Here is a 63,113-nt window from a genome sequence, read left to right on the forward strand (position 1 = left end):
TAGGGGGAAAAGTGGGCATGTTTTTGTAGCGCTGGATAACCCCTTTAACAAGTGATTTTGGTATCCTCTCAGTATCTCTTCTATTTTATTGCCTCTATATCATACGCGGTTACAGATTAGTTCTTGTTAGTTGGATATAGCTAGTAAACCTGCCATGCCTATCTTAAAGGGAATCTGTCAGCACCTGTTCTGGTTCTGAGGTGCTGACAGTGTGATGAAGGTGTGTGTCTCCTAGTGCGGTGTGTTACCTTTCTTTTTCAGATGGGTCCTGTACTTTGTCCCCAATCTGTGCCGTAACTGTCATTCATGGCGCCCCTCCCTCGGGTGACGTCATCTTTAGCTGCCTGGTTCTGTGTACTGCGCACGCTCCCGCGGCCTGATTCGCGCATGCCGTTGGAGCGGCACTGAGAGGCTTTGGCCCTCAGTGCCCCTGCGCCGCTCTGACACACTATGCCCATGCGCGAATTAGGCCGTGGGAGCGTGCGCAGTACACAGAACCAGGCAGCTAAGGGCCCTATTCCACGGGCCGAGCAACGATGTAAACGAGTGCCGATCTGCTAGATCGGCGCTCGTTTACTGGGCCTATTCCACTGCCCCGATGATCGTTTAGCAAGGGCTGCAGGGACATCGTTACCGATGTCCTTGAAGCCCTTGCAGCATACATTACCTAGCAAGGCTTCTCTTGCACTCCGTCTTCCTCCCCGGGTCCCGCGGCGCAGCATCAACTCCGGAGCGGCCTGAGTGAGCTGTCAGACCACTCAGCCAATCACTGGCCCCAGCGGTCCCGGACAGTGATTGGCTGAGCGCTCTGACAGCTCAGTCAGGCCGCTCCGGAGCTGATGCTGCATGCGGGACCCAGGGAGGGCTGGCTACTATTTAAGAGACTATGGGGGAGGGCTGGCTACTATATAAGAGACTATGTGGGAGGGCTGGCTACTATATAAGAGACTACAGGGGAGGGCTGGCTACTATATGAGATTGTTGGGGAGAGCTGGCTACTATATAAGAGACTATGGGGGTGGGCTGGCTACTATATAAGAGACTATGGGGAGAGCTGGCTACTATATAAGAGACTACAGGGGAGGGCTGGCTACTATATAAGAGACTATGGGGGAGGGCTGGCTACTATATAAGAGACTGTAGGGGGGCTGGCTACTATATAAGAGACTACAGGGGAGGGCTGGCTACTATATGAGATTGTTGGGGAGGGCTGGCTACTATATAAGAGACTATGGGGGAGGGCTGGCTACTATACAAGAGACTACAGGGGAGGGCTGGCTACTATATAAGAGACTATGGGGGAGGGCTGGCTACTATATAAGAGACTACAGGGGAGGGCTGGCTACTATTTAAGAGACTATGGGGGAGGGCTGGCTACTATATAAGAGACTATGGGGGAGGGCTGGCTACTATTTAAGAGACTATGGGGGAGGGCTGGCTACTATATAAGAGACTATGGGGGAGGGCTGGCTACTATACAAGAGACTACAGGGGAGGGCTGGCTACTATTTAAGAGACTATGGGGGAGGGCTGGCTACTATATAAGAGACTATGGGGGAGGGCTGGCTACTATATGAGATTGTTGGGGAGGGCTGGCTACTATATAAGAGACTATGGGGGAGGGCTGTCTACTATATAAGAGACTACAGGGGAGGGCTGGCTACTATATAAGAGACTATGGGGGAGGGCTGGCTACTATATAAGAGACTATAGGGGGGCTGGCTACTATATAAGAGACTATAGGGGGGCTGGCTACTATATAAGAGACTATGGGGGAGGGCTGGCTACTATATGAGATTGTTGGGGAGGGCTGGCTACTATATAAGAGACTATGGGGGAGGGCTGGCTACTATATAAGAGACTATGGGGGAGGGCTGGCTGCTATTTAAGACACTATTGGGGAGGGCTAGCTACTATATAAGAGACTATGGGGGAGGGCTGGCTACTATATAAGAGAGTATTGGGGAGGGCTGGCTACTATATAAGACACTATTGGGGAGGGCTGGCTACTATATGGGACACTTGGGGGGCTGGCTAATATGAGAGGCAATTTTAAGGGGATTGGCTATTATATTGGTTGGGGTTTAATCATGTCATAGCAATTAACATGTCAATTATCATGTGCACGGGGCTGGGAGACGCACAACACTGACAGTGCCAGGAACGCCACATTCGCACTTCAATAGTTATCAAGGTTGTCCCGCGACTTTGTCCAATTTTTTATTTTTGTCCCACTGTGTATTTGAGTTTGACACCACTGATCTAGTAGGAGACCTGCACCTATGTGATTCAGATAACTCTTCCTGTCATGTAATTTTTGTTCCTCACGGTAACTACTTATGCATTTTGCTTGTCTTCAGCTTTTCATGGAACTTCTCCTACTTTCTGATGGTTTTTATAATATTTATTTCAAAGCTAATAAATCCGGGGAAAGATCTGAACTATACTAATGCTACAGACATAAGAGAAAAAGAAGAAAAAGAGATGACAGATGACAGCAGTGATGAGCAGTATAAGAAAGACATCACTACAGGGAAAGATATGAACCTTATCAATGGTATAGACATAAAAGAAGAAGAAACAGATGACAGCAGTGATGAGCAGTATAAGGAGGACAACACTACAGGGAAAGATATGAACCTTATCAATGGTACAGGCATAAAAGAAGAAGAGACAGATGACAGCAGTGATGAGCAGTATAAGGAGGACATCACTACAGGAAAAGATATGAACCTTATCAATGGTACAGACATAAAAGAAGAAGAGACAGATGACAGCAGTGATGAGCAGTATAAGGAGGACATCACTACAGGTAACCGCCCAGGTGAGTAGTGACCACTAAATGCAGAGAACAGTCACACATTCTCCTCAGTCACCGGCTGTAACTATTTTGTGCTTCCCTATCACCTGTGCTATCCAGCATGTGACTACTTTCCTGCCATCTTCTAACCCAGCCTGTGTGTACCTGAACTGTGATTGGTTGCTGTGGGAAAACCCACACAGTGTGAGCGTTAGCCAGCCCGGTAAATCTGGGCCAGTGATGATACAATTTTTAGAAAGCTTTGAGACAAACCAATCCCCTTCACAGAAAATAGACTAGGCTTATGGTCCTATTAGACAAAACAATGAACCATGTGCAATTACGCTGAACGATTAGTAAACAAATGCGGAACTACATCGAACGATTAACTCTTTTTTGCGTTTTCGATTTTTCCTCCTTGTGCTTAAAAGGCCATAGCAGTTGCATTTTTTCACATGTTAGGGCTATCCCCCCCCCCTGGGGTTAGCAGTAGTTGTCTACGGTTTAGCAATGATTTTAGGGTCAGATCTAAATCAACGACTCGCGAATGATTTTTCAATTGTTGCAATTACACAGGACGATTATCGTTTAAATTGAACGATATAACGATTTTCACACGATAATAGCCCCATATAATAGGGCCCTTACTCCTGATAGTAAATTGCACTTTTAATACACAAGCCTATTACCGCTAGAGTAGAAATACACCACACACTGAAAAATCACCTGTTGATATAGTTAAAAAAAATATATATTTTTTACTGTTTTATTCTTGACAGCTGAGTGTCCCCGGAGATCAGAGGGACATCAGATATCTCCAGATATTACAGCAGATGGTCAGATCACACAAGATACATATGAAGAACCTTCTATTACCCCAGATATACCCCCAGCCCCTCACAGAAAAGATCTGCCATCTCATCCTTCTATACAAGTCGTGGCTACTGATCCATCACAGACTGTTGAGAAAAATAAAAGTTGCAGAAAGGATGGGGAACATTCGAAAGCAGATACAGAAAAGCCTTCATTTGCGTGTTCACAATGTGGAAAACATTTTACCTATAAAAGGTGTCTCGTGAAACACCAGAAAATTCACACACGGAAGAAGCTATTTTCATGTTCAGAGTGTGGGAAATGTTTTGATTTCAAATCAAAGCTTGCTACACATTTCAAAGCTCACACAGGGGAGAAGCATGTTGCACATCAGAGAACTTGCCCAGGGGAGAAGCCATTTTCATGTTCAGAATGTGGGAAAGGTTATACTTTCAAATCAGAGCTTGTTGAACATCAGAGAACTCACACAGGGGATAGGCCATTTTCATGTACAGAATGTGAGAAGTGTTTTACTTTTAAATCACAGATTGTTAGACATCTGAGAATTCACACAGGGGAGAAGCCATTTTCATGTTCAGAATGTGGAAAATGTTTTAACCGGAACTCAGCTCTCATTGTCCATCTGAGAAATCACACAGGGGAGAAGCCCTTTTCATGTTCAGAATGTGGAAAACGTTTTAACCGGAACTCAGCTCTCGTTGTCCATCTGAGAAATCACACAGGGGAGAAGCCCTTTTCATGTTCAGAATGTGGGAAAAAATATGGAGCAAAAACATATCTTGACGATCATCAAAAAAATCACTCGGGGGAGAAGCCATTTTCATGCTCTGAATGTGGAAAATGTTTCATTAAGAAATCAAAGCTTGATAGACATTTGAGAACTCACACAGGGGAGAAGCCATTTTCATGCTTCGAATGTGGGAAATGTTTTACTCAGGAATCAGCTCTTAATAGACATAAAAAAACTCACACTGGGGAGAAACCATTTTTATGCTCAACATGTGGAAAATGTTTTACTGATAAATACACTCTTGATAAACATCAAAAAACCCACACTGGAAAAGTACTTACATGAGAGAGGGCAAAGTGACCCCACCATGGACTCTTCCTATCAGTCAGAACTACAACCTTTAGTTCCATATTCAGATTAGAATCTTCTGTAAGTTGGTCAGAGATACAGGTGTTCTCCTTTTTCACTGCTCATGTATTTGCCATTTTAAGGGAACGTGTCAGAAAAGATGTTTGAATAAAGTTTTCATGTTAATGTAAGTTATTTAAATTTTTTTTGTTTTTATGAGTTTTTAATTTTCCTATCTATATTATAAAATCCTGAAATCTTGCAGTTGTCATTTTGGCCGCTAGCGTTTAACCCCTCCAGGACCGACAGACCCACATGATCCCTTAATTTTTTGCGCCACTAACTGTATTTTCCAATGGCAGACTTAATTTTCCCATTAAATATGCAGCAAAATTAGAAAAAAAATAATTTGCGCAATGAAATTAAAATGATCTTGTATAACTTCAATTTTATTTGACGGCTTTTAAAAGATTAAAACCTTTAAAAAAAAAATTCTTAAAATCGCTCTATTCCCAGGCTTATAACGCCTTTATCCTTTAATCTATGGGGCTGTGTGAGGTGTCATTTTTTTGCGCCATGATCTGTACTTTCTATCGATGCCAAAACAGACAGCTGCAGAGGGGGCCATCCCTGCATGTTGCTGGGCCAGGCCTGTGTGCTGTAATGGCTCTGATCCCGGCTCGGTGATCCATTGCTCTGGCCTCCAGCATACCAGAGCAATGGCTAACTGATCGCATTGATCTATGTAGTAGATATGTACTGCATAGATCTCAATGAGAGATAGGGGGAAGTCTAGTTAGTGTATAAAAGTTATATAAAATAAAGTTTTTTCAGTAATAAAAAAAACCCCTTCCCTTTCCCTTTTTATACATAAAAATAAATAAATAAACATATTTATTTATTTTAATCACATCAAATCCAGAAAAATTGTAATGAAAAGTGATAAAAAAAAAGTCGCATATATGTAAACAACGTACCGATAAAAAGAACAGATCATGGCGCAAAAAATTACACCTCACACAGCCACATGGATCGGATCCAAGGATAAAAGCGCTATAAGCCTGGGAATAGAGCGAGTTTAGGAACATTTAGTTTTTTTTAAATTGGATGAGCACTGCTATGCTCAGCCAGTCGTGGCTGAGCAGCTGATGACTCGCTGGAGGGGGGCCGGCATGAGGGTGGCCTGGAGCAGTCAGGCCCGCCTCCTGAAGATGGCGTGATCGTCCCAAGATGGCGGAGGGGGTCAACAGTGATTACTTAAGTATAGTGTATTACACTTCTGGGTCCACGGTCGGGGGGGGGGACATGGGGATGGGGGCCATTCACTTAAATAACATGCATTACACTGTTGTATAACTTTGTAATGTGTGTTATTTAAAAAAAAAATCCTTTAAACCGCACTACCCCTTTAATAACTGAGCCAAGTGTCACTTTTGCGTTTTTGTTTTTTCCATACCTCAGACCCATAACTCTTTTATTTTACCACCTACAGGGCCATGTGAGGGCTTGTTTTTTTCAGGAGCAGGTGTACTTTGTATTGGCATCTTTCAATCTACCTTGGGTCCAAACTTGGATCTTGGGAACTTGGGTCCAAAAATGTGTTTCCGTTTACGTCATGCACTATTCCACAGTAACGATAATCGGCCAGATCGGCCCCGTTTGGCCCGATTCGGCCCATTATCGTTCGGTGAAATAGAGAGGGCCAGACCTAAAATCATCGTTCCCCCACCGCGCATCGCTACGGTTGAATAGCGGTGCGCGGCGGGCGACCAACGACTTGACAAGCAGCAGCAGCATCAGCATACATTACCTGTCCAGGCTTCTTCTCCGCGCTGCCTTCATCCCCGGGTCCCGCGCGCTCTATCTTCAGAATGGCCGGTCAGCTGACGAAGCGCTCAGCCAATCACAGGCCGGGACCGCCACGGCCTGTGATTGGCTGTGTGTGGCCTGTCAGCTGACCGGCCATTCTGAAGATAGAGCGCGGGGGACCCGGGGATGAAGACAGCGCGGAGAAGAAGCCTGGACAGGTAATGTATGTTGCTGCAAGGACATCGGCAACAATGTCCTTGCAGCCCTCGCTCAACGATCATCGGGCCGTGGAATAGGCCCAGTAAACGAGCGGCGATCTAGCAGATTGCGGCTCGTTTACATCGTTGATCCTCGGCCCGTGGAATAGGACCCTTTATGGTAAAACTGGCATTTTTCCTTTATTCTATGGGTCAGTCTGAACACGGTGATATGGAGGTTTACTAGGTTTTCTAATGTTTTACTATTTTTTTTTAGCAGTAAAACTTTTTTTTTTTTGCAATGAGACATATTTAATATGGCCCTATTTTACCTCCTATAGCGCATTTATTTTTTCACCAAGGGGTCATATGGGGTGTCATTTTTTACGCCATGATCTCTAGTTTTTGTTAGTAACATTTTTTTTCTAGATCAGACGTATTGATCACTTTTTGTTGATTGTTTTTTTTATACATAAAATGTCAGTTAAAAAAACTGCTTTTTGTTCACGTCTTTCACCGTGCAGGAAAAGTTTTGATTTATTTTAATAGATCGGACTATTACGCACGCTACAGTATATTATATGTTAATTACCTTTATTAATTTTATGTGTTTTATGTATAAAATGGGAAGCTTGTGATTTTCACTTTTATTGGGGGAGGGGCTTCATGGTATTTTTTAAAACTTTTATGATTCTCATTCTTTTTTTTACACTTTTATAGTCCCCTTAGGGGACTTTTACATTAAAGGGGTTGTCCGGCGATAAAAAATTATTCACAGAATAACACACATTACAAAGTTATACAACTTTGTAATGTATGTTATGTCTGTGAATGGCCCCCTTCCCCGTGTTTCCCCCCACCCACGCTAGACCCGGAAGTGTGGTGCATTATACTCACCGCATCTCGTGTCGTCCACAGTCTCCGATCGTCAGCAGTGACGTCTTCTTCGGGCGGCCAGCGGATCTTCCCGAGTGCCGGCCGCCCTCTGCAGCGTCATCCGACGCTCCGCCGCGATTGGCTGAGCATAACTGTGCTCAGCCAATCGCGGCTGAGCGGCTGATGACGCGGCCACGTTATCAGCTGCTCAGCCGCGATTGGCTGAGCACAGTTATGCTCAGCCAATCGCGGCTGAGCTTCGGATGACGCTGCAGAGGGCGGCCGGCACTCGGGAAGATCCACTGGCCTCCCGAAGAAGACGTCACTGCTGAGGATCGGAGACCGTGGTCGGCACGTGACAGGTAATGTATAGCGCACCACACTTCCGGGTACACGGGTGGGGGTGGTGGGACACGGGGAAGGGGGCCATTCACAGACATAACATACATTACAAAGTTGTATAACTTTGTAATGTGTGTTATTCTGTGAATAATTTTTTATCGCCGGACAACCCCTTTAATACATTAGATTACATACACTGATCACTGCTATGCCATAACATAGCAGGAATCAGTGTTATTGGCAATCTGATAGGTCACACAGGTCACAGGCAGGTTCTATCAGCAGACTAGAGACCTGACTGCACAGAGGAAGGTAAGAGACCTCCGTCAGTCAGGCCATGTGATCGGGACCCCCACAGACACGCTGCGGGGGTCTCAATCGCTACGTGACCAGAGATGCTCCAGTCACTTATAGTCAAACACATTTAAGGGGTTAATGGGGGCGGGCGTGCGATTACGGCAGCCCGCTATAGAGGGTGAGGGCCTGGCTGCAGCCGGTCCTCACCGGCTATGGAGCAAGTTTAGCTCGTGAGCCCGCTCCATAGCCCGGGACCCCGGTAGGGCGTACATTTAAGCCCTCTTGCATTAAGGCCCAGGCAGTGGGGGAGTAAATGTACGCCCATGTTCGTTAAGGGGTTAAAGGGGTATTCCAGGCCAGCTTACTTCCTGAGTTGCGCTGCCACCAGAAGCATGATGGCAGGGCGGCGCTCCAGCTCTGCCATTCTGTGCTGTGACATTAGTTCCAGATGGCATCTCTTGCTTCATGCTGTGCTGCCCTCCTCTTCAGAGACAGTGCCGTGCTATACCCTTGTGTTATCAGGCTGTATCCACCTTCACATGGAGCGCGCAGACATCTGGATTCAAAAGCCGATCGTTCTGCTTCTCACAAATTTTAACAAAGCCAACTTCACTCATCTCTATTTACCACTGTACTGTTACTTAGTAAGCCAAGTATACATTATACATCATTTCACCAGTCTCCCATAGACTAGGGTGGGACTTTATCATTCAGACTAATAACTGTTAATTATTGTTTTTGTGCCTTCCTTTATTACAGTAGTTTTTGTGTGAAATGTATTGATTATATGCAAAAACCTTAGGCATGTAATAAAAAAATTGCACTAGTTTTGCATGTGAAATTTACTTCATAAATACAGCGAAACAGGAAAAACAAGTGCAAACACAGACTAAAAATGTGCAAAAACAATGATAAATTTCCTTCTTGATCTACTACTCCACCAACCAACTAATGATGTTTCCCGACTCTCTTTAGCTCTCGCTCTCTTCCCGCTCTGCTCCCGTCATTGACGCTGACATGACACTCTCCTTCTTATCATGCATAGGTTCTCCGGCCACAAATTACTCTATATGTACATCTGTAGAACAAGCGGTGGGCACTTCCAGCATCAGGAGAGGGTGCAGGGGATTATTGGGGTCAGACTGTTCAGGTGTGCAAACAGTCTACGCACATTCAAAAAAAAAAAAGAAAAGAAAATTGTAGTCTCTGGATACAATCCATAAAAACACTTGGTGGCTTTGACACCGACACCTTCAGTGTACGTGAAAGCTGTTTCGTGCAATCAATGCACTTCCTCTGACGTCCTAGGACTTCTTTATTGATTTGATAATGTCTTCGACCTGTAGAAGTTTTCTATGAAGCCAACCTGATAGGGCTGCAATTGCCTTTTCAAATCCATCTTGAAGGAACTCCAAGATGTGAGGGATACCACAAGCTTCTGTAGACGCACCTCTGAAAGAACCCCAACGATTCTTGCATATGAAGGGTTGGTCGCCTAGCTCCTAGAGTGAGATAGTGTTGCCACACTTGATCCATAGATCTCTGTCTCTCAATATGGACCTGTTAAGCTTAAGGCTGTCAGGTTGAAGGACTGAACTTCCCAGCACAGGTGGCTGCTCTGCGCCACTAGGTCCGGCCTGGGTGGCAACCTCCAGTACCTCCCCTGACTCATCAACATGAGTTTGGGGAACCACAACATTTTTGGCCAAAAGAGTAAGATGGTAATTACCGATGCCTGGTCTTGGTTGATCTTAATTACCCTTGGTATCATGGAAGTTGGCGGGAATATATACACTAAGTGTATAGTTCCAGGGAATTGCCACGGCATTTACTACAACTGGCTTGTCCGTCCTGTATAAGGTGCAGAATGTCTTCAGTTTGGCCTCTTTCTCAATGCCATCTGTCAACCAACTGCTGGAAGATGTCCTGGTTCAGGGACCAGTCCCCCGGTACTGTCAAGCTGCGACTGAGACGATCCGTTGGGTATTCTGTACTCCCCTGACATGTGCTGCGGATAACCTGGTTTTCCTGAATTCTGCCAAGGCGAAGATCTTCTCTGCCTCCCTGATTGTTGATGTAATACACACAGCAATATTACCTGTTTTAATTTTTACCGCTTTGCCAGGAAGAAAAGGTGCAAAGTGGGTGAGAACTTGATGCACCGCTTCAGGTCCATCCCGTCCTTGACCTTTAGCTACTACCTGAGTGACCTGCAAATGTTTTTTTTTTTTTTAAAAATATTTATTTTACTTTAATTTACTTTATCCAAAATAACAATACAAAAAAGAAAACAGAGTATAAGGAGATAAAAGCCAACATCATCCTAATTTGTTCAGTCCCCATATCCCCCCATCCCCCAAAACCTTCCCCCCCCCCCCTCGATCCCCAAAAGAGAGAACAAGAGCAGGGGGGGAACACAACACAAACTTACCTAAATATAAATTATTTTTGCCGCCTCTTTCCCAGTCATACCACGTGGCTTTATACTTCTGCCTTCCCTTTACCCCTGCGCTATAGTGCAAGTATTCGTATTGCTTAACTTTATTAACCAAATTTATCCACTCTGCTTTAACCGGTGGTTGTGGCAGTACCCATCCCCTAAAAACAACCAGTCTTGCCAAAAACAGAACATGGCTTATTATCCTCATATATTTGGACAGAATACTGGATGTATCTCCCAGTATCATAACGCTTGGAGCATACAGTAAAGACACACCCAGTCTGGAACACACTTCAGACACAACTGATTTCCAGAATCCCTGTACCCCACTACAACCCCACAGCATATGTATATAGTTGGCGTTAGATATTGCACATTTCGGGCACTCAACCCTCTCGTGTTTCCTAAACCTAGCTATCAGCTCTGGATAATAATGTAATCGTTGTATTATTTTAAATTGAGTAAATTGATGGCTTGAACTAAGAGACACTTCTCTACAATTCCGTACATTACCCATTCCTCTTCCGCAATAGGACCTATTTCTTTCTCCCATTTCATTTTGGTTTCTTGTATACTTCCTAATTCCTCAGTTATCACCATATACATTTTTTTAATGTCCCCTTTACCCCCACCCGTGAGCTTATCCAACAGTAAAACCCCTTTTATCCCTATTTTCTGTGACAGATATGTGAGTTGTATGTAGTGTAACCAGTGTTCTTTTTTGAAATTATATTGTGTCTGCAAATCTTTAAAAGTTTTAAGCACACCATTCTCATACATATGGTTAATTCTATATATACCCAAATCCTTCCAAATACCTTTGATTGATTCCCCCATAGTGGTGCGTATACTAAACTGTGTGTAATTTTAAACCAAGTCTTCCATTTTTCCCACACCCTGCCACATCCCAAAAATAGAAAAATGTCTCAAGGCCATATTTTCCCCACTCCCACCTTCCAGGGCCTCAAACAATGTGCAGAAGTGTCCCCCCAAAGTCTCCAGGATATATTCTCCAAGCCAAGTCGTGTTGCTTTTCTTAATGTTAGAAAGAGTGATAGCATAGAAATAGACACGGTCCCCCACAGCTTCCATAAAATTCCCCCACGCTATGTCAGGAATGATCTGTATACGCAATGGCACCCGTCAGGGGTGCCCGCTCTCACCACTAATTTTCGTGATGTGCATTGAGCCCCTGGCGGCGGCCATTAGATGCCACCCAGATATCCATGGGATGCAAATCCGCGGAGTGGACTACAAACTGTCCCTCTTTGCAGACGACGTTCTACTAACCCTGACCCAACGCATATCTCCCTTCCCAACCTCCACACCCTCCTGGCCCGCTTCGGTTGTTTATCTGGTTATAAGGTGAACGCGTCCAAAACAGAAGCCTTACCCATCAATATCCTCAACCCTTTACTGGATAACCTGAAGAGAAATTTTCATTATCATTGGAGAGACACCTCCCTTAAATACCTGGGGGTGCAAATCACAAACACCTACTCCTCCCTCTATGCCTTTAATTTTCCGAAACTGTTTGCGGACATCCGGACCCTCTTGGACAAATGGAATTCATTGCCCATTTCTCTACTAGGGAGGATAGCGGCAGTTAAGATGACCGTATTGCCCAAAATTCTCTACTACTTTGAGACCCTCCCAATCCAAGTCCCTCTTTAAGCTATTCAAGCCTCCATCCTCCGCTTTGTGTGGGCTCATAAACGCCATAGAATTGCTAAAAATATCCTGCAGGCTCCCAAGTCTTTAGGAGGACTAGCCCTACCTGACTTGGTCTGTTACTATTGGGCGGCACACCTCCGCTATATCCCGGCTTGGTCGGCGCCTATGGCCTACACGAAGTGGATGCTGCTAGAGAAGTTGTGGTTAGCGCCTGTCCATCCCAACTCTCTCTTGTGGTCCACCCCTGACACGCCCCTCCAGGGACCGGTCTTAGGTCCTATAAACCATACAAGACGCGTCTGGCACACTTGCATCAAAAAATTCCCCTTAGTCTCCAAATGCTCCCTGATGACCTCCTTCCTTTTCCACCCGAGTCTCCCGGATAGCCTGACGAGTGGAATGTCTAGAGTCTGGCATACGAACAAGTTGTTCCGCTTTGCAGACATCGTTAACCCTAGGGACCGGACCCTCCTGCCCTACGCAACTTTAGCCACTGAACTTTTCCCCCTGACGAAGAAGTGAGGTATCCTTATATGTCGCGATGGGAGGCGCTGTTTGGCAGACAGCTGCCACAATCGGTATGGCGGGTGATATGGGACAGGGCTTCTAAGACGTCTATATGTACGACCTATAAAGAAAACCAATACAAATTAATGCTTTTGTGGTACCACACCCCTGAATTCCTACACACTATGAACCCCACGCTACCTAATGTATGTTGGAGATGTCAGGGGGGAGTGGGCTCCCTGCAGCACATTTACTGGTCTTGCCCCCTAATTATTCCATACTGGGTGATGGTGAAGGATCTGATCAGGGAAGTTGTGGGCATTGAGATTGCACTGGACCCTGTCTTTTACCTTTTCAATGTCTCATCCGTAAAATTGGGGCGCAAGACTATGAAACTGCTGCTTCATATTCTCACGGCAGCACGCTGTCTAGTAGCTAGATTTTGGAGGAGGACGGCCTCACCTACGCAAAATGACCTACATGCTCGCATTCTCGATGTTAGAAATATGGAACAACTGACTGCTATGCTTAATAATAGACTGGACCACCTCAAGCAGGTCTGGCACCTGTGGGATGTGTTTTGGGCGGAGAAGGAATCCTCTAATATTAGGGCTCCACGTACAGCTTGATCTTCAGTGCCTGGTAACCCTCTCTGTAGCCTTTCCTCGTGTAACCTCTGTCTTGTCCACCCTTCCCCTGCCCCCCGATCTGTTGGTCTGTTTTCTTTTTTTTTTTCTCTTTTTCTTTATGATGTGTCTTCTTTATCCATTTAGTTTGTGACATGAGTAGTATGGGCAATGTTTCCACTGCTCCTGCATTTGATTATATGAGCTGAATCCTCTCTAGTACTGAGTTGTTTGACCCCCGATGCTGTGTACTTGTTAATGTATACTTTGTTGCATTGTATTGTCTGATGTTTAAAAGGAAAAAATTCTTTAATAATAAAAATACAATAAAAAAAAAAAAAAAGAAATAGACACGGAAGTTTGGCAAACCCATACCGCCCAGGTGAAACGGTGCCGCAAATCTCCCGTATCTAGCCCTCACTCGACGTCTACCCCATAGCAACCTACCCAGAATTCCTTCCAGTTTTTTAAAATACTTCTCAGGAATCCAGATAGGAGATGCCCGCAAAAAATATAACACTTGTGGTTGTACCACCATTTTAATCAGAGCAGCCCTATCTGCCATAGAGATTGCCAGTCTAGACCATACATCCACCTGTTTTTCCAACTTCTTCAGGTAAGGTTTTATATTATGCAAACAAAATTCCTTTGGGTCCCGACCAATATGTACCCCCAAATACTCTATATTCCCTTGTAGTTCCCCATATATCCGGGAGCTTTGAGACGCGCTTCGGTCCTCCTCTTTATTAATACTCAGCAGGGTGGATTTGTTCCAATTAATATCTAGCCCAGCTTGGCTACCAAACTCGGTATGGTCCTATCTGGGTTTCTCACAAACAGTAATAAATCGTCTGCGTACATGGTAATTTTATCCACAACTCCCCTAACTCCAAATCCTTCTATCTTTGGGTCTCTTCTAATCGCAGCAGCTAGTGGCTTAATATAGAGAGCATACAATAGGGGTGATAGTGGGCACCCATGACCTGCAAATGTTAATAGATAAAATATGTCCAAATCGGAAAGGTTCTGGTTTCAGGATTGTACCACTTTCTTTTGTAGATTTCTCAGGTGCTAGAGCACCCACGGTACTGCATCCATTGTAGAATATAGGAGGCCTCATTCAGATGAAAACTGGACCTGCTACCTGTAGGAACCGGCAACTTTTCTGGATTTTCAAAATTCATTGAGGAGACAGAAATAATGTAATCCATGTAGAGTTTACTACAAACCCTAGAAAGCTTTTGAATGTGGTAAGAATCAAGTCAGACTTCTCCTCGTTCACCAACCAACCTAGGCGAAGGGGACATGGGCATTCAAGATGTCCACCAATGTGGCCATGATGAGCCAATTGTTCAGATATCGGATGACTCTAATGCCTTGCAACCTCAGGATAGCAACGACCACTTTGGTAAATACAAACGGAGCTGTTGAAATACCAAATGGGAGGACCCTGAAATATAGATTATGCATTTCCCCTCAAATCGGCAGGGTGATTCTTAAAAATTTACTGAAAGCTGGAGCTATAGGAATGTGAAAATATGTCTCTCAAATCCAGAGATGCCATCCGATCCCCTCCGAAAAGTGTTGACTTGACTGAAGGTATTTTGCTTCTCTGTGGAGACCTGTCTCTCTGGTAATGCCTCCGAAAACCCCTTGTAGGTTAGGGGAAGTGAGTTCTCCTTCAGCTGGGACAATGGTGCACATTGACTTTGAGAGGCTCCACAGGTTCACAGGAGCGGGTGTGATAGTGTGACTGTGACTACTAATAACATCAGGGCATTAAAGAACTTCATAGGGATAAGACAAAGGATACTGGAGAATGTTTCATTATAATTGGACCATATTTTCATGGATTCACATATCACTAGACATGAACGACCACAGGATAAGTCTATGGCCCTATTACACGGGACAATTATTGTGTGAATTATCACTATATTGTCCGAATTTAAATGATAGTCATTTTGTGTAAATGCAGGCAACAATCAAACGAGCAACGAGAAATTGTTCATTTGGAGCCGACACCGTTTGCTGTAATTCCAGATTCGTTCACTAATCGTTCAGCGTAATTCCACATTGTTCCTTCATTTGCAGGGATCAGATGGAGGAAACGATCGTAGTAACGTTCATATCTAACGACCATCGTTTTGTGTAATATAGCGGACAATTTCAGGTTACCGATAAACGATCTCATTTGTGATAGTTTATTGTCAAACATTGCTTCGTCTAATAGGACCCTAATGGTCCTTTTACATGGCGTGATTATCCTTCAATTTTTCACGATAATGATCGCATTTGATCGATAATCGGCTCGAGTAAACACAGCGAATGATCAAGCGATGAGCGATTAATCGTTCATCATGATCTTTTAACATGTTCTCAAATGGTCATTAGTCGGTCACTGAAAATTCGCAGATCGCTTCGTGTAAACAGTCTTTCACCGATTCACCCTATGTATGAGATGGGCTTAAAGGCTGGTGCGCATGTGCACCAGCAGCCTTTTCTCTCCCATTCACTCTCAATGAAGACGCCGAGGAGGAAGAAGACCCGGACCGCCCCCAGCTCTGACATCACCCGACACCAGAGAAGAGGACCGTGACGACCGTAATAGGTAATGTATATATTCTTTAACTTCCGGGGTGGGGGGTCGGAAAGTGGGGGAAGGGGGCCAGACCGGGTATTTAACCACATTACAAAGTTATATAACTTTGTAATGTGTGTTAAATAAGCCAAAAAATTTTTTCGCCGGAGTTGTCCTTTAAGCGATCTTAAAATGATCGCAATAACAATTTTTGAAACAATTTATCGTTCCATCTAAATGCTGCTCGTTACCATAAAACACAGTTACTTCAAAATTGTTAATAGTTCGATTGGGTGAATTATCGCTCCATGTAAAAGAACCATTAAGGCCCTGTTACACAGGACAATTGCAAAATAATGCAAATTATTGTTATATACTTCGGATTTAAACGATATCATATAAATGCAGGCGACCAAAATCATTGTTAATCGTTCACTGTAATTCCACATTCGTTCGGTGCAATTCTGCATTTGCGATCGTTTATAGTGAACACTCGCTTTATCTTATAGGACCCTTAGCCTAAAGACGTTATTACACATCGATTTATTGTGTAAAGATTCACTATAACGATCGATCGCTAGTGAAGCGAACAGCTATGCGGATGATCAGCGAACTACCAATTTCTCTGCGGCTATGTACAAATACAGCTCAGCTACATGTACATTACACACATACAGCTCAGCTACATGTACATTACACACATACAGCTCAGCTACATGTACATTACACACATACAGCTCAGCTACATGTACATTACACATATACAGCTCAGCTACATGTACATTACACATATACAGCTCAGCTACATGTACATTACACACATACAGCTCAGCTACATGTACATTACACATATACAGCTCAGCTACATGTACATTACACATATACAGCTCAGCTACATGTACATTACACATATACAGCTCAGCTACATGTACATTACACATATATACAGCTCAGCTACATGTACATTACACACATACAGCTCAGCTACATGTACATTACACATATATACAGCTCAGCTACATGTACATTACACACATACAGCTCAGCTACATGTACATTACACACATACAGCTCCGCTACATGTACATTACACACATACAGCTCAGCTACATGTACATTACACATACACAGCTCAGCTACATGTACATTACACACATACAGCTCAGCTACATGTACATTACACACATACAGCTCAGCTACATGTACATTACACATATACAGCTCAGCTACATGTACATTACACACATATACAGCTCAGCTACATGTACATTACACACATATACAGCTCAGCTACATGTACATTACACACATATACAGCTCAGCTACATGTACATTACACACATACAGCTCAGCTACATGTACATTACACATATATACAGCTCAGCTACATGTACATTACACACATACAGCTCAGCTACATGTACATTACATATATACAGCTCAGCTACATGTACATTACACACAGGGCTCTGCTGCAGGCATATATAACACACACACACAGCTCTGCTCCACACACATCACACACAGACAGCTCTGCTCCACACACATCACACACAGACAGCTCTGCTGCATACACATCACTTCAGCTCATCCAGCACAGCAGAGTCCTGCATACACTGAGCAGCAGCCCCTGATCATGTGACTCCTCCTCCTCCAAGTGACTGATCACATGACTGTGACATCATGGCAGGTCCTGGAAGCACAGGGGAAGCACACGGCTCCTGTACAGCTCTGCAGGCGGAGGGATGTGTGGAGGAGCTGGGGGACAGCAGGAGGATTAACCCCTTCAGGATTCCGTAGTTTTGGGTGTGAAGGATGAATCTTCGTTGTATTGTTCTCCGCCGTTGAGGTCGCTGTATGGGGTATTGTTGTATTTTGTATTTGTGTCATGTTTCAGCCTTTCGCATATTGTAGGATTCTCCTTTGTTGCCCATAGCAACCAATCACAGCTCACTGATCTGGTAAAATGAAAGCTTAGCGGTGATTGGTTGCTATGCGCAACAAAGGAGAATCCTACTATAAGACAGAGCCCTAAGTCTTCCCCCTTTGTTTCTGTGTTATACAGGAGGCAGGATGGAGCCCGGTCAGGAGGTAAGAGAGGTGCAGGTGTGTGACGTCTGTGCACGCTCCCCCACTGCTGCCGCTCTCCGCTAAAAAAAATGCCATGTCACTTCTTTGAGCAGAGGGAGGCAGCTGCGGAGGAGCGTGCACTGTCCCATAGACGGTGTATGACACACTGAGGCGGGATTCCACAGCGGAATTTCGCCTTTTTTACTCAGTGTGAACATACTCTAAATTTAAAGTGACTGTACCACCAGGCCGAGGCTGAAGCACTGAAGGCGGCCGACCCATCCTTAGTGGGAAGAAACCCCAGCCCCTCCATGACGTGACTCCATTAGAATCAATGGAACCCTATCATAGAGGGGCGGGGGTTTCCTCCCACTAAGGGTGGGTCGGCCGCCTTCAGTGCTTCAGCCTCGGCCTGGTGGTACAGTCACTTTAAAGGGGTTATCCAGCGCTACAAAAACATGGCCACTTTCCCCCTACTGTTGTCTCCAGTTTGGGTGGGGTTTTGAAACTCAGTTCCATTGAAGTAAATGGAGCCTAATTGCAAACTGCACCTGAACTGGAGACAACAGTAGAGGGGAAAGTGGCCATGTTTTTGTAGCGCTGGATAACCCCTTTAAAGTGACTGTACCACCAGGCCCAGGCTGAAGCACTGGGGTTGGGCCGACCCACCCTGTGTTCATACACAATTGTTTTCGCCCTTTTTTTTAGGCCTGATAACTGCCTTATGGTTTAAGAAATGAACAAAAAACAGGTTATTGTGTTTGTTAAAGGGTACCTATCATTTAAACAAACCAATACAATTTCATAGCGAAATGTCAGAGGTTTGTATCGGTCGGGGTCCAGGTGCTGAGACCCCGACGATCTTCATCTCCATCTCCATCTCATTGCTAAAGTAGCAGTCGACAGAGTTATAACAGAGCCCAATGGAACGTCTGGTAATCGCTGTACTAGAAGTTCCATAGGGCTCCATTATAATTCTTTTGACTGCTACTTTAGCAGTAAGATGGAGATGAAGAGACAAAGCGCGCCCCTTCATTGTAACGAGGGTTTCAGCACTCTAGGAAAATGTTATCCCTTCCTAGACATTATATGACATTATTCGACTTAAAAAGGAGTAACTTAACCCTTTTATGACCGAAGGTCATTGATTCACAGATGAACAGGTCACAATGAAGCAGCGCTCTCCTCCTCACCTTCTAAGAGCTATAAAACTCTAATTTTAACTCTAATCCGCCTACAGGGATGGTTACGGTGTAATTTTTTTTTGCGCCATGGTCTGGTATGAAAATGGTAAACGTTTTTTTTATATTTAATTTAAAAAAATCAGCACTTATCCTGTCACTGACTTCCTTACAAGCCGCAATCACTATAGATTAAGAGGTTAATGTCAGGCAGCTTCGTGACTGTGGCTGCCTGTCGTTACCTCCGGCATTGGGGACATTAATGTGTGAAGGGCAGATCACATTAAAACGGAACGTATATGGCCGTATTGTGGATGTGAAGGAGTTAAAAGGAGGGTTTACTCAATAGCAGCACATTGGAGCACTTGTCTGCCAAAGGCTGGAGTATCAGACATATCTAGGCTGTAGCGCTTTACAAAGGAGGATGGACTTGCCCACATAGCTGATCTCTTCTAATGGAACTGTGACTACAACCAGCAAGTTGCAGTGGAGTGAGTAGAGTGAACTCTCTAGACCGGTGGCACTCGATGCATACTATAGAAAAAGCTCTTCTGCTTTTCTCGATTACTTAACTCTGTCTAGGGAACATAGGACTGCTCTTCTAACATCCAGTTGTGAGAAGATAGAAAATCTCCTGGTATAAGTTAAATGCAGAAGAAACTTTAGGTACAAAACCTGGCATTCTGTGAAGAGAAAGACAGTCCCCCAAATTTCCAAAATATGGCTTGTGATTCGCTTATATACCCAGCAGAAGCGATAGCTACACAGAACAGGTCGTTCTAGAAAAGAAACTTGATTTTTACTTCAGAGGCACATAGGGTGGTAGAGCTGAATTGAGCACCACCTGAAGGTCCCAGGAAGGATTTGGTTGCTTTAATGATGAATTAAGATTTCTCACAGCTTTAAAGAATGTTCTCACAAGGGGATCTCGAAAATATTTTCCACTCAAAAAAGAATTGATGGCGGAAAACAGTTTGAGAGTATTTAGTCGTAAACCTTTTTAAGATCCTCTTGGAGGAAATGAAGAATCTGTGTGAGAGAAATCTCTGATGGTAGACTTGCTTTGAATATCTTCCAAATTCTAGCTTAAGTTTTATGAGTAGTTGGCTTTCTAGCATTGGAGAGGGTGGAAAATACTTCCTCAGTGAACCCCTGACTGTCACGTAATATACCAACCAAGACATAACATCTTTGTATCTAGATGGTGGATAAGTCTCTTTGTATGTAGATGGTGGAGCCGTCTCTGGGAACGCAGATTTTGTTGGAAGAGAATTTTCCAATATTTGCCTTTTGAGAGTCTTAATGCAAGAGAGAACCAAGCCTGACAGGTCAGAAACGTTTGAAAATGGCTCTTGCTCCATCCAATTTCACCTCTTCCAGACAGTTTGAGGACCAGCATCTCTGTACCCAGCTGTTTTCGACATGCGCTTCCCAGGCGGAAGCATCCGTGGTGAGAACCACTTTGTTCTGAGGAGTCAGACATTTTCCCTCTTTCAGTTGACCATTTAAGATCTTGGCGAATTGACCAAAAGATCCACAGCAGTTTGTCTAGAGAAAAATGACTTCTGTTCCAGGCTGAGAGGATGCTAACTTGAAGATCCCTTGTAGAAGTCTTTGCCGAAGAGACCACGTCCAAGGTTTAAGTGAGACAACCCAGAACTCTTATTGCTGTTCTCACCATGGTAATGGGTTCTGAACCAAAGACCAAACTTCTTATAGGATATTTGAAATTCTCTCAGTTGTGAAAAAGGAAGAGACATATGGCTGGAGTCTAGACGAAACTCAAGAAATTAAATTTTCCAAGAAGGAATGAGATTTCTCCCGAGTTGACTATGAACCCATGATCCTGAAGAAGCTGAAGCGTAGTCTGCAAATGGGAGGAACGGAGAGCTTCTGATTCTGCTTTCACCAGCCAATAGTCGAGGTAGGGGACGAAGAAAGTTCAAAAGAAAGGCATGTGAATTGTAGGTTGATTATATCCTCTTTGTTTTGGAGGGCAAGCCTGAGGAATTTTCCGGATAACAGGTAATATGGGTGTGTGGAGATAGGCTTCCGTTAAATCTTTTGAGGCTTCCGTTAAATCTTTTGTGCCCATGAAGTCGCTTGGTTGCAATATGGAGATGACGAAGTTTTCCATTTTGAAATGCTTCTCTTGAAGATGTTTGGTGAGGTAGGTGAGGTCTATGATAAGCTGATGATTGTTGTTTGGCTTTGGAACCGTGAAGCCGAGCCGAGTGTCTCTCATCATAGCGCGGTGCCTATCCATAGCTCCCCCGCTCCCAGCATCATATCAGAGATATCCGTGCGGAACATGGAACATGTAAATAAGGCCTAAGTACTATGTATAACTATTGAAAGTCTCTTCTGCCTCATTCCATGGGATATAAAATTAACCCACTGTTGTGCTGCCGTAGGACGTCCAGGAATGTGAATATTTTTCTATTTTTATCTCCAGTATGTGTTTTTTTTTATTATACGTTTTTATGTGGTTTTTACACTCCCCATCTCTATTCCCTTCAGGTTCCTACAGTAACATCAGCCGCTGATATCTTCTACATGAGACCATTTTCCAAATTGACTCATCAAGGATGAAGACAGACAGGAGCAAGATGGCGGAGAGGTTAATAACCCTCACCCTAGAGATACTCTTCCGGCTTACTGGAGAGGTGAGGGATTCTGGGAGTGATGTCATTATGACATCATTCTTATCTATAGAATAACAGATGGATAGGACTGGAGAGGTGAGGGATTCTGGGAGTTATGTCATCATGACATCATTCTTATCTATGGAATAACAGATGGATAGGACTGGAGAGGTGAGGGATTCTGGGAATGGATGGAGTGATAGTAATGTGTCTCTCCATACACAGGATTACACAGTAGTGAAGAAGTTCTCTAGGGGGCGCTGTGGGGCCCCTGGGTGTGAAGGATGGGGAAGAACCCTGAGCCCAATCCCGGGGCCCCTGATACATGAGGAAATGGAGGAAGAGAAGATCCTAGAAGTCACCAACAAGATGGTGGAGCTGCTGAGTGGAGAGGTGAGACTGTGGCTGCTGGGAATGCTGGGACATTATACAGTAACACCACTGGAGGGGTGGGGGGGATGACTGTGTGATCATTGTGTGTGTCAGGTTCCTATAAGGTGTCAGGACGTGGCGGTCTATTTCTCCATGGAGGAGTGGGAGTATGTAGAAGGACACAAGGATCAGTACAAGGATGTGATGCTGGAGGATCAGCAGCCCCTCCCATCAGCAGGTAATAGACAGGACTATATACACACCTCCTCTCTGTATTATCTGGATGGAAAGAATGAATTCAGTCTCTGTATGTGTTCCCTCCAGTCAGATCCAGTAAGAGAACAGCACCAGAGAGATGTCCCCGTCCTCTTCTCCCACAGGATCAGGATCAGGTAGATGGAGATGTTCCCTATGATCTGTACATCCCACCTGACTTCTCCTACTGTCTGATGACTTTTACAATATTTCTCTCACATCTTATGAATCAGGGGGAAGATGGGAACAATATTAATGCTCCAGAGACAGATATGAGCAGTGATGAGCAATATATAGAGGACAACACTACAGAAAAGGATCTGAATTATATTGATGCTATAGACATAATAATAAAGGAAGAGACAGATGTGAGCGATGATGAGCAGTATAAGGAGGATATCACTACAGGAAACTATCTAAAATATAGTAATTGTAGAGACGTAAGGGCAAGAGAAGATGCAGAAGAGACACACATGAGCAATGATGAGCAGTATATGGAGGACATGTCTACTGAGAAAGATATGAACCTTATTAACACTACAGATATATGGGAAGAAGAAGAGGAGATAGATGTAAGAAGTGATGAGCAGTATAAGGAGGACATCCCTACAGGTAACCGCCCAGGTGAGTAGTGACCACTAAATGCAGAGAACAGTCACACATTCTCCTCAGTCACCGGCTGTAACTATTCTGTGTGGAATATTATAAGCTCTGTGTCCTGTCAGTTTTCCAGCTATTTAATCATTCAGTCAGAATTCTGATACAATATAGATGAAATGTCACACTGCTACAGGCAATAATATGTCATGTGTGGTGATAATGTATAAAATACAGTGGTGCCTTAGATTACGAGCATAATTCGTTTAGGGACGGTGTTTGTAATTCAAATCACTCTTAGACCAAAGCAAATTTTCTCATAAGAAATCACTTATATGCAGACAATTGGCTCCACACCCCAAAATAATGATTTTTTTTATTCTGAATAACATGTAAAACAAATGAAACAAACAATGAGAAGCAGCTGAATATGTGATATTATAAGTTACTGTACAGTATAGCAGCATGTGGTGTATAATGTATAGTAACTGTATAACCCTGATAACACAGCAGCAGCTGGATATGTGATATATAAGTTACTGTACAGTATAGCAGCATGTGGTGTATAATGTATAGTAACTGTATAACCCTGATAACACAGCAGCAGCTGGATATGTGATATATAAATTACTGTACAGTATAGCAGCATGTGGTGTATAATGTATAGTAACTGTATAACCCTGATAACACAGCAGCTGGATATGTGATATATAAGTTACTGTACAGTATAGCAGCATGTGGTGTATAATGTATAGTAACTGCATAACCCTGATAACACAGCAGCAGTTTGTAGATACAGGATGGAACTGCAGATCCCCACAGTGCAGTAGTGTAGTACAACAGGCTGGAATAGAGAAGCAGGGCTGCTGTCAGAGGTCTGTGTGGTCATGTGACAGCAATGGGAAAGGGGTGTGTGCTTAGCACGCACCAATCAGGAAGGGAGAATCACAGAGCTGTGCAGGAGGACAGTGACAGAAACTTTTCTGTACTGCAGTGTTTATAGCTAAGTGTAAGTGCAGGCACATTATAGCAGCAGTGTGCAGGCAAATTATAGCAGCAGTGTGTATAGCTGAGTGTAAGTGAAGGCACATTATAGCAGCAGTGTGTATAGCTGGGTGTGAGTGCAGGCACATTACAGCAGCAGTGTGTATAGCTGAGTGTGAGTGCAGGCACATTATAGCAGCAGTGTGTATAGCTGAGTGTGAGTGCAGGCACATTATAGCAGGAATGGAGAGGATGGGAAACAGAAGGGTTGACAGAGACTGCACGGAGTATGAAGGAATGAGCAGGGGGAGAGAGGGGTTACAGCTATGAAGAGATTACCTCCACAGTCCTGTCCCCTGATGCAAACTCCAGCCTGAAGTGGATCTGCTATGTTTTGGAAGGTAAGGGGGACGGAGTACAGGGCTGTGCCCCTCCCCCACTCCCCCTCCCACCCAGTACAGGGAGCTCTTACACCAAGTTATAATTTTGAAAAACTGTGAGCTTTTTTTGCAAAGCGCTCTCAATCCAAGTTCATCTAGTTGTGGATTAATTCTGGTACTCCTAATGTGTACTCCAATAACACAAACGGTGGTGGGGGGGGGGATTTGTGTGTGTCACACTGTGAGATTACTAGTCCTGAAAAGGCCTTTTTGGTGTTTGTTAACTAGTTGTCTACCTAACTAATAAAACTAAGCCCTACACTACCTCAGTCCCTGCCCCAGCAGCTCTGCCAGTCAGCTATCAGGATGCAAGTGAATAGAGCATCAGAATACTACACCTAGGGAATAGTATCTGCGAACGAGTATATTCGCTTATCTCTAGTTATAACCTTTTGATCCTCTTGTTTAAGAGAGCTCCCATCATTTTTAGCGCTGGTGATGTCAAGCTAACTGGCCTGTAGCCTCCAGCTTAGTGTAACTTCGCTTATCTCTACATAAAAGGTTAACTCTTAATGTATGCAATATTCTTAAGGTTATATTACTGTTTTGGCAGATGAGTATACCAGGAGATCAGAAGGACATCCAATGTCTTCATCCTTTACAGCAGATGATGATATCACACAAGATACATATGAAGAACGTTCTATTACCCCAGATACACCCCCAGCCCCTCACAGCAAAAATCTGGCATCTGATTCTTTTAAAAAAGTCAGATCTTCCTATTCCTCACAGACTGTTAAGCAAAGTAAAAGCTCCAGTAAGGATGATGAACGTGAAGGAGCTGACGCAGAAAAGCCTCCATTTTCATGTTCACTATGTGGAAAATGTTTTACCTATGAAAAATGGTTTGTGGCACATCAGTTAATGCACACAAGAGAGCCATATTCATGTCCGGAATGTGGGAAATGTTTTGCTTTAAAATCACTGCTTTTAAGACATGTCATAATTCACACAGGGGAGAAGCCATTTTCATGCCAAGAATGTGGGAAATGTTTTGTTCAGAAATCGGCTGTGGTTGAACATCAGAAAATTCACACAGGGGAGAAACCATATTCATGTTCAGAATGTGGGAACTCTTATTCTCGGAACGCCCAACTTGTTAAACATAAGAGAATTCACACCGGGGAGAAGCCATATTCATGTCATGAATGTGGGAAGAGTTATAGTCTCAAATCAACTCTTGTTGAACATCAGAGAATTCACACAGGGGAGAAGCCGTTTTTATGTTCCGAATGTGGGAAATGTTTCACTTTGAAATCACAGCTTGTTAGACATGTGAGAATTCATACAGGAGTTAAGCCATTTTCATGTACGGATTGTGGGAAAAGTTTTACTCAGAGAGCGCATCTTCTTCACCATCAAAAAACTCACACAGGAGAGAAACCATTTTCATGTCCAGAATGTGCGAAATGTTTTGCTTTAAAATCACAGGTTGTTAGACATCTAAGAATTCACACAGGGGAGAAGCCAGTGTTATGCCCAGAGTGTGGGAAATGCTTTACTCAAAAATCAGCTCTTGTTGACCATCTAAGAACGCACACAGAAGAGAGGCCATTTTCATGTTCAGAATGTGGGAAACGTTATAAAGGGAAAAGAGATCTTGCCACTCATCAAAGAATTCACTCAAGGGAAAAGCTGTTTTCTTGTTCAGAGTGTGGAAAATGTTTCATTGTAAAATCAAAGCTTGTTAGACATATGAGGATGCACACAGGGGAGAAGCCATTTTCTTGCCTAGAATGTGGGAAAAGTTTTGCTCAGAAATCGTCTCTTCTTGAACATCAGAGAAATCACACAGGGGAGAAGCCATTTTCATGTTCAGTATGTGGGAAATGCTTTACTCAAAAGTCAACTCTAATTGCACATCAAAAAACTCATACAGGAAATGTACTTACATGACAAGAACCTGAGAGAGGTTTCTAAATTATAGGGCTAAATGACCCCACAATGGACCCGGCCCGTCCTAGTCGTTATAACTACAAACTTTATTTACAAACTTATATCTACTGTAAGTCCGAGATAGAAGTTTAATGTAGCTTAGAAAGATGTCTAATGTAGTCACTGTATCTCCTTCACTGCGCATGCAGCTGACATCACATGTCATATTTACAGGTCAGCCATGATAGCTAAGTCCACCCGGATCGGTCAGAAGAGTCGGTGGTCTGTGTACTTTGTAGGGCTAGGAGTCAATAAGTGAGAATTAGTACGGACGCTGTGGTGATAAAGAGGGGGTGGCCGTCCTCCCATGTGGGTGATGATGTGGAAGGCCAAGCTCAGGTAATATAGGCTATATGGACTATAGTGGACTGTATACTCTGCGGATTGAGAAGAAAGAGGGCAGAAGCTGGTTAGTTCAGCAAGGGGTAGTTCAGCAATATTTTTTTTCTATCAACTCAACTGGTGCCAGAGATTTGTAATTTACTTCTATTAAAGAAAATCTCAAGTCTTCCGGTACTTATCAGCTGCTGTATGTCCTGCAGGAATTAGTGCTCTCTGTTGCCACGTCTGTCCATGTCATGAACTTCCCAGAGCAGTAGCAAATCCCCATAGAAAACTTTTCTTGTTGTCCAGACTAGAAACAATACAGCACTTCCTGCAGGACATACAGCAGCTGATAAATACAGGAAGGTGAGTTTATTATAGCAGAAATAAATCACAAATATCTGGCAGTTCCTGACACCAGTTGATATGAAAGAAATTATTATAATTTATTTTTGCTTAACTACCCCATTTAGGAGGTTGAAAGGGATGGACTGGTGATAAATGGGTCTAGAGGCAGGGGACAGAGCAGGTTGGTTCAAATATTCTATGTAGGAAGAGCAGTGTGCAGTCTGCTGGATAGAACGAGGTGAGACAGGGCGGGATCTGTCAACTAAAATGGTCTATACGTCATGTGAAGCGAGAAGTATACCACTGTATAGGAAAGAAGTGGGTAACATGTCAAGAGACAGTATAGGAGTGTTGGATTAGTCATGGTGTCTGTAGTAAGATCTGATTTGGGTGTGCACATTATTCTGACTCTTTCTGTGAATGTGAAATTTGATTGTCCCACTGTTAGGGCCCCATTCCACCGGACGATTATCATTTGCATAATCGTTAACGATTAACAATCTCAAACGACCGCTATTGTGAAAGACCTGAAAACGTTCACTCATTTCCATGGAACGATAATCGTTACGTGTAATCGTATTTGCGATCGTTTTCTCTTTGCTATTGCATTCGTATCTACTGCAAACGACCGAACAATGTCTTATTCAATGCGAACGATTTGCGAACGGGCAACAATAAAAATAGGTCCAGGTCTTATATTCTGTGAATGTGAAATGTGATTGTCCCACTGTAAGGGCTCTATTCCACCGGACGATTATCGTTCGCATAATCGTTAACGATTAAAAATCTCAAACGACCACTATTGTCAAAGACCTGAAAACGTTCACTCATTTCCATGGAACGATAATTGTTACTTATAATCATATTTGCTTTTTTTTTTCTTCGCTATTGCATTCGTACCTACTGCGAACGATTTGCGAACGTTTTGCGAACGAGCAACGATAAAAATAGGTCCAGGTCTTATAAAGTGATCAACGATTTCTCGTTCGGTCGTTAATCATTAACTGCATTTCAACCAAATGAATATCGTTTAGATTTAAACGATTTAACGATAATCGTCCGGTGGAATAGGGCCCTAAGAATAAAGTTACACTATAGGCCACCTTCCCGCTCTCCGCTGCAGGTCGAATAAATCCCCAAGTGTGTATGTTGCCCAAGTCCATATTGATTTTCCATTTTCCATGCATCATTTTACTTCCATGACTCCATTATTTTGTTTCTGTGATGGTTCTTCCCATTATTGATCTATAAGATATTAAATATTTGTGCCCATGGTTGTTCCCCTTGCCCTCACCTCTTCCAATCTGTACCTTTCTGATGTCCTAAGCACCATCTCCCTATGGACAGTCCTGAACTCCACCCCTCTCCCTCGAGGCCTGTGAAAGTATTCATCGTGTTTTCGTGTTTTGCTACCTCACAAACTGGAATTAAAATAGATTTTTTTTTTGAGGTTTGCATCATTTCACATGTCGAAAACTGCTCTAGCTCCTTCAGGTTAGATGGTTTCTGCTGGTGAATAGCAATCTTCAAGGCTGACCACAGATTCTCAATTAAATTAGTGCCTGGGCTGTGACTTTTACACCCTTTCCCCTAAACCACTTGAGTGTTGCTGTAGCAGGATGCTTTGGGTCATTGTCCTATCAAAAGGTGAACCTCAGTCTCAAATCATTGACAGACCGGAACAGGTTTTAGACAAGAATATGCCTGTATTTCGCACCATCTATCTTCTCCTCGTTACAGACCAGTTTCCATGTTCCTGCTGCTTCTTGTGTTCTTGGGGTGATGAAATGTGTTGGTTTTGCACCATAGAGGGGTTGTTAATGTTGATAACAAAACCATGATCCTTGAGAGTCCTCGGAGTCAGAAGATGATGCTGGGATAGAAATTCTTGAGATGGAGCTTTGATCAGCTGATGGTCTAAGAATCCTTGAAGTCTTAGATGAGCCGCCAGGACCACGGCCACTTTGGTAAAGATTCGAGGAGCTAACAAGAGGCCTCACGGGAGGCAGCTGAATTGGTAATAATCGGACGACCCCCTGAGGATACTACAATCCTGAGAAATCTGAAATGACTTCTAAGAATAGCAATATGCAGGTATGCGTCTTTGAGGTCAAGGGTTGCCATATAATCTCGTTGGAGGACTGCAATGACAGATCTGATGGGCTCCATCTTGAAATTTTCTTGCCAAACACCGATCAAGGAAGGTGAGGTCGAGGTGACCAGTCTCCAGGATCCTACCTTTTTGATGTAGAGGTACCTCCTCCAGTGCTTCTTTTAACACAAACTCTTGAATTAGGCTGCAGACTTGAGGACCGTAATGATTGTGGAAAAAAGTATGAGTTGGAGTGCCGATTAGCTCCAGAGAGTAACCCCTTGTCACCACAGCTTGGATCCAGAAGTCTGATGAGGTTAGAGACTAGATGGCAGCAAACTGAGCCAGCCTGCCCCCCACTCTGCAGCTGGCATCAGAAGCTGGATCTCTTACCGCCTCCAGACGTAGACTTTTTGTATGGGGAATTGTCCTGGGACGTGGACTTATGCTGCTTAGGCTTCTGCTGGAAACACCTCTTGGCAGGGACCTCCGAAAAGACTTCTGCTGTGCATGGCACATGGGAAAAGCAAATATTTTTTTTTTTTTGTTTTTTGGAGTAGGCTGTGGTCCTACAAAAAAAACAACAACACATAATATCGCCTGCCCATTCCTTTAGGCACAGAGCCCTTCTAGCTGCCATAGAAGATGCCATAGTCTTGGCATTGAGGCGAATTATATCCATAGGAAAATCCGCCAAAAATTCTGGAGCCAGCTCCATGCCAGGAATGTCCTTCAAAACATCTTCTTAGTGGACCCCATCTTTAGGGACTTTGGCAAGTTGGCTGAGCCAGACCCTGAGTGCTCAAGCGACAGCCTGGGTGTCCCCCAGGTACACATGTTTTAGAGACCCATGAGACTGTCCATCTGGTCTCTCAACATAACGGAATCAACAAACTGCAACATTGATGATTTTTTTTTTTCAAAAAAGCCTAGCGACTGCCAAATCCACCTTGGGGGACTCCCGTGCCTCAGAACACTCAGGGTCCAACCTGTAAACTGATCTAAACCTTGACCCCAGATCAGCCTTTTTCCAAGGCTTGGCCCACTCAGCCTGTATAAGGGCAACAGTGGCTGGTTGGGCAGAGAGTGATGGGAACTCTCTGAAAAAAACAAAACACTTTTTTTAGGTAACTTAGCAGAGCTAGGTTCACTGCCCTGATGAGGGAAGCAGTCTGGTCTCTATTAAAGAGATAGTGGCCATCAGGGAGACCTCTTATCTGGAATACCTCCATTAGAGGAGGAATCAGAGCCTGAGTCATCCGCAGAAGACGAGCGACAGCACCAGAGACAATATATAGTGACAGTAAATGGGGAACAGAACACTCCACTAAGTACCTGAGCTAAACAAAGGAGGTGCTCCTGGCAAGGTGCTGGACAAGACACATGAAGGATGCCATAAATCAGCGGCACTGGGCTGGAACCAAAAGTGACCCGAGGCGCAGGCAAATCCTAGAAACGCCGCTCCCATAAGCTGTAGCTGAGACCAGGAGAAGGGAGCGGAGCCACCCAACTCCACTGATACCATGTGTGTGAAACAGCCGCCCACCCTCCGGTTCGCCCGGAAGCTCCCACAGGAAAAAGAAGCTGAACCACATAGGGAAGACGGGACCTCCACATAACCGCCAGCACAGTAAACTCCTTGAGGACGGGTGAGCCCACACATGCCGATGGCCATTCTTCCAAGAAGAGCTCTATGGAGTTTACAGCTTATTGTGGTCGTATGGACAGGCCTTCTCTGCTTGGGAACTCTTCAGCTCCTTCAGATTACCTTTGGTCTCTGTGTTGCCTCTCTGATTAACGCCTTCCTTGCCCGTTCTGAACATTTGGTGGACGCCCTTTCTTGGCAAGTTTGTTGTGGTACCATGTTCTTCCCTTTTGATGATTGATGGTGCCCCAGGAATCATCAGAGATTTCTATATATATATTTTTTGTAACCCGACCCTGACTTGGACTTCTCCACAACCCTGTCCCTGACTTGTTTGGAGGTTTCCTTGGTCTTCATAGTGTTGTTTGGTTAGTAATGCCTGTCGCTTAACCGCTTCGTAGAAGCATTAAAAGTGCCCAAGGAACTGACACAAAATGCAGGACACTTGGTGCCAGTCTTCTTTTACATCCTTTCCAGTTAGTAGTGAGAAATACAGTGTGTAGGAGTTGGTGCTGATACTACCTGGTATGCCATCTACTAGAATATCTGAAAGAATGCAAACATAAGGTAACAGTCCTGACGCATGTAATAAAAATAGTGACACAAAATAAACTGATGTGAACAAAGTCATGGCCTCATGTTCTTAATGGTAGAATATCTTATATTCTCTGTTTAGCCTATAGGGTTCCATGGTTCTAGGTGTGTATCCAGAAGGCTTGTCATACTTGTGATCTTTGTATCCAATTACCACTGCATGGCATGGGTATATGCTTGAAGCCGGACTGACAATGTGTTTGGACGAGCAGATTCCTGGTGGGACACCGTTTTCTGGGACATGGTGTATGATGCTATTAGATTCGGGGACATGGTGTATGATGCTATTAGATTCAGGGACATGGTGTATGATGCTATTAGATTCAGGGACATGGTGTATGATGCTATTAGAGTCAGGGGCATGGTGTATGATGCTATTAGATTCGGGGACATGGTGTATGATGCTATTAGATTCAGGGACATGGTGTATGATGCTATTAGAGTCAGGGGCATGGTGTATGATGCTATTAGATTCGGGGACATGGTGTATGTTGCTATTAGATTCAGGGACATGGTGTATGATGCTATTAGATTCAGGGACATGGTGTATGATGCTATTAGATTCAGGGACATGGTGTATGATATTAGATTCAGGAACATTGTGTATGATGCTATTAGATTCGGGGACATGGTGTATGATGCTATTAGATTCGGGGACATGGTGTATGATGCTAGTAGATTCAGGGACATGGTGTATGATATTAGATTCGGGGACATGGTGTATGATGCTATTAGATTCAGGGACATGGTGTATGATGCTATTAGATTCAGGGACATGGTGTATGATGCTATTAGATTCAGGGACATGGTGTATGATATTAGATTCAGGAACATGGTGTATGATGCTATTAGATTCGGGGACATGGTGTATGATGCTATTAGATTCGGGGACATGGTGTATGATGCTAGTAGATTCAGGGACATGGTGTATGATATTAGATTCGGGGACATGGTGTATGATGCTATTAGATTCGGGGACATGGTGTATGATTCTATTAGATTCGGGACATGGTGTATGATATTAGATTCAGGGACATGGTGTATGATGCTATTAGATTCAGGGACATGGTGTATGATGCTATTAGATTCGGGGACATGGTGTATGATGCTATTAGATTCAGGGACATGGTGTATGATGCTATTAGATTCAGGGACATGGTGTATGATGCTATTAGATTCGGGGACATGGTGTATGATGCTATTAGATTCAGGGACATGGTGTATGATGCTATTAGATTCAGGGACATGGTGTATGATGCTATTAGATTCAGGGACATGGTGTATGACGCAATTTGATTCAGGGACATGGTGTATGATGCTATTAGATTCAGGAGATGTGTTGCATGATGATATTAGATTTGGGGGAATAGTGTATGACGCTATTGGTTCAGGGGCATGGTGTATGCCGCTTCATAGTGCATATGTGGCTATAGTGCCATTATTACTTACTACATGGGACATATGTAGCCACAAGGGAATACCTGGATACATGAGCCTTACTTCTGGCCACATGAGGCATTTCGGAGTACAGGAAGCCTATCTAGCTGGTGAGGGCATTATATTTGGCCAGAGGGCAATGTGACTACAGGTGGAATACCTGGATACAGGGGGCATTGTTTACTAGATACCAAATAAATGATACCATGCAACTACTTGGGAACAGAAAGCAGCACGAACAGACTTTACAACACTTTTCACTTACTCCCCCCTATAACTGGCTACAGGCGACTTTGTGACTGGGAAACACAGACCAGTCACATTGTTATTGGGGGGGGGGGGGGCGTTACTGATCTGAGAAGGAAATGCTGACAGAGACTTTAAAAGAGGTTATCCAGGAACAGAATAAACAGCTGATTTCTTCCAAAAACAGCGCCACAGTTATCCTTAGTTTGTGTGTGGTATTACACATATACAGCTCTACAATGTACACATACAGCTCATCTACATGTACATTACACATATACAGCTCAGCTACATGTACATTACACATATAGCTCAGCTACATGTACATTACACATATACAGCTCAGCTACATGTACATTACACACATATACAGCTCAGCTACATGTACATTACACACATATACAGCTCAGCTACATGTACATTACACACATATACAGCTCAGCTACATGTACATTACACATATACAGCTCAGCTACATGTACATTACACATATACAGCTCAGCTACATGTACATTACACACATACAGCTCAGCTACATGTACATTACACACATACAGCTCAGCTACATGTACATTACACATATATAGCTCAGCTACATTACACACATACAGCTCAGCTACATGTACATTACACATATACAGCTCAGCTACATGTACATTACACATATACAGCTCAGCTACATGTACATTACACACATATACAGCTCAGCTACATGTACATTACACATATATACAGCTCAGCTACATGTACATTACACACATACAGCTCAGCTACATTTACATTACACATATACAGCTCAGCTACATGTACATTACACACATACAGCTCAGCTACATGTACATTACACATATACAGCTCAGCTACATGTACATTACACACATATACAGCTCAGCTACATGTACATTACACACATATACAGCTCAGCTACATGTACATTACACACATACAGCTCAGCTACATGTACATTACACATATACAGCTCAGCTACATGTACATTACACACATACAGCTCAGCTACATGTACATTACACATATACAGCTCAGCTACATGTACATTACACATATACAGCTCAGCTACATGTACATTACACACAGGGCTCTGCTGCAGGCATATATAACACACACATACACAGCTCTGCTCCACACACATCACACACACAGCTCTGCTGCATACACATCACTTCAGCTCATCCAGCACAGCAGAGTCCTGCATACACTGAGCAGCAGCCCCTGATCATGTGACTCCTCCTCCTCCATGTGACTGATCACATGACTGTGACATCATGGCAGGTCCTGTAAGCACACACCCAGGGAAGCAGCTGGGGGACAGCAGGACCATTAACCCCTTCAGGACTGAACAGTTTGGGGCCTTGAGGACGAATCCTTTTTATTCTTTTCCATTGATGCATCATAATTACCATCTCTTCCTGTTTCCCCTCAGCTGTTGTTTGTGCTGTGAGTTGTATTTTGTGTTTGTGTTATTTTTTAGCGTGAGGATATATTCACACTGAGAAAAACAGGCAGAAGTTCTCAGCGAGTTTCCAAGCAGAGTCGGCAGCGCACGTTCCGCTCTAAATTTCCGCCTGTTTTGCACAGTGTGAAAGGGCCCTTACGCATAGTCTTAAAGTAAAATCTCCCTTGTTGCCCATAGCAACCAATCACGGCTCAGCTTTCACTTCTCACGTTGATCTGGTAAAATGAAAGCTGAGCTATGATTGGTTGCTATGGGCAACAAGGGAGATTTTTACTTTAAGACAATGTGATAATTTTTATTCCATTGGTTTAGGCTATGTTCACACTGATTTTCAACAACTGTTATTTTACTAAAGAAAACCAGTGGCCCACATTTACTAAAACTGTCTACGTGCAAACTTAGACTAGACAATCTTTAAATGTTCTAGGTGTGTCAGGTTGTCTGCCAAAATTCTGGCAGAGACACATTAATAAATCTGGGCCAGTGTGTGAACATGGCTTTATATTATTAAACGCTCTGATATTGCATTACATTCATACCCCTACAGTTACATCATCTGCTAATAATTTAAAATCATCAAGAATGAAGAGCGACCGGAACAAGATGGCGGAGAGGATAATAACCCTCACCCTACACATACTCTTCCTGCTTACTGGAGAGGTGAGGGATTCTGGGAGTGATGTCATCATGACATCATTCTTATCTATGGAATAACAGATGGATAGCACTAGGGAGGTGAGGGATTCTGGGAGTGATGTCATCATGACATCATTCTTATCTATGGAATAACAGATGGATAGGACTGGAGAGGTGAGGGATTCTGGGAGTGATGTCATCATAACATCATTCTTATCTATGGAATAACAGATGGATAGGACTGGAGAGGTGAGGGATTCTGGGAGTGATGTCATCATGACATCATTCTTATCTATGGAATAACAGATGGATAGGACTGGGGAGGTGAGGGATTCTGGGAGTGATGTCATCATGACATCATTCTTATCTATGGAATAACAGATGGATAGGACTGGAGAGGTGAGGGATTCTGGGAGTGATGTCATCATGACATCATTCTTATCTATGGAATAATGGATAGGACTGGAGAGGTGAGGGATTCTGGGAATGGATGGAGTGATAGTAATGTGTCTCTCCATACACAGGATTACACAGTAGTGAAGAAGTCCTCTAGTGGGCGCTGTGGGGCCCCTGGGTGTGAAGGATGGGGAAGAACCCTGAGCCCAATCCCGGGGCCCCTGATACATGAGGAAATGGAGGAAGAGAAGATCCTAGAAGTCACCAACAAGATGGTGGAGCTGCTGAGTGGAGAGGTGAGACTGTGGCTGCTGGGAATGCTGGGACATTATACAGTAACACCACTGGAGGGGTGGGGGGGGATGACTGTGTGATCATTGTGTGTGTCAGGTTCCTATAAGGTGTCAGGACGTGGCGGTCTATTTCTCCATGGAGGAGTGGGAGTATGTAGAAGGACACAAGGATCAGTACAAGGATGTGATGCTGGAGGATCAGCAGCCCCTCCCATCAGCAGGTAATAGACAGGACTATATACACACCTCCTCTCTGTATTATGTGGATGGAAAGAATGAATTCAGTCTCAGTCTCTGTGTTCCCCACTGGATGCAGTGGGGGCAGTAAGCAGCAGTCTATATAAACTGCTGCTTACTGTCCAGCTGCAGGAGCACAGTGCCCCCCACCCCGACAAGGTGCTGTTGTAAGCATAGTGGCTATTACAGCCCTGCCCAGGACTCCATTAACCTTCTGGAGATCTCTGGGGGGCAGTTTTAATTGAAGGTTATATTACTGTTTTATTCTTGACAGATGAGTGTACCCGGAGATCAGAGGGACATCAGATATCTCCAGATATTACAGCAGGTGGTCAGATCACACAAGATACATATGAAGAACATTCTATTACCACAGATACACCCCCAGCCCCTCACAGCAAAGATCTCTCATCTCATCCTTTTAAAGAAGTCCGACCTTCTGATTCATCACAGACTGTAAAGCGAAGTAAAAGTTCTAAAAAGGGCGATGAACATCAGAGAGGTGATACAGAACAGCCTCCATTTTCATGTTCAGAATGTGGAAAATGTTTTACCTATGAAAAATGGCTTGTGGCACATCTGATGATGCACACAAAGGAGAAGCCATTTTCGTGTCCAGAATGCGGGAAACGTTTTACATTTAAATCACAGATTGTTAGACATCTAAGAACCCACACAGGGGAGAAACCGGGTTTATGCCCAGAATGTGGAAAATGTTTTACTCGGAAATCAGCTCTTATTCACCATCTGAGAGTTCACACAGGAGAGAAGCCATTTTTATGTTTAGAATGCGGGAAAAGTTATAAAGGGAAATCCGATCTTGTTATTCATCAAAGAATTCACTCAGGGGAGAAACTATGTTCATGTCCAGAATGTGGGAAAACGTTCATTGTGAAATCAAAGCTTGTTAGGCATTTGAGAACTCACACGGGGGAGAAGCCATTTTTATGCTCAGAATGTGGGAAATGTTTTACTCAGAAATCAGCTCTTATTCACCATCTGAGAGTTCACACAGGAGAGAAGCCATTTTAATGCTCAGAATGTGGGAAATGTTTTACCCAACAGTCAGCTCTGATTGCACATCAAAAAACTCACACAGTAAAAGTACTTTTATGACAAGAACCTGAGAGAGGTTTAATATAGGGACAAATGACCCCACAATGTCTGCAATTAAATGATGAAAAATGCAGTTTCTCTTGATGATGACGACTCCATTTCTGGCCTTCTGGGCTCATACATATATGTATATATACAATGTTTCCCCGAAAATAAGACAGTGTCTTATATTAATTTGTTCTCCCAAAGATCCGTTCTAATTTTTCCATGAAGAATTATTCACGTGTCACATGCACAGCAGGGACAGACCGTACAGTATGGCGGCTTCCGGCCACCAGGGGGAGATCATTACAGCACACTTGTACAGCACAGCAGGGACAGTGTACAGTGAGGCCACAGGTGACGGGATAATGGCAGGCTGTGTGCAGCCTTCATCTTCTGCATGTAGCTGCTCTGCAATGGACGGTGAAGGTAGGAAACGAGGGCGATTCTTTCATGCTTCCAAACAAAAACTTTTCTAGGTTGGAAATGGGGTGTGTATATATATATATATATATATATATATATATATATACTGTATATATCTCATCTTTTGTTGTTCTCTTACTGTCCTTTTTACACTATCCGATATAGGGCAGTGTATGGTTGCAAGCAAGCGCTGATTAGTGCTGACATGTGCCTTAACAAGGCTTGCCTTATGGTCCTTTTTAGACTGAACGATTATCGCTCCGTCTAACAGGACCATAATTCTGCAGCTCGGCCACAAAAAAACAATTGCTGCATCATTTGTGTGGACATGTGAACATGTATTATTATCATACGCACATGTCCTGTTTACATCACTATCATGTTATGTTATGCTAGGTTCACACTATGTACAAATGACGGCCATCTTTTAAAAAAACGACCATCGGTGCACAAATAACGGCCATTATGTTTGAAATATTGGACATCATTTGCACTGTGATGGGCAGTCTTATGAAAGACGGACGTTATTTCTACATAAAAAGCAAATAAATAGCCAGTACTCCACAAATACTTATTCACACTGTGCAGTTGGCATGCTGCCGTGGCTAACATACAGACAATAACAGAGAAAATGCAAGTGTCGGAACTCACCGCATATACTACCTCCGTCGTACACATGATGAAAACCTGTTCTAAAGATTTAATTTTTTTTTCTTTGTTTTTATTAAAAATTGAGGTTCTTAGAAAACCATTTGATCAATTAAAATGTACTAACTCACCACGTTAAAGGAAGCCTGTCACCCCGGCTGCCTGGGTCGGGGCGTTGGATCTCTGGTTAGCGCACGCACGGCTTCCAACAGGGATTTCTCGGCAGCGGGACGGGGTCCGGGATCGGGACTTCGAGGAAGGGGGCTCCAACCGGCAGCTGGGGTGACAGGTTCCCTTTAAGGTGAACCCCTGAGAGATGGTCCCTACATTAGCAATAGCCTCTCTCGGACTATAAATCTACAAAACTGGACATACAGGATCCAACATCCTTTTTACATAGTGTGAACTTTGCCTATATGTCACCTGTTTCTGTTCTTTCCTGTTGTGATAAACTAGATGCAGAGAATCTTTCCGGATTTACCCTTTTGTATTATCATCACTCGTTGGAGTTGTTTTGCTGTTTTTGTTACTCCAATAAATGAGTTTTTTAAAAAAGGAAATAGATAGAGGCGGGAAATTGTTGTGAGGCTGTTGTATAATTGTATAACCGACAATGTACTTCGGTAGTCTCAACTTGAGAAAACAGTGAGAATGGAAGCATAGAGAAAGTAGTGGTATCAGGGTAGCTTCACACACACCGTACCGCTGCGGATCCGCAGAAGATTTGATCTCAGTAACTGAACACAGCATCAAATCTGCACCATCAAATCTGCTGCGGATCTGCTGCAGATCCGGTGTGTGTGAAGGCATCCTTAAGGTAGATATGTACACTATTTGCAGAATTGTTAGGCAAATGCGTATTTTGATCACATCATCCTTGTTTTACTCCAAGCTGTATAAGCTTAAAAGCCAACTACCAGTTAAGTACCTCAGGTTATGTGCATCTCTGTAATGAGGTGGGGTTTGGTCAAATGACATCATAACCCCGTATAAGGTTAGAAATGTATAAAATTTACCTCTGAAATTTGTATTTCCTGGAGTCCGAGGCAGCACACAAATGGGTTAATGGATTCCGTTGACCCGGAGCAGAAGGGTTAATCTAGCAATACAAGCAAAGAATAGATTAATCCACTGCACCTGGTGACCCCCTATAAAGGACAAAGGAAACAGTCAGACCATTGTATTGTATGCAGCAATTAAGTTTATTGGGGGGGTATATTGTGCTGCCTCGGACTCCAGGAAATACAAATTTCAGAGGTAAATTTTATACTTCCTGATTGTCCTCGGCAGCACACAAATGGGACATGTAAAGCAATGTAAAGAAAAAAAGGGGAGGGATCTTAAGACACTATAGCTCCTTGGAGAATGCTCAAACCAAAGGCTGACCCCTCCGTTGCTGACACATCAAGACGGTAGTGCTTGACGAAGGTCAATGCAGATGACCAGGTTGCAGCTTTACATATATGATCCATCGGTACATGGCATCTTTCAGCCCATGATGCTGCTGCTGATCTTGTTGAGTGAGCCTTCACATTAATTGGACACTGAAGATCTTCTTTGGAGTAGCAGTATTGAATCAGGTCTTTAATCCAACGAGATAGGGTTGGCTTGCTGGCTTTATTTCCTCTGTTTACTCCTTGGTACTGTAAGAACAATGCTTCAGATTTTCTGAACTATGCCGTTCTTTCTAGATAGGTAGAAATGGCCCTTTTGATGTCTAGCAGATGCAGGGCTGGGTCTTGGCTTTCATCCACCACTGGAAGGATTATTTCCTGGTTTATTTTTGCCGTAGATGCAACTTTTGGTAGAAAACCTGGCATAGTCCTTAGGACTATTCTATCAGGGAGAAGTCTCAAGAAGGTTCCTTGCAAGATAATGCATGCAATTCACTTATCCTCCTGGCGGAGATGAGAAATAGTGTTTTCCAGGATAACCACTTAAGGTCAGATGAGTTGAGAGGTTCAAATGGAGCTTCTGAGAGACTCTTTAAAACAATGGATAGATCCCATGATGGAACCAGATTATGAAATACTGGTCTCAATCTTGCGACTGCTCTGAAAAATCTGGACACCAGAGGAACTCTTGTGAAGGCACCATCTAGGTGAGCATTTATGGCCGTCAGATGGACTTTGAGTGTGTTAAGTTTTAGTCCTTTTTGCAAGCCTTCTTGAAGAGATTGTAAAAGTGATGGAACCTCCTTCAGGCTTTTCTGATTATGAATACACCAGGTAGTATAAATGCGCCAGACTCTAGTGTAGATCTTCAGAGTAGACGGTTTTCTAGATGCTAGAAGAGTTTGAACTACTTCTCTTGATAGTCCTTGATGTTCTAGGAGCTGTCGTTCAAGTTCCATGCTGTTAGGTGTAGACTGGCCAGATTGGGATGATATACTTCCCCTTGCTGTAGGAGATCCGTGTGTAAGGGTAGCTGCCATGATTCCCCTTTCGATAAGGCCAACACGAGCGGAAACCAAGCCCGTAGGGGCCAGAATGGTAGGATTACAATTGCTCACACATTCTCGTCGCAGATTTTCTTCAATACCTTCGGGATTAACAGGATTGGAGGGAATGCGTATATAAACATCTCTTTCCATGGGATTGAGAGGCCGTCCACCGCTAAGGGTTGGTCTGTCTTGGAGAGTGAGCAGAACTTGCGCAGTTTCGAATTGTGGCGAGAGGCCATAACATCCAGGTCTGGTTGTCCCCATTTCTTCACCAGTTGGTTGAAAATGGACTGCTTCAACTCCTATTCCCCTGGGTGAATCGATTTCCTGCTCAACCAATCGGATTTGGTGTTCAGGTCCCATTTGATGTGGACTGCAGTGAGGGAAAGTAGATTTGATTCTGCCCATTTCATGAGAAGACTGCATTCCCTCTCTAAAATGGGACTTCGAGTTCCCCCCTGTTTGTTGATATAATAAACGGAGGTTAGATTGTCGGACTGGACTTGGACTGCCCTGTTCCGAAGAAGATGAGTGAAGTGCAGTAGGGCTAACCGGATAGCTCTCAACTATTTCATGTTGGATGACAGACGGAGATCTGACGGGGACCATTTGTTCTGTACCCAAAGATTTTCCACATGGGCACCCCAGCCGAAGCCTGAGGCATCCGTGGTGAGGACTATCACCGGAGGAGATGTCAGACTCTTGCCCAAAAGTAGACGAGATGGAATTAACCACCACTTGAGGTCTCGTTTGAGTTTCGGTGAGATTGGCATTGATGTCTCCAGATGTCTTGGGGATCTTTCCCAGTGCTTTAAGATTTGATTCTGCAGGAGTCTGATGTGAGCTTTTGCCCACAGAACAGCATCTATTGATGAAGTTAACATTCCCAGCACCCTCATGGCAAAACGGATGGTACATTGCCTTTTGGAGATTAGACATCGGACCGCTCCATTGATCTTCGATACTCTGTCTGCCGAAAGAAAGAGTCGCATCTTCAGAGAATCTATGACATAACCCAGGTAAGTTGTTTTTGTGGACGGTACAAGTTTTGATTTTTTCAGGTTTATAATGAAACCTTCCAGAGTCTTCACTGTCATAGAGAGATGATGTTGCAGAAGATCTTGTGATGGAGCCGAGACTAGCCAGTCGTCCAGGTACGGGGTGACACAAACTCCCTGAATTCTGAGATAGGCTGTGAGGACTACTGCAATTTTGGTAAATACTCTCGGAGCTGAGGTGATGCCAAAGGGAAGGCAAGTGAACTGAAGATGATGAACTTGGTGGTGGTGATTCAGAAAAGCTACTCTGAGATACTTGCGGTGACCTTCTAAGATAGGCACGTGAAGATAGGCATCTTGAAGGTCTATGGTAGCCATGTAGTCTCCTCTTTGGATATTCATCACCGCTGATTAAATTGTCTCCATCTTGAGCTTTCTTTTGATGAAGTATCTGTTGAGAAAAGTTAAATCGATAACCAGTCTTCATCCTCCCCCCACCTTTGGGACAGGAAATATAGGGGAGTATACTCCTGTGTTTTTTTCCTCGTCTGAAACAGTCTCTAGTGCATCTTTTTGGATAAACTCCTGAAGAAGTTGATGAACGACTGTATTGTTTCCTCTGTTCAGAACAAATCTGTCTGGGGGGTATTCTCTGAGCTCTAGTGAGTAACCCCTCTGAACGATGGAAGTAACCCAGACATCCGAGGATGTTTTTAACCAGAATTTTGCGAATTTCAGGAGTCTTGCTGCCACAGGTGGAGGGGGAGGCCTGGTGTCATGCTCTATCCTCCTTGGTGTCAGGCTTCTTTTTGTAATTTGACTGCTGCTTGCTTCCTCTGTACTGGCCTTTTCCTTCTGAGGAACAAAAATTATAGCGTCTTTTTGGAGACCTTTGATACCGATTTTTATATGACTTAAATGGTTGTTTTTTCTGAGGAAAAACTGTGCCTTTGTTCCCATTTAGTTTGTTCAAAATTTCTTCCAGATTTGGACCGAACAAGGAGGATGGATGAAAAGTCAATGAAACAAAATGATTTTTTGAAGGCACATCTCCACTCCACTGTTTTATCTATAGGGAACGTCTAGCTGAGTTTGCTAAAGCCATAGCCTTGGATGTGTACTTCAAGCTATCTAGAGAGCTGTCACAAAGAAAGTCCGATGCAGATTTTATGACTGTCATATTGTCAAGTAGATCTTCTCTGCGTACACCTTCTTCAATATCATGCTGAAGTTGGCGTATCCACACCCTAAGGGCTCTAGCCACCGGAATGGAGGACATATTTATTCGGGAAGACGAAGCAGCAGCAGCATATGTTTTTTTTACATAAGGAGTCGGCATTTCTCTCCATAGGGTCAGATAAGAGAGTTGAGTCTTCTGATGGAAATAGAGACTTTTTGGATAACTGAGCAGCTGGAATGTCAACCATTGGTGGGAAAGACCAGGTATTAGTGACATTAGTGTCCAATCTATATGTAGATTTGAACTTTGACCCAGACTCAGATTTTTCTGGTTTACACCAGGATTTCTCAAACCAATCCTTTATTAATGGGTGGGATGGAAATACTTTATTTTTGGTGGGAGGAAAATAATATAACTGGTCTTTCTTTGGTTTATGACACACATCCCTTGTAGACTCTAGTGTCTCGTTGACTGCAGACAGTAACTTAGACATTGATTCTTTCTGAAATAGAAACATGTTTTCATTTGCATCTAAGGCCCCGTTCCCACTGAGGAAAGGTAGCGGAATTCCGCGACGGAATTGTTCGCCGCGGAATGCCGTTAGCCTCCTGCTCATAATGGGAGTCTATGGGAGGTGCGCGCTCCTGCCCTGTCCGCGCTGAAGAATGAACATGTTCATTCTTCAGCGCGTACAGAGCAGGAGCGCGCGCCTCCCATAGACTCCCATTATGAGCGGGAGGCTAACGGCATTCCGCGGCGGACAATTCCGTCGCGGAATTCCGCTACCTTTCCTCAGTGGGAACGGGGCCTAAATCAGAATCTTCAGGGGAAGAAACATCAGAGGGTGCATAAGCCTCAGAGGCAGAGGAGGAAGCAGGATTAGGAGCAGATCTCTTGCGGCTCTTATGAGGAGTGGTTTGTGAAACAAATGCAGCTTTAATTTCCTTAAAAGTATCAGATAACTGGCTTTTGAACCAAGATAGAAATTCATTTGGTTGCAATTGATCCTGGGATCTTGCAGCTCTACAATTTGAGCAGGAAGAATGTTTCCATGTATCAGGCATAGGCTGCTGACATTTAGCACAAATATTGTGCCTGGCTTTCCTCCTCCTCTTTCCTCTAGAATCTGACATTCTGTAAAACAAGAAAATGTCAGTCAGAGGAATGTAATAATAAATATACATGGGCCACTGAGACCGCACCAACCTTCCTCAGCAACGGGATACACTGCCCTGGCAGAGCGTGGTCCCCCCTGGCTTACTTCCAGCTTTTATGCTGAAAAGCCCGCAAACGTGACGATCCCGCACATACGCCCCGCCCATCAATGACGTCGGAAGGCAGGCGCATGCGCAGAAGGCCGCGAGCTCCCCTAGGCCATATTGGAAAAGGTCCGTGAACCGGAAGTTAGAGCTCGCGACCCCCCCGCACGCACCGCCCCCTCCGACGTCAGGAAGCGGACGGATGCACAGAGGACGCCGAACTTACCGCCGCCATGTTGGATATGGTCTGCGGTCGATGCCTGAGTAGCAGGCAACAACTAAGGATGTTTGCATCCGTGCAGGTTAAAATGAATGTATAACACTCACCTATGTGTGGCAGTGACTAGCACTGATTTCATGGCTGGTTAATAATATGTGATGGTGTAATAACCCAGACACATGAACTTCAGCCGAGGGACCAGGTTTAACATCTGGAAATATATATACAGCTGGAAATCTTGCCAGCTTCAGGGACTGGGATAATCCACAGTTTAATGTTAGACACCATCCTTTCATGTCTTCATACCCTTCTGAACAGAGAAGAGAAAAAGATACAATGGTCTGACTGTTTCCTTCATCCTTTATAGGGGGTCACCAGGTGCAGTGCATTAATCTATTCTTTGCTTGTATTGCTAGATTAACCCTTCTGCTCCGGGTCAACGGAATCCATTAACCCATTTGTGTGCTGCCGAGGACGATCAGGAAAGTGAGATGTCTTGCAGACGGATGCAGCAGTCTTGAAATTGCCACCAATCAAGTGTTTCATGGCAAATAGCCAACAGGGTCGCAAGAAGTGTGTTGAAAAAAAAAAAAAAAAGGCGCAAAATAACTGCCCATGAATTGAGAAAAATCAAGCGTGAAGCTGCCAAGATGCCATTAGCCACCGGCCTGCCATATTTCAGAGCTGCAACATTACTGGAGTATTAAAAGGCACAAGGTGTGCGATACTCAGCGACATGGCCAAGGTAAGGAAGGCTGAAAAACGAGAAACAGATTATAAAACGTCAAGACTGGGCCAAGAAATATCTTGACTGTTTTTTCTAAGGTTTTATGGACTGATGAAATGAGAGGGACTCTTGATGGGCCCGAGGCTGGATCAGACCAGCCCACCTCTAGTGCTTCTTCCCCCGCCTGGTACCTGTGAATAGAACGGAGCCGTACAAGGGAACCGGGCCGTGGTTCAAAAAAACGGGTAATGTTAAAGCGAATATACCTGATGGATCATTCACTTTAAATAAAATAGATTTGTCAGCGAGATACTCTAGGAGGAGCAAGAAATGGTAGTATAAGGAAATGAACATAGATAGACCCTCACAATACCGGTATTTGAAAAACAAAAAAGACGGAAGGAAAAAAAATGTTAGTAAATAGAGGGCGCTCTTCCAAGTCCAGGTCCCATCTGCGGTTCATAAGCACATATGCTAGTTTCCCCAGCTAACACATCAGGGAAGAGCGCCTACTAGAGGTGAGCGAACCGGGTTCGGGCCAATCCGAACCCAAACGTTCGGCATTTGATTAGCGGTGGCTGCTGAACTTGGATAAAGCCCTAAGGCTATGTGGTAATCATGGATATAGTCATTGGCTGTATACATGTTTTCCAGACAACCTTAGAGCTTTATCCAAGTTCAGCAGCCCCAGCTAATCAAATACCGAACGTTCAGGTTCGGATGGAACCCGAACTCGGTTCGCTCATCTCTAGTGCCTACATTTTCCTGGGTGTTTTGCTCCTCTACAATAAGCAGCAATCCTGCAGTAATCTTACTCTCTGGCCCCCCCGGCAGGGCCGGCTCCAAGTTTATGTGGGCCCTTGGGCGACGAAGCCTCAGCGGGCTCCTTTGTGGTGCACACATATCGAGCTAGAGAGATAAGATAGATAGATAGATACATAGAGATATATGAAGGGTAGTCATTCTGCAGCCCTCCACTGTCCCCAAAAAAGCAATTAAGGGCAATATGTGTCTTCAAATAGTATCCAGGTGGCTCTGTGCTATATCTTCTCTGTACCTCCATATAGTAGTTGGCCCCTCTGTGCATTCATATGGGTAGCCACCCTCCCCCCGCCTGCCCAGTAAGTAGAATCCCTCATGTACAGTAGCTATCCCCTTTGTAGTATCTGTCCTGTGCTGGTCACATAGCAAAAACTGTACATCCAGGAACTCATCTCTGCTTGATTCTGTGAATGGAAAAGCTGTAATTCTGCACTGATCAAGTCCTTTTTTACACATCTTTTGATTTGTTACAGTGTATCAGTGCAGGTTAGGCCTACCAAGAATTTCTGCTGCCATCCGTGATTGGGATTTCCTATTTACATCTGGCAATTGAAAACCACAGCCATGCATATTTACAGATTTCTATCAACACCCCTATAGACCTGTGTGCTGAGCCCAATATGTACATAACTGTAACACTGAGAGGGCATAATCTGCTAAAGTCTTATGGCTCATGCACTGCCGACCTCCTCACAGAGCAGCAGAAAGGGTTAACAGCTGAAGCGTCTGGAGGTCAGCAGTGCAGGGGCAGATAAGACATCAATGTTCCTGCTGTTAACCCCTAATGGCCTGCAGTAGGAGCAGGCACAGGTCACAGGACTGTCAAGAGACACAAGTACCGGGGAAAGAAAAGAGAGCAGGAGAGCTTGTTGTTAAGACATTGAAGCCCAGGATCCAGCGTGATGGAGAGTGAAACAGCGCTATGGCCTCTGCTCCGGAGCTCGTCCTCCCCTCCCCCTGCCGTTGTACAGATTACTTCGGTGCCCCTGTCACTCCTGGATCGCTTTCATCTTGCTCCAGGCCTTGAGGGGCACGGAATACGAAGTTGCAGTAGCCAGGCTTCACTTCGCACACCCACAGCAACAGGCATGGTAGCAAACGTGATGGCACCCCCTGCAGCCTCAGTGACGGGGGAAAAAAGTAGCAAAAGTGGGCCCCTAGAGGCGCTGTGGGCCCCGGCACTTGCCCTAGTATGCCGGGTGCTGACACCGGCCCTGCCCCCCGGGGTACGGTGCACTCAGCAGCAGAGTGGAGACAGTGAGCAGAGATATTTTATTTTAAAACAACGGCTGTTATATTGAAATAATGGCCGTTATTTACTGTTATATGGCAGCCATCCACTCAATTTCACCATTGTGTGAACAGATCCTTTCTGTGTTTTCAAACCACTCCTGGTTTTGGTTGCAATATGAGGACCACAATACTGACTGAAATATACGTAGTGTGAACCCAGCCTAATATCTGATATGTCCTTTATCTAGGGACCATATATTAAATGGATTTTTAGAACAGGGAGATGGAAAAAAAACTTGCTCTGTCCTCTCCAGACACCGACAATGTACATTACACACATACAGCTCAGCTACATGTACATTACACACATACAGCTCAGCTACATGTACATTACACACATATACAGCTCAGCTACATGTACATTACACACATATACAGCTCAGCTACATGTACATTACACACATATACAGCTCAGCTACATGTACATTACACACATATACAGCTCAGCTACATATACATTACACACATACAGCTCAGCTACATGTACATTACACACATACAGCTCAGCTACATGTACATTACACATATACAGCTCAGCTACATGTACATTACACATATACAGCTCAGCTACATGTACATTACACATATACAGCTCAGCTACATGTACATTACACATATATACAGCTCAGCTACATGTACATTACACATATACAGCTCAGCTACATGTACATTACACATATACTGCTCAGCTACATGTACATTACACATATACAGCTCAGCTACATGTACATTACACATATACAGCTCAGCTACATGTACATTACACATATATACAGCTCAGCTACATGTACATTACATATATACAGCTCAGCTACATGTACATTACACACATACAGCTCAGCTACATGTACATTACACACATACAGCTCAGCTACATGTACATTACACACAGGGCTCTGCTGCAGGCATATATAACACACACATACACAGCTCTGCTCCACACACATCACACACACACAGCTCTGCTGCATACACATCACTTCAGCTCATCCAGCACAGCAGAGTCCTGCATACACTGAGCAGCAGCCCCTGATCATGTGACTCCTTGACTCCACCCCCTCCTTCCCATGTGACTGATCACATGACTGTGACATCATGGCAGGTCCTGTAAGCGCAGGGGAAGCACACGGCTCCTGTACAGCTCTGCGGGTGGAGGTACAGTATTTGTGTGGACCAAAAATTTTGCACAATGTTGTCACTATAGAACTTTGTGTGGATGCAGGATTTTTTATGTGATGATTCTGACTAAATATCAACCTTAGATCTTTTCCTGCTATGACAGTGATCTATGAGTCTCCTTATCTTTCACTTCAGGTCCCAACAATACAGGATCCTCAGCTGATATCTTCTATGTGAGAGAAGTTTTCTGACTGATTTATGAACAATGAAGAGAGACAGGAACAAGATGGCGGAGAGGATAATAACCCTCACTCTAGAGATACTCTTTCGGCTTACTGGAGAGGTGAGGGATTCTGGGAGTGATGTCATCATGACATCATTCTTATCTATGGAATAACAGATGGATAGGACTGGAGAGGTGAGGGATTCTGGGAGTGATGTCATCATGACATCATTCTTATCTATGGAATAACAGATGGATAGGACTGGAGAGGTGAGGGATTCTGGGAGTGATGTCATCATGACATCATTCTTATCTATGGAATAACAGATGGATAGGACTGGAGAGGTGAGGGATTCTGGGAGTGATGTCATCATGACATCATTCTTATCTATGGAATAACAGATGGATAGGACTGGGGAGGTGAGGGATTCTGGGAGTGATGTCATCATGACATCATTCTTATCTATGGAATAACAGATGGATAGGACTGGAGAGGTGAGGGATTCTGGGAGTGATGTCATCATGACATCATTCTTATCTATGGAATAACAGATGGATAGGACTGGAGAGGTGAGGGATTCTGGGAGTGATGTCATCATGACATCATTCTTATCTATGGAATAACAGATGGATAGGACTGGAGAGGTGAGGGATTCTGGGAATGGATGGAGTGATAGTAATGTGTCTCTCCATACACAGGATTACACAGTAGTGAAGAAGTCCTCTAGTGGGCGCTGTGGGGCCCCGGGGTGTGAAGGATGGGGAAGAACCCTGAGCCCAATCCCGGGGCCCCTGATACATGAGGAAATGGAGGAAGAGAAGATCCTAGAAGTCACCAACAAGATGGTGGAGCTGCTGAGTGGAGAGGTGAGACTGTGGCTGCTGGGAATGCTGGGACATTATACAGTAACACCACTGGAGGGGTGGGGGGGATGACTGTGTGATCATTGTGTGTGTCAGGTTCCTATAAGGTGTCAGGACGTGGCGGTCTATTTCTCCATGGAGGAGTGGGAGTATGTAGAAGGACACAAGGATCAGTACAAGGATGTGATGCTGGAGGATCAGCAGCCCCTCCCAGCAGCAGGTAATAGACAGGACTATATACACACCTCCTCTCTGTATTATCTGGATGGAAAGAATGAATTCAGTCTCTGTATGTGTTCCCTCCAGTCAGATCCAGTAAGAGAACAGCACCAGAGAGATGCCCCCGTCCTCTTCCTCCACAGGATCAGGATCAGGTAGATGGAGATGTTCCCTATGATCTGTACATCCCACCTGACTTCTACTGTCTGATGACTTTTACAATCTTTCTCTCATATCTTATGAATCAGGGGGAAGATGAGAACAATATTAGTGGTCCAGAGACAGATTACAGCGGTGATGAGCAGTATAAGGAGGACATCACTACAGGGAAAGATCTGAACTATATTGATGCTATAAAGATAATAGTTAAAGAAGAGCCAGATGTGAGCGGTGATGAGCAGTATATGGAAGATGTCACTACAGAGAAAGATGGGAACTGTATTGATGCTCTAGACATAATAGTAAAGGAAGAGACAGATGACAGCAGTGATGAGCAGTATAAGGAAGACATCACTACAGGTAACCGCCCAGGTGAGTACCACTAAATGAAGAGAACACTCCCAGATTCTGTGCACACCTGTGGAATATAGTCATTTAATATGTCTGCGCTGTGCAGGCCTGCTGTTTCACTTTACTACATTGTCTGTACATGTAGCTTTTTTTCCTTTAAGTCTAACATGTGATTCAGCTCAATTGCCTCAGATATATAACATCCACCCCATAATGATGCAGTTGCCGCTACAAACATTCGATATATAGAGCTCCCTGATGTCAGTGCCTAGAATTTCTTCCCTCCTTTTTAATGCCGCACAGAAACGTAAGACAGTCCCTGAAATCCAGCAACCACTGGAATAATTAAATTCTAGAAATGCCCCCCCCCCCCCTGATCTTCCCCCATCCTCTGTGAGCGCTATTTTCAAAAAGCAACCACATCCAAAGTCAAGAACACATAATGTTAAAGAGCAGGGTAAACAATTTTCCGCAGACTTTATAACATTTATGGGTTGAAGTAGTGATTTCGAGCTGGGCCTTCTTGTTTTACATCGGGGGCTGTCCTCATGAACATATAAATGGGGAAAAATTCCGTCAAACCTCAAAAATCTTATAGGAAGTCTCCACCTTAAGGTCATACTCACACAATTTTTTCACTAAGTAACGGCCATTGTTGCAGGATTGCAATAACGGATGCTATTTAGTGAGGAAATCAAATAACATTGTTTTCTATGAAATCCCGGCAGGAGTGTATACACACAGTATACACTCTGGCTGGGATTCCATGCGGCCGCACTCAAGACTGACATGTTAAGTTTGTGCGGCTGCTATTCATTGAATAGCAGCCACACAAAATTGACAGTGCAGACAATATAAACTGTGGCTCCGGTCTCGCTTTACATTGTCAGTTATGGTGAATTGGAACGTGGGCATACCCCAATGTGCTTACATCCGAATTCAAAAGAAATTAAGTTGGTTCCGGTTTGAACTTCAGACAGCAGAGATTCTGTGACACGGCCGCTTACTTACAGCATTAGAACGTGGCCTAAGAGGGAAAGCTGTTCTACCTGCAAAGGGGAGAGTAAATCCAGCAATACAATCACAGGACACTAAAAGGTTGCTTTCTGAAGAACATCCGTCCTGGCTGTCATGTCAGATCCACCGTTGCAGCCTGCCATAAGCAGGTTGTGCTTGTAGGTCTCCGGGTCAATGCAATACGTAAGTAAGTTGGATACGGAATTGAAGGTTCTTTTAAAAGTTCCTCTGAAGACTCCAAAAAATTTACATTTGGTATGACTGCATACAGTACAGGAAAAACTAGGGAAGGGGACCAATGCTACTGGAAAAATGTTATGCCAGATGCTGTCTGAGCTTTTCGGCTCTATGATCTGTGATAGATGCCTGTTGTCAGGAATGTGCACTAGCTTGGTGTGAACTGGGCCTGGTGTTTGCTTTTATGTGCCACATTCGATTGCTTCTCAGCTTCCTGGCAATGCAGGAGTTAAGCTGAGAAGCTTCTAGACTTAATTTATACACCTGAGTGGGCTCTTTGATTGAGGGGTTTCTCTGCCTGTCTGTAACCTGGGAGATCAGAGCGCTGGTTCAATGGGGATCCAGACCGGGCTCTTGGTTAGCATAAAAGAAAGCTGAGTCAGTCTCCCAGCGCTGGCTATTAGGTTAACTCCTGGCCTCAGCTCCTCATGTCTATTCCTGCTATTCCCTTCCTAATTCGCTCTGACTGCTCAACTTGTTATCTGACCTCCCGCCTGACCTTGGACTATCCTATTGCTGATTTTTGTACTGCGTTGCCCGTTTGGTTCTGACTTGGCTTTCTCACTATTCTATATTGTGTTTTTCTGTCTGTCTTGTTCTGTGTTCCACATACGCAGCATAGGGAACGCCTTCGTGGTTGTCCGCGGCCGCCTAGGGCCGACTGAGGCAAGTAGGTAGGGACAGTGGGTGGGTTGAGATCTAGGGCCCACTGTCTTGTCCTGTCCGTACCTCCCTGTCCTGACAGAATAACCAGCCAGACTGTCGTTTGCCTCATATACAACAGGAACGACTTGACTAATATAGTGGACCAGATGCAGCGGCTCAACACCATGGGGCAGGAGCTGGCTGTAAGGGTCCAGGAACAGGAGACAGCCCCCGACAGCTTACTATGACCTCCCCGGTACCTCCAGAGCCACCCGTCCAGCTCCCAGAGAAATTTAAGGGGGAAAGGAGAAGCTTACGGACGGTGGACCAGTTCTTCTCGGCATTAGGGTTACTTTATGATGACCCGAACAGTGCCGATAATGCCGAGCATCAGCTGACTTTGCTAAGGCAGGGTAAACGTCCGGTGAAGGACTATTACTCTGAGTTTAGGCAGTGAAGCGGCCCTTCTACTTGGAACGACTCTGCCCTCCGGTATCAGTTCCAGGCTGGGCTGAGTGACCTTTGAAGGACCTGCTGGTGGCTTATCCTTCTCCTGACACTCTCAAGGAGTACTTGACCTTAGCTATTCCAGTGGACCGACGTTTGAGGGACAGAAAGCAGGAAAGAGGTACCCCAGACCATCCTAGAAATCCCTTGTGCATTAACCACTCCAGAAGAACCTATGCAGGTAGACTCCACCAACGCCAAGGTCAGACAAGCGCACTGCCTGCAGAACAACTTGTGTCTGTATTGTGGGAAAGCAGGACACAGTGTACGGCAATGTATTTCTGAGCCGGGACCACCGCCGGAAAACTCCAGCGCCTGAGTGACTATCGAGGGGGTTACTTTTGCCAATTTCTCTGGTGTTGGGGGAGAAAAGTGTTTCTGGGTATGCCCAGATCAATTCTGGGTCCTTGGCAAATTTTATTAACCCTGTGTTTTTCTCTGGTTTAGAGGTATGTCCCCTGCGGCTCAGGTGTCCAGTTAATGTCACTAGAGCAGACTCTGCCCCCTTTGCCCAAGGGGACGTACGGTATACGACCCCCTGCCTGGAAGTTAAGGTGGGGTCTGTTTATGTTGCAAAACATTGATTTTCTTCTTAAGCATAATTTGTCGTCTGACGTGATTCTGGGATTACCCTGGTTGGAGGCACATAACCCTGTCTTTGATTGGTCCAGCAGGGAACTTGTGCGGTGGGGGCCTAAGTGTGCTTCCCACTGTATTGCTGTGGCTCTTGTAGAATGCTCCTCTGGGGAGGGGGAGATTCCGGAATTTTTGTCTGATTATTCAGATGTATTCAATGAAAGGGCGGTGGACAGATTGCCGCCCCACAGACCATATGACTGTTCGATTAAGTTAACTCCCGGTGCCAAATATCCCAGGGGACATATATTCAACTTATCCTGTCCTGCGGGAGTACATAAAGGAAAGTCTGCGTAAGGGTCATATTCACCCCTCCTCCTCTCCTTTGGGGGCGGGATTCTTTTTTGTGGGCAAAAAAAGACAATGGGCTATTGATTACCGGGAATAAAACAAAATTACGGTTAAGAACCAGCACCCGCTACCTCTTATCCCGGATTTGTTTAACCAGATAGTGGGAGCTAAATGTTTTTCAAAAGTTGACTTACAGGGAGCATATCATTTAATCTGAATCAGGGAAGGTGATGAGTGGAAGACCGCCTTCAGTACCCCAGAGGGCCATTTCGAATACCTTGTCATGCCCTTTGGGTTATGTAATGCCCCAGCGGTCTTCCAACATTTTGTTAATGAAATTTTTCGTGAGTATTTAGGTCGTTTTCTTGTTTGATTTTTTTCCCCGATTGGGCTTCTCACATATCGCATGTACAGTCATGGAGCTTTTGAGACAAAATAGTCTTTTTGCCAAGTTGTCGAAATGCCAGTTTGTTATGCAGGAGGTCTCGTTTCTGGGTTATTGTATAACCCCAAACTCATTTGGTATGGATCCGCTTAAGGTTGTAGCCATTGAAAACTGAGAGCGACCCAATAACCTGAAGGCCCTGCAGAGGTTTTGGGGATTCGCCAATTACTATAGGAAGTTTATTAAGGGGTTCTCGCTCATAGCCAAACCCCTTACAGATTTAACTAGGAAAGGTGCGGATCCGGTAAACTTGACCTCGGAAGCTATCAAGGCATGCCCGTTAGGTTCTGACTTGGCTTGCTCACTATTCTATATTGTGTTTGTCTGTTTTGTGTTCCACATACCTCCCTGTCCTGACACTTGTACTTTAGGAATAAGGAGGGGATGAAAAGAGGTTTTTTTTGAGTTTTTCGTTTCATTTTATTTGGCAACAAAATTTGATGCCAAATCTTCTGTAGGGGGCTGTGCCGATGTTGGAGGTGTAAGAGGGTGATTAGGGGAGAATATTAGGTAGAAGGGAGAAGAATGGGGGCTTGTAGTATTTGGCAGCATTTGCTTTTAGAAATGACTGCCCTAAATCCTTCTCTTCTGAAGTCTTCACTAACATGGAGCAACCTACACAAGTTGGTTTAAATCTGTCCTCAGTTTTTGTGTGATATTACAACTCGACTCCATTCCTGTCAGTGGAACTGAGCTGCAATAAGACAAACAAAATGAGGACAAGAGTTGCCTTTTTCTGAAAGTTAAGGGGGTTGTCTAGCAAAAATCTTTTTCTCTCAAATCAACTGGTGTCAGAAAGTTATAAAGATTTATAATTTACTTCTATAAAAAAAAAAATGTCCAGTCTTCCCATACTTATTAGGTTCTGTATGTCCTGCAGGAAGTGTTGTTTTATTTCCAGTGCTCTCTGCTGACACCTCTGTCCAGAGCGGCAGCAAATTCCCATAGAAAAACCTCTCCTGCTCTGGACAGTTCCCGACATGGACAGAGGTGGCAGCAAAGAGCACTGTGTCAGACTGGAAAGAATACACCACTTCCTGCAGGACATACAACAGCTGATAAGTATGGGAAGAGTTGAGATTTTTTAATAGAAGTAAATTACAAATCTATATAACTTTCTGACACCAGTTGATTTGAAAGAAAAGGATTTTCGCTGGACAACCCTTTTAACAGCTATGCTTTTCTGGTTTTTCTAACCCTGGATAACACCTTTACGCTAGATTTCGACACATTGTACAGAATTATATCAGAGGCTTTACTGAAGTTTAAATTCTGTTTTTCCTTGGCAGATGAGTATATCAGGAGCTCAGAGGGACATCAGAGGGACATATCTTCAGATTTTACAGCAGACGATGATATCACACAAGATACATATGAGGGGCATACGACACAGACTGTTAAGCAGAACAAAAAATTCAAAAAGGGCGATGAACATCAAAGAGGTCACAAAGAAGAGAAACCATTTTCATGTCCACAATGTGGAAAATGTTTTACTTATAAAAGATATCTTGGGAAACATCTGAAAACTCACACAGGAGAGAGACCATTTTCATGTCCAGAATGTGGGAAATGTTTTTGTCAGAAATCAACTCTTATTGAGCATCAGAGAATTCACACAGGAGAGAAGCCATTTGCATGTTCTGAATGTGGAAATTGTTATAATCGGAAAGCAGATCTTCTTACACATCAAAGCCTTCACACAGGTGACAAACCATTTTCATGTTCAGAATGTGGAAAATGTTTTACTTTGAAATCGAGGCTTCTTAGACATCTTAGAGTTCATACAGGGGAGAAGCCATTTCCTTGCCCAGAATGTGGAAAGCGGTTTTCTCAGAAATCAGCTATTATTGAACATCAAAGAATTCATAGAGGGGAGAAGCCATTTAAATGTTTAGAGTGTGGGAAATGCTTTATTGGAAAATCAGCTGTTGTTCAACATCAAAGAATTCACACAGGGGAGAGGCCATATTCATGCTCACAATGTGGCAAGTCTTTTAACACGAGCTCATATTTGATTAAACATCAGAGAATTCACACAGGGAGGAAGCTATTTTCATGCCCAGAATGTGATAAGTGTTTTAAGGCAAAGTTAAGTCTCGATGAACATATGAGAATTCACGCAGGGGAGGAGCCATTTTCATGTACAGAGTGTGGGAAATCTTATATTTTCAAATCTAGTCTTGTTAAACATCAAAAAGTTCACACAGGGGTGAAACCATTTTCATGCTATGAATGTGGGAAGTGTTTTACTTTGAAAGAGACTCTTGTTAAGCATGAAAGAACTCACACAGGGGAGAAACCATTTCCATGTGATATATGCGGGAAACATTTCACTTTGAAATCATCTGTTGTTAAACATCAAAGAAGAAGCCATAGTAACACCCAGAGTGTGGGAAATGTTTTACCCAAAAGTGAACTCTAACTTGCACATCAACATATCGATAGATTATAGGGCCAGATTGCTTCAGTACGGACTCAGCCTTTCCTAAGAGTCAAGTTAATGCTACAAAGTTTATTCACACATATTAAAATCTTCTTGACGTGAGTCTGTGACACTACCCTGGTGCAATCACAGTCCATTACAGACACGGATGTGGAACGGCTATAATGGAGTCTGTACGCCCCCCCTCGCTCGGGCAGCATCTGTGATGTGATGCTGGGTGCCGGGGACCTGTATGTATATGCGCTGCGCTGTAATGAAGCAGCCGTGCAGCTCTGACACTACACCGCTGCGCATATTTATACATGGGCGGGGGGGGGGAAGTCCGTTACAAGCATTCCACGTCCGCGTGAAACACAGAATGTGTGAATGCAGCCTAGGGTTCATATAAGCTGCTAGTGCAAGTTATAAAGTAGAGGAATTCACTGATAGTTATTACGTATTATGTCTTCGGATAAATTGCCCATGTTTTTTTATGTAAGGGCCAGTTCACACTGGAATTCTGCTGCAGAATCTGCAACATCTCTATGGGAGGGCTCACACACCTCCGCACTCCTCCGTACTCCGCTCAAAGAATTGACATGTCAATTCTTTGAGCGGGGCGCGCAAGCCCTCCCATAGAGTCGCCGGTTTACACTGAGGCAGGCGAGATTCTGCGGAGGAGAGTTTGGCCAAATTTACTCAGTGTGAACTGGCCCCAATATAGAAATAATAGTAGAAGGAGGGACGTGTCGGACAGATGCTTTACAAGCCCCTCCCCGGTTCCAGTGGTGGCTCCCGGATCGCGCTGCCCCGTACCCCCGTCCCGTGGCCGCTTCCTGGTCAGAGCTGCGGCTTGAGACGAGCCAGAGTCCCACCTCGGCCGCTGAATGGCAGAGCTGCCCTGAGATGTCACATTAAGCCGCAGCTTTGACCAGGAAGCGGCAGCAGGACGGGGGTACGGGGCGGCGCAATCCGGGAGCCACTGCTGGAACCAGGGAGGTAAGTCACCGCCGGCTTCGATTTCAACCCCCTCCCCATCCGTACACAAATTATACTGCAGGGCCGGAGTACCCCTTTAACTCGCCCTAAACTCCCCAAAACACCACTCTTTACACCCGCGATCTACAGCGGTATCGGATCCAGGGACTTTTATTCCTTCTGCTTCCCGAACGCCTGCAGTGGGCTCTGTTCCTGCGGCAGCACAGCCATATCCAGGAATCAGGACTCCACCTCTCACCAGTCTGATTCAGGTGGTCGGGTGTGGAGAGAGACAGTCTGCCACAGGAGCAGGCGGCATGGAAGCACGGGCCCCTTGCTCACCGTTAGCTGACAGGCTCAGGATGCTGTAAGAGATGTCCGGAGATCTAAAAACGTACGCTGGTCTGGTGATCGGCTTTATTGGGTGGAAACTTATGGTGCGTTTACACAAACAGATTTATCTGACAAATTTTTTAAGCCAAGGCCCGCAACGGACTATAAACTGGGAACAGGTCATAAAGGAATGACTGAGATTTCTCCTCTTTTCCAATCCATTCCTGGCTTTGGCTTCAGAAATCTGTCAGATAAATCTGTGTGTGTAAAGGCACCATTAACTTCTAATTGATATTAACTGGTCTCTGTTTAATTGTAAACAGGGGGCGTTACAGGGGTCATCAAATATTAGAAAAAACACAGCTACTTTCTTCCATAAACAGCACCACCCCTGTCCTTAGGTTGTGTGTGGTATTGCAGTTCAGCTCCTTTCACTTCTATGGAACTGAACTACAAACCCCCCACACCCAACCTGAGAAGAGGAGTGGTGATGTTTCCGGAAGAAAGTTTTTCTAAGCCTGGATAACCCCTTTAACTCAATCGGAAACTTACATTGATGTATTGTAGTGTATGCTATACATTCATGCTCTTGTATCTTCTCTGTATTCACAATTATTTTATGACTTTTTAACATAGTTTTATTCACTCTTTTGGAATATAATAAAGTTTGACATTATGTAGTTTTATATAGTTTTGTGTTTGTCATTCTTTTGGGGTTTTTTTATTTGGATTTTTTTCTCTGCCAGAGGGTAACGCAAATGCACCTCAGCAGTTTCATCATTTTGCTTGCCGTGTGACATTCCCTCTAAATCTGTATAGTCTGGAGGAAGAAGAGAAAGGAGGACAAGAGTGGAAACCTTTATATATGTTACAGGAGGAAGAAGAGTAAATAGGGACATGATGGAAACCTTTATATATGTTACAGGAGGAAGAAGGGAAAGGAGGACAAGATGGAAACCTTTATATATGTTACAGGAGGAAGAAGAGAAAATAGGGACACAATGGAAACCTTTATATGTGTTACAGGAGGAAGAAGGGAAAGGGAGGACATGGTGGAAACCTATATGTTACAGGAGGAAGAAGGGAAAGGAGGGACATGATGGAAACCTTTATATATGTTACAGGAGGAAGAAGGGAAAGGAGGACAAGATGGAAATCTTTATATATGTTACAGGAGGAAGAAGAGAAAATAGGGACATGATGGAAACCTTTATATATGTTACAGGAGGAAGAAGGGAAAGGAGGACAAGATGGAAATCTTTATATATGTTACAGGAGGAAGAAGAGAAAATAGGGACATGATGGAAACCTTTATATATGTTACAGGAGGAAGAAGGGAAAGGGAGGACATGATGGAAACCTTTATATATGTTACAGAAGGGAAGAAGGGAAAGGGAGACATGATGCAAACCTTTATATATTTTACAAGAAACAATACTGCCGGCAAGGACGTTGTTTGGGCATCTCCTGTGTGGGATTTTTTTTTAGAAACTTTTGGATGATGAAACCCTTGCAGTGTGTAAGCTCTGCAGGAAGAGAATCAGCCGTGGCCATTCAGACACAAACGCAGAACCCGCATGTATGGGCAGGAGCCAGCAATACACGTCCAAAGCGGCTCAACTCCCACCTGGCCAAGCTGCTTCACCATACAGTCCTTTCTGTCCCACTGGATGTGGCCTGTTCCAATGGCTTGTGCTCAGTCATTACTGTTACTGCACTATAGTCTGATGTGGCGGCAAGACCATATATATGTCCTTCGAGGTCAAAGAGGTCAACCATAGCAATGAAGCGGCCAGGGGGATCTATTGACTAGAGTTGATCGAACATTGGAAAATCTTAGGTTTGATTGAACTCGAACATTCACGAACCTGCCGCATTAGATTGCTGATGTCTTCCCGTTCTGTGGGGAAGAAGGAGACTGCCCGGGGACCGCCTGGAATTCTGGGATTCAGCCTAGGTAATAGGCTGAATCACGGAATTTCAGTCCGTACCTGGGCAGTCTCCTCCTTCCCCACGGAACGGGAAGACATCAGCAATCTAATGCGGCAGGTTCGTGAATGTTCGAGTTCGATCAAACCTAAGATTTCACGAGGTTCAATCAACTCTACTGATAGGTACTGGAAGACTAGATTTTTAAATAGAAGTAAATTACAAATCTCTGGCACCGGTTGATTGGAGTTCCCCCATTAACCCCTTCAGTGCCACCGCATTTAACTGTCTATGCTCCAGTCACTGTCCAATCAGGACCCCCGCAGTGCGACTTCAAGAAAACTGAAGATTGTGGCAAAAAAAAAATAAGGCTGTAAACAGCTCAGTAGGTTGAAAAATAAAAGCGTTATGATGCTTTGAAGTTGGGGAGGAAAAAAACGAGAACGCATTAATTGAAATTGGTCTTATCCTTAAGGAGTTAAAAAATCTGACTGTGGGCCGTTCATTGCTCCATGTGGTAGCTGATACACGTCCGACAGCTGATTAAAGGGTAAAGAAAACCTTAAATTTGTTTTATACGTACCTCACTCGCAGGTGTCCTCCTGCCTTGTCTTTGTGTCCCCCACTGACCGCAGCCACTATAGTGACAGCTGCTCAGCCAATACCTGATGGAGGCGGGACAGTCCCACAGTCAGTGATTGCCTAAGTAGCCTGTCACTGTAGTCAGTGGCTGCTGCTGCAATGAGCGGGGATCCCAGGTAAGTTTATAACATTGGGGGAGATTTATCAAACATGGTGTAAAGTAGAACTGCCCTAGTTGTCCCTAGCAACCAATCAGATTACACTTCTCATTCCTCACAGACTCGTTGAAAAGGTGGAAGCTGATTGGTTGCTAGGGGCAACTGAGCCAATTCTACTTACACTAGTTTGATAAATCTAATTATTTTACCACTTTAAAAGGGTTATCAAGCACTACAAAAACATGGCCACTTTCTTCCAGAGACAGCCCCACTCTTGTCTCCAGTTTGGGTGCAGGTTTTGTAACTCATTGAAGTTCCATTGAAGTAGATGGAGCTTAACTGCAAACCAGTATCAGGTCCTAACATAGATGTAATCTAGTGTGATGAATGCATGAATATACATCACTACCACTATCCACATATGACGATAATCCTGATATCTTGCAGTTTTCTTTCTTACCACTACTTCCTGCTCTGTCTATGATGATAAGGAGGAGGCTGCTGGAAAGTGTACACTGTAATTCTGTACAGAGAAAGGTGACACCGGTAGATAGAGGAGACAATAGATGACACTCACAGCTCAGCCTCCCCCTCCATGTGGAATGATCACAGACCACACCCAGAAACCTTTCTTATATAGACAATGGATCTTACCAGCAATCAACTGAAGTGGCCACATCTAGAACCAGACATTAGGCTTCCCAGGACATTAGGCTTTGGCTCAACCAGTGGATACAGAATGCATGAGAACTAACATGGCCTACTCATATATTTGAAACTGGCTCCTCCGTGCATAGCATATATATGAACCATTATGAGTGTAAGCTAGGTGGATAGAAGAACGTAGACTATACTAGACTATACTGTTAATGAGTAGAGAAGATCGAACATCGGGAATTTTCACGTTCGATTTTCAGATGCCTTCCCGTTCTGTGGGGAAGGTGGAGACAGCACAAGTACCGCCTGGAAAACAGGAATACAGCCTATTACCTAGGCTGTATCCCTGTCTTTCAGGCTGTCTCCACCTTCCCCACAGAACGTGAAGGCATCGGGAATCAAATGACGAAGGTTCAAGTTCGATCAAACCTGAAAACTCCCGATGTTCGATCATCTCTATTAATGAGTAACGGGCAGTGGATGTGGACCCGCTGTCATTTCTGGTCATACCAGGGAGCGGAGTCTAAGCGACCTCTAGGTCTTCACCCTTTATCTCGCTTCAGGATGCAGAAGCTGGACTTCTGCTGCTAGAAGACACCAGGTCACTCAACAAGTGTGGTCCCAGGGTGGGTAGTGGCTCGTCCTGAGACTAAGGGGCCTATTCCACGGAGCCATAATCGGCCAATTATCGCTCCGCGGAATAAATACAACGATCAGCCGATGACATCGATCATCAGCTGATCGTTGATATAGGTTTGAACCTATAACTGTAGGGCGCCGACCGCACATCGCTATGTGTAATGGCGGTGTGCAGACAGCAACTGACGATTTACATTACCTATCCAGGCTACAGGGCTCCTCTTGCGGTCTTCTCCCCGGGTCCTGCACGCTCCAGCTTCAGAGCGGCCTGTCTCAGCTCACAGGCTGCTCAGCCAATCACTGGCCGTGGCGGTCCTGGCCTGTGATTGGCTGAGCGGCCTGTCATCTGAGACAGGCCGCTCTGAAGTTAGAGCGCGCAGGACCCGGAAAGAAGAAGACTGCAAGAGAAGCCCTGCAGCCTGGATAGGTAAGGTATAAAGTTTAAGCAAGGGCTGCAAGGACATCAGTAACAATGTCCATGTAGCGCCCACGATAATCGGGCCGTGGAATAGGCCCAGTAAACGAGCGCTGATCTAGCAGATTGGCGCTCGTTTACAGTTATTATTGGGCCCCCGTCAGCCACTGTAATAACACCCTAAGACAGTGCTGGTGCTAAGGACTAGAGATGATTGAACAGCCGAAAATCTTAGGTTTTATAGAACTCGAACCTTGTCAAACATTCTGCATTTGATTCCCGATGCCTTCCCGTTCCGTGGGGAAGGAGGAGACAGCCCAGGTACTGCCTGGAATTCTGGGATTCAGCCTAGGTAATAGGATGTATCCCGGAATTCCAGGCGATACCCGGGCTGTCTACTCCTTCCCCACGGAACGGGAAGGCATCGGGAATCAAATGCAGAAGGTTCAACAAGGTTCGAGTTCTATAAAACCTAAGATTTTCCGCTGTTCAATCATCTCTTCTAAGGACCAGAGAACAGACTGTAATTGGGCAGGAATTGAATAGGCAGTAGGCCGGGTTGTCAACAGGAGAACCAGAACAGGTCAGGATACAGAGAACAATACCTGAGAAATGTGAGAAACCAACAACAGACAAGAAGGCACAAGCAAAGCAGCTTTAAAGGAGTACTCCAGCGGACCAAAAAAAAAAAAAGCTTATATACTTCCCTCCGGTGACGTTCGCCGATTGAATCTCCCGCTTGCTACATCCCCGTCTGCTGCCCTCGGATCTCCCTCACTTCCGGGTTGCGGAGCAGTGAATGGGAGAGAAAAGGCTGCTAGTGCGCATGCGCACCAGCAGCCTTTTCATTGGCTGGAGCACATCACATGACTTCCAGCTTGCTCAGCCAATCAGGGCTGAGCAAGCTGGAA

At 44.3% G+C, this 63,113-nt stretch overlaps 2 protein-coding genes and 1 pseudogene across 5 annotated transcripts; all 3 read left to right on the forward strand.

The window, feature by feature from the left end:
* The first annotated feature begins 2,032 nt into the window (after positions 1–2,032).
* LOC138786752 (gastrula zinc finger protein XlCGF57.1-like) lies at positions 2,033–5,063 on the forward strand. 2 transcript variants are annotated; one of them, XM_069963776.1, is made up of 2 exons: positions 2,033–2,824; positions 3,580–5,063. In XM_069963776.1, the coding sequence occupies exons 1-2, from the start codon at positions 2,389–2,391 to the stop codon at positions 4,707–4,709; spliced, it is 1,566 nt and encodes a 521-aa protein (XP_069819877.1). In that variant the 5' UTR covers positions 2,033–2,388; the 3' UTR covers positions 4,710–5,063. The 2 variants fall into 2 exon arrangements, with proteins under 2 accessions (XP_069819877.1, XP_069819878.1); XM_069963777.1 differs by having other exon boundaries at positions 2,033–2,812.
* A 12,713-nt stretch (positions 5,064–17,776) lies between these two features.
* LOC138786856 (zinc finger protein 665-like) lies at positions 17,777–37,568 on the forward strand (annotated as a pseudogene).
* Positions 37,569–48,694: 11,126 nt separating this feature from the next.
* Positions 48,695–56,844, forward strand: LOC138786776 (gastrula zinc finger protein XlCGF26.1-like). Of its 3 annotated transcripts, none has more exons than XM_069963819.1 (4): positions 48,695–48,838; positions 49,418–49,956; positions 50,050–50,332; positions 55,379–56,844. In XM_069963819.1, exons 3-4 carry the CDS (start codon positions 50,206–50,208, stop codon positions 56,509–56,511), a joined length of 1,260 nt encoding a protein of 419 aa, XP_069819920.1. In that variant the 5' UTR covers positions 48,695–48,838; positions 49,418–49,956; positions 50,050–50,205; the 3' UTR covers positions 56,512–56,844. The 3 variants fall into 3 exon arrangements, with proteins under 3 accessions (XP_069819920.1, XP_069819922.1, XP_069819921.1); XM_069963821.1 differs by having other exon boundaries at positions 50,050–50,320; XM_069963820.1 differs by lacking the exon at positions 48,695–48,838 and having other exon boundaries at positions 49,399–49,956.
* Positions 56,845–63,113: the final 6,269 nt, after the last annotated feature.

The sequence above is a fragment of the Dendropsophus ebraccatus genome, chromosome 3 (assembly GCF_027789765.1).
Source record: "Dendropsophus ebraccatus isolate aDenEbr1 chromosome 3, aDenEbr1.pat, whole genome shotgun sequence".
NCBI lineage: Eukaryota > Metazoa > Chordata > Amphibia > Anura > Hylidae > Dendropsophus > Dendropsophus ebraccatus.

What these genes read in the sequence shown, in the direction of transcription:
- LOC138786752 (XM_069963776.1), top strand. Translation starts at nt 2,389, where the DNA reads ATGGTTTTTATAATATTTATTTCAAAGCTAATAAATCCGGGGAAAGAT. An exon ending in CACTACAGGTAACCGCCCAG is followed by an intron (nt 2,825 to 3,579) that starts GTGAGTAGTGAC and finishes TATTCTTGACAG; the next exon opens with CTGAGTGTCCCCGGAGATCA.
- LOC138786776 (XM_069963819.1), top strand. Translation starts at nt 50,206, where the DNA reads ATGGAAGATGTCACTACAGAGAAAGATGGGAACTGTATTGATGCTCTA. An exon ending in CACTACAGGTAACCGCCCAG is followed by an intron (nt 50,333 to 55,378) that starts GTGAGTACCACT and finishes TTTCCTTGGCAG; the next exon opens with ATGAGTATATCAGGAGCTCA.